Source organism: Podarcis bocagei (genome assembly GCF_964188305.1).
Source record: "Podarcis bocagei genome assembly, chromosome: 5".
In the NCBI taxonomy this organism is placed as follows: domain Eukaryota; kingdom Metazoa; phylum Chordata; class Lepidosauria; order Squamata; family Lacertidae; genus Podarcis; species Podarcis bocagei.
This window is the reverse complement of record NC_138129.1, coordinates 69,950,353-70,022,441: the sequence shown is the minus strand read 5'-3', so window position 1 is coordinate 70,022,441 and position 72,089 is coordinate 69,950,353. Positions and strand designations below refer to the sequence as shown.

General features: G+C 42.0%; 1 long non-coding RNA gene across 1 annotated transcript; it reads right to left on the bottom strand.

The window, feature by feature from the left end:
• Positions 1-27,598: 27,598 nt before the first annotated feature.
• LOC308586846 lies at positions 27,599-47,646 on the bottom strand. Its single transcript, XR_014008096.1, has 3 exons — positions 47,558-47,646; positions 44,132-44,375; positions 27,599-27,668 (listed from the first exon to the last, which is right to left on the bottom strand). It is a non-coding gene; the product is annotated as an uncharacterized lncRNA (long non-coding RNA).
• Positions 47,647-72,089: the final 24,443 nt, after the last annotated feature.

The following is a 72,089-nucleotide window of genomic DNA, read 5'->3' as shown; positions in this document are numbered from 1 at the left end:
GTGGATTTTTTTGCTTACTTCTCTCAACTTTCTGTGTTAGTTATTTCTGTATTTTCCAGGATTGCCATCAGGGTGTTTTTTTTAGAGGTTAATAGACTAGTTCACATTCTAGGATGTAAATACTCCTTCCATCACTAGCAAAGTCTCTATCAGGTGTTCATTGACTAGCTCCTGAAACACAATTTTGGGAAGAAGTTTCATTATTTGGATTTATCATTATTAATGCTCCCCCACAAAATAATGCACTTTAAGACATTATTTGCCACTGCCCACAGTAGCTTGCTTAACTCTTTAGGTTCAGGAATAAATAGGTATTCATCTCCTTTTAAGTGGCTATCTTAGTCCATTATTGCTATGAAAAAAGACTTTTTGGGAACTTATTTGTTGGTTCTAGCAAAGGTATTACAAAACTGTGGACTTCAATTTTTTTTCTAATGGATCAACAAAGTACTAGGTGACACTACACTATTTGGTTTCAACTGATTGCCACGGTTCTCTTTGTTTTGTCTTAGCAAACAAGGATGACAAACAGAAGACAGAATTGGGATTGAATATGACCTTAACCGATTGGAGAACTGGGCCAAAACTAACAGAATGCATTTCCGTTGGACAAATGTCAGGTTTTTCACCTGGGAAAGAATAGCCAGCTCCACAAATATAAGATGGGTTACACCTGGCTTGCCAGTAGTACATGTGAAAAGAATCTAGGGGTCTTACTTCCGGGTTAGCGCCTCCGGCAATGGCGGATTTCCTCTGATTGGGAGGAATCCGCTTTGTGGAAATTAGGGTCTGGACCGCCACGGCGAGGCGGAGACCCATCAAAAACCACAGGCGGGAGAAGCCTGTGGACGTGGGATTCGGCAGGCACCTTTTGCGCCTCCCCTACTCACGGGGAAACCCGGTTTCGGGGATCCGGAGCGACGTGGGGTGAGTGGCGCGGTGCTTCGAATCGACTGCTCTTTTCATGGAGTGAAGCCGCATTGCTGTTGCCGGAGAGCGCTGACTTTTTCCTGTGGACAATTGGACTTTAAACAACTACCCGTGAGTAGAACGGAAAATTGGACTATGAAATATCTTAATTTGGCACCGAAGCGGGAAGGCTCTAAACAGGAAGTCCGCCTTCCGCTTTTGTAAATAGATTGAAGCAAAGACATTGCAAGCTAAAGTCTGGAAAGACTTTTGTAAAGAACTAAATCTCCATCAGCTGAAACTACTAAACCCCCCTTGGAAGCAGGAGAAGAGGGGGGAAATCTTAGATTGTTCAAGCCTGCAGGAGAGAGAGTAAAGAAAGATAAATTTCCACCACCTTGAACCTGGGAACAGGTTGCTAGGAAGACAGACGTTTTGGGAAAGTCCATTGACTGTGAATAAAACGTTTGCTGATAGATAGTTAAAAAAGAGAAACATATTGATTCCAATGTTTCCTTTTGCATTTAAAAGGAACAAAATATTTGAAAAACGAAAGTAATTTTGTTGCTGGATCTGCTTTTAAAAGGACGGATACAAACAGAAATTGTTTCCCCTAGAGGGAGCTTTGAAAACTGTTGTTGGAATCGATCTGGGGAATTCTCCAGCTGTAGAGATTAAAGATTGTGAGAACCAGACATTGACCTTGAACAAGAATGTGCCCAGAAGAAGCTTTAGTGATTGCTTTTTGCAAGACAAACGCTTTATTGGAACAGCTACATGAGAAGATGGATTTGATGACTGTTGCAGTTAATAATTTTGGACAAACAGTGAATACCTATATAGAAACCACTCAGGAACCGACCCAGGAATCTGCTTTGACAGGGCAAGTTGTGCAGAAGACAAAGGAGGAGGTTGCTGTTGAACCTCAAGAAATACATGTGGAGAGAGCCGAGGCTTTGCAGGAACATAATCTGTTGTTTTTGATGACCGAACCTGGAGAAAGTCAGATTTGGAGAGATGGAGTCTCGTTTGGATTGGAGATGGGAAATTGGATAGATCCCCCTATGCAGGGCTCTTCTGGCTTCTGGGATCTGGTTTTGCACCAGGGGGAGTCTGGAGTTGTGGGGGCCTTTAACTTTGGAGGGACTTTGAAACATGCCTTGAAATATCTTCTGGGTTTATAGTGCTGACTATGGAGAATGGGCCGACCTGTCGAGAAGGGATAAAGACATTGTTAGGTTGGAGTCTCCCCGAGATCTACTCCTCAGCGATAAAGGAAGGAAACTAAGAACAAGATCAGCAGAAAACAAAGTAAGGTGCAGGTATAAATATGAAGAAGACCTGCAGAAGGGACATGGAAAAGAGTTAAGAGCCTCGGACAGAAGATCACCAGGTTGATGGACTAAATGGAATGGATAGAAAGGACTGACAGAACCCGAGACCAGGAAGAAGAGACGGTGGATGAAGATTGGAAGAAAGTTTAAAAATTCATTTAGAGAAATATTGTAAAATTAATGAGTGTTAGAAAAAATGTTGGAATGAAACTATTTGGCTTTAATAGAAATGCTATAAGGAGTTATGTACAAATAAGTTTTAAGCTTTAGGGCTTTTTATGGCAAGATAAGGTTATAATAAATTAAGATAATTTAATGACAGAACATAGTGGAAAGGATTTGCTGAGATAATTAATAACTAGAATACAAAAAAGGGAGGTGTGAGGAGGTCGATGAAACAAGATAACAAAAGATAAAGATTTGGGAATATTGGATTTGTTTTTAATTTTTTGTTTGCCTTTGTTTTTGGCTCTGATGTATTGTGTGTTTTGCTCTCTTTTTTCTTTTTATTGACTTGTTTTGTTTAATTTCTTTTTTCTTTTTTCTTTTTCTTTTTTCTCTCTGTAATTTTAAATTCTCAATAAATATCAAAAAAAAAAAGAATCTAGGGGTCTTAGTGGACCACAAGCTTAACATGAGCCAACAGTGTGACACAGCAGTAAAAAATTAGCTGCAGCAAAGGATTGCTGAACAGGCCATAGAACTAGAAACTGGAACTTGTTCTCACTATGGTTTGTTGATGAATCGATTCTTGGACTTGTGACAATGATGCTTACTGTACAGTGGTGCCTCGCAAGACCAAAAGAATCCATTCCGCGAGTCTCTTCATCTTGCGGTTTTTTCGTCTTGCAAAGCAAGCCCATTAGCGGCTTAGCGGATTAGTGCTATTAGCGGCTTAGCGGGCTTAGCGGATCATCTGATAAGCGGCTTAGCGGCTTAGTGGATCAGCTGATAAGCGGCTTAGCGGATCAGCGGATCAGCTGTTAAGCGGCTTAGCGGATCAGCTGATAAGCGGCTTAGTGGATCAGCTGTTAAGCGGCTTAGCGGCTTAGGATCAGCTGATAAGCGGCTTAGCGACTTGGGAAAAAGGGGGGGGGAGGAAAAAACCCCCGCAGGAACTCGCAAGACATTTTCGTCTTGCGAAGCAAGCCCATAGGAAATTCGTTTTGCGAAGCACCTCCGTTTTGCGAAGCACCCTTCGTTTTGCGAAGCACCTTCGTCTAGCGGGTTTTCCGTCTTGCGAGGCATTCGTCTTGCGGGGCACCACTGTACTTTATTATATGTATTTTTGGCTTCTTTGAAAGGTTCACATTTCCCACTGTGTGTCTGTAGATGAATATATTAGGGAGAACTCGCATCATAACTTTTATCTGCAGAAGAACTATTACAAAAGGAGCATGGGAGCCAACAGAGATGTGGATTACAAAAGAGTAGCTGTTTGCTATCAGTCGGAGGGGGGGTAGGATGAAAGGTTATACAGAGTGTCCAGGGTGCTCACATAATTCCTGTTGGACCACAGTTTGCCTCTTTTCTTTTTTGTTAAATCCCCACAGGAAAACTTGTTTCTCACAGGAAAACTATAGGCAATCCCTGAGCTCAGAAAGGCTCAGGTTAATTCCTGTCAGGTATCCCCTGTTATCACTGAAGGTGGATGCCATCAGAAAGCGTCAAGGGGCTCCAGCATCTTGTCCATACAGTTCCCTTCGGAGTGTGAATCATTTGAGCATACACTGTATACCAGTTGAATAGAAAAGTTCAACTGTTGTGCCACAGAGGAGAAATAAAACCACCACCAGCTTCTTTCACCCCCCTCCAAATTATTAAGTACAGAAATCAGTCCTGAAAACATGTCACTGGGCAAATGTATACAAATCTGACATGTCTATTGCCTCAAGATATTTGGACATCTCAGCTCTGGTTCCTCATTCAAGAATAGCAGTGCTGTATTCCAACACACAGCATTTGACATTTTGTCTTAATAAAAAACACGAGGAGGCAGTTGATGAGGCTTTGTTTTAGACAAATCTCAGCTTTCTAATCCATGCTACTTAATGATATTCACTTGGTTTTCTGGTTTGTTAGTGGAAATAAGAAGTGATGTTTATATTGGGTATTCATCTGTGGGAAAGAAACCCACCTATACCCAGCCAACTACAATAATTCTGGTTGATATTAGCTGAGCTGGGCTGATGGTCAGGTGCTGGAACAGGAGTCTATCTAGAACCTTCTGTGGCAGTTGAATTACTTACCAGGGAGCCAAACCTAGGCATTATTATTATTGTTATCATCATCATCATTTCTTACCCACCCCTCACCATAAGGTCTCAAGGCAGATAACAGCAATGAAAAAGATTACAATATGAAAAATGCTTTAAAAGAAATGCCAGTTAAAGAATATGGTGGGTTGTAAAAAAATCTAAGTTATCAAAGGCCAGGATAAAGAGATATGTCTTCACATACAACATGAACTACACAATGTTGATGCCAGATGCCCCTGTGTGGAGAATGAATTCCATGACTTAGGGCCACTGCAAAGAAGGCCCTCTCCCCGGCTGCCTACCCCCAAACTTCTGAGCCCCCCCCCCTTTCTGGTGACCTTAACACCTGAGAGGGTCTATGTGGAATGACGGATGGATTTAGAAGTTACAGTATGTCACACATGGGCACATGCCTACTATGTTCCTGAAATGGAGAGAATATATTGTTATGATAGCAAAGCAGCATTATCATCCTGTCAAATGGTACAGAAAAGTACAGAATTGTTCTAAAAAAAAAAAAAGATCTGTCAAGTATAAGCTTTCATTAAACATGTGCGGGTTCCTTTGTTTTTTATCTGTTCTCACACCCTGTGCTTTTTAAACCTGTCATTATGTCAAATATATTTGGGACCTTCTTTTGTGTTTTATGAAACTATTTCCTTTCGCAGATGTGCCACAGTTTAATTTTAAATGAGATCACATGCATGTCACCCGGCAATTCTGTCTCAGGTTCAAAAGCTAAATTAAGTTGGAATCAATGTTGGACGGATAATCCAAGACTATGATCCAGCAACTGTCTCAACATTATTGCAGAACATAACTAGAAAGGAAATAAGGGATCTGTGCCAGATTATATTCTGTGCTCCCAAATATGTTTAATCTGCAAACCACACTATATGTTTTTTGTCAATATCCTCGCATAAATATTATGCTGCTAAATATTATGTCCAACCTCCTCTCTCCTTTCCAGGATATAATTCTGCAGTTCATCTGTTTTAAAGCTTTTACTGTGGAAAAGAGACACAGTGATAGATTATGCTAACACTTCCATGTCTGAGCTAAATAGATTTTTTACAAGACTTCCAGAGTAGTAGAAGTACAATATGCACACTTTTTTCATGCTAGTGAGCTTTCACATTGAATCATATCATTTCATAAAATTGCAGCCCATATGTGATGCAAAGCTGTAGTCTTACTCAGCATATTAGTTCGACCAGCTCCACAGTAAGACAAAAAAGGACATATCTAAAGCTAAAGAGAGTGTCATATCAGAGCATAACATTTGTGATCTTACTTGCCATGTATATTTCAATTAAATTGGCAGCAAAAGTCTTACAGGAAAATCATTAGTGTGGTGTTGTTTTGCATACCAAAAAGAAACAAGCAGAATTGGAGAAGTGATGAGGACAGGCAACATTAATTTAATCTTAAAGAGATCCATGCAGCCCAAATAGTTGACTTTGAGTGCTGTGTAGCAGTTGGAAAAGAAAAGCTTTTGTTTTGCTTCCTGTATTCTGTCTCTGTGCGGAGTTTTTTTTAAGCCAGCTATATTGATGATCCCTAGGCACAAACTTGAAATGTTGATAATCACTTCTGTTGAAAATTAGTACAGCTGAGACACAGTCCACTGATCCAGAATCACACCCTCTGTATCTGAAGTCAGGGCTCTGTTTCTGTTGAGAGCTCGTCTCGCTCTCCAACAGATGATGGCTGCCCTCTAGTGACATAGATATTTCTTCTAGCAAAGGGAAAAAACACAGGCATGCACACATTAGCTTACCAGGGACTCTCTTGAAGATCAATAAGGAAACAAGTATGTTGATGATATCAAGAACTCATGTGCTACAGAACAGGGAACTCATAATCCTTAGGAAATGTATCAACCGAAGAGTCAGATGTATTGTTCCATGTCACTGAAATGTTCTAAACCCATTTTCTGTTTAATTAAAAGCTTTCCCATTGTGCCAGAATTTGACAGTTCCCTTGTCATCGAAACATGTTGTGGCTGTAACAGTAAAATAAGATTTAGGCTTCGTTCTAAAGTGGGGTGGGGTGGGGTAAAAGCTGGCATACTTTGTCTGTGTGTGTGTGTGTGTGTGTGTGTGTGTGTGTGTGTGTGTATGCCTCTTTGCGTGCTGAGGTCCCCCAAAACACCCCTACCCCAATAACTCACACATCACTCATAAATTTTTGTTTAAGGTTTTTGGCATAATTTTGGCCACAACTTTATTAAACATACAAATTGTGAGTGGTTGCTTAGGCATTGGTTATGACTATCTGTCCCCCCCGCCTTGGGGGACAGCACTGTCTCCCGGATTCCAGCGAGAGTCAGTGTGGAGGAACAAGATCAGGGATAACTGGAGCTGCGGCACAGACCCTCAGCTTCTCCCCGCATGCTCCCAGGGGCTTAAGCAGCCCAAACCTGATTCCAGAGGTTTGGACGAAAGGATGGTAAGCCCCTAAATTCCTTTAACGGAATTCCCTTTCCACACCATCATTGGAGGGGTAGGCACTTGCCCCTCCACCAACCCATTTTAACCAATGCCTAACTGCCACAGAGTCTCAGCTTACCACCAAGCCACTTTATTTTACAAACTACTTTAGTTTACTTATTTTTACTTTATTTTATTTTCCACCGCCTTATTAACATGCTTTCTGGCCTGCTCGGTGGTAGCTTGTCTAGGCCAGTGTTTCCCAACCGGTGTTCCGCGGCACACTAGTGTGCCGTGAGACGTTGGCTGGTGTTTCGTGGGAGGGAGGTGGGCGAGTCGGGCGGTGAGAGGCGGCGGCGGCGAGGATCCGCGTCGAGCCGGGGGCAGCTCCGCGGTGGTGGTGCCGAGGTTTCTCTCTCCATTCTCCCCTCACACACACACACAGGAAATAACACAGGATCAGCTGACAGGACCCAGCCAATGGGGCGGCGGCGGGGCAGCGCGTGCAAAAGGGAGGAGCGCGAGACAGCGGACGAGGAGGAGGCCGGCATGTCTGGGCAGCAGCAGCAACAACAGCAGCAGCAACTCCCGGCGACGGCTCCTCAAGCCCCGGGCAACCCTACTCCCTCACCGGCCTCGGCCGCCCTCCTGCTCCACCCGCCGCCGCCTCCCCCGCCGCCGCCGGCCACCTCGGCCCCGCCGCCGCCCCCTCCTCCGCCCGCTATCACCGCCACCACAACAGCCGCCGCCGCCTCAGCTGCCGCCGTCCCTCAGTCCCTCGCTTTGCTGCCTCCTCCCCCCCCACCCCAAAGCTTGGAGGTTCCCCGGCAAGGGGGAGGGAAAAAATTGAAAACTTTCACTTTTGTGCGTCCCTCCCGGCGTGACGCTGCGCGCTGACGTCACGGGGCTGTAATGGTGGTGTGCCGCGAGATTTTTTTCATTAAACAGACATCATTGTGACACTTCCTGATATAACCCTCATCAGCATCAGACTTCCAATGACCTGTATTCACAATCCTGTCTACTGACAGGCCCCCAGTGTGCAGCCTTTGCAGCAGCACCTATTCGGAAGGAATGAGGCGTGTTCAGTGGTAAGCAAGCCGCAGGCCGTAATAACTGGTGCACAAAGTAAGCACATTGATGCCTGGCTAACGGGAACCCATTTTCATGCACTAGGAGCGGGCCAGCCCCCAGGGGAATGAAAAGCCAAATATTTCTAAAAAAATTCCTTCCTGTAGCACCTTAAAGACCAACTAAGTTAGTTCTTGGTATAAGCTTTCGTGTGCATGCACACGAAAGCTTATACCAAGAACTAACTTAGTTGGTCTTTAAGGTGCTACAGGAAGGAATTTTGTTTTGTTTTGACTATGGCAGACCAACACGGCTACCTATCTGTAACTGGAACCAAATATTTCTGTTATCCATAACCGGGCAAGGGCCCTCCTCACCTGTGACGGGAAGCCTGATTGTGGCACTCCTGCCCACTAAGTCTGTTTTAGAGTTCCCAACTCTAATGACAAGCTCCAAAGCAGATAAGGAAAAGTCCTGAAGCAATAAGCCTCCAGACTCTCAGCCCCGTGCTGGCTCCAACAACCATTTCCCCAACCCTCAGTGCACCAAAATGCAATGGAATACTGAAAGGAGTCTCGCCTTGATATTTAACCAGCAGACAAGTTTTAACTTGTTGCAGATACTGCATAGGTAAAAATTGACCATCTTCCTGCCCACTGTCCTATGAGGTTGGAGCCTAATCCAACCTTCTAAGGCCCTGCGCACGACAAACTTTATACAAGGATCTCTGAAAAATAAAGCTTCAGTATAACAGACATTGCAGTGGACTGAGTTCTGATAGTTTTAAGAGCATGCCTAATCTGCTGCAGGTGGACCAAATACTGCAGGATCTGCTCAGAGGATGGGGGCCAGTTCATCTGAATGGCCGAGGACTGCCAGCTTAAGGCTAAGAACATCCATCCAGGCCTTCCCATAAGAGGTAAAAGCAGAAGGGGAAATGGAAGCTGCTGCTCTCTGTAATTACTAATTGTTGTCAAAATGCCACAGGTGGTCTGGAAAAGTCTGGCAGTAGCTGAGTGTCTGGAGCCCAGGATCTGAAGCGCTCCATCTGAAAATGGGATAGAGTGTCAGCGACATCATTAGAGGATCCCGTAATCAGGAGAGCAGAAAACACAATATTAAACCTTAAGCGGCGCAGCTCGAAAGTGTGAGCGGAGGGGCGGAGACTCTGCTGGAGCGTGAGGACTATTTTGCCAAGACGCTCACCACTACCTGGTTATCAGACCAAAAGCAGATCCGATGGTCACTGAACTCCTCGGGCCACATGTGAACTGCTACTACAATGGGGAAACTCAAGAAAAGTTAGGTCACATGATTGCTTCACCACACCGGGCTTGAGGCCATGGCTTTGCACACCAGCAGCCCTTGAAATAAAAAACCAAAGGGCAAAGATCCAGCAGCATCAGCATGAACCTGAAAATCCCTGTGCAGGTTCAAGGTATTCTGCCATGGTGAACTACTATTGCATTCATTTTGGAATTGCAACCATCGCATGAGATCTGCCTATCACCTCACTTGGTAAGCGTACACAAAGGTAAGGGGACCTCAGGCCGCAGGCAGCCTGGCCTAGCGGGAATGGAAGGGGTGGCCTGGGGCAACCACTCTGCACGCAAGATTAATTAAGTGACCCAGCAAGATCGGATCTGATGAAGCATCACTTGCTACAGAGGAAGTATTACAAAATAACTTCCTTCAAGGCAGACAGCTTCTCCGTAGGCAAGTAGTATGTTTTAGCAACGATATCCATCTGGATCCCTAAATAAAATGTGATTGGCTTGCCCTGTCAGGCTCAAGGCCAGTGTACATAATGATGAAGGGACCCCGGGCCATGAGACAACCTGGCCAAGCAGGAACGGAAGGGGCAGCCTGGGGCAACCATCCTGCATGCAAAATTTTACTGACCTAGCAAATGTGCCGCCGAGCCAGCTTCCTTTTCAGACACACACTCCATGCAATGCAACTACACACTCCGTGCACTGCACACACCCTCTGTTCAATGCAACTACACACTCCGTGCAATGCACACACACTTTGTGCAATGCAAAAACACACTCTGTGCAATGCAACCACACCTTCCGTACAATGCAACAACACACTTCGTGCAATGCAACTACACACTCCATGCAATGCACACACACCCTCCGTGCAATGCACACACACCCTCTGTGCAATGCAAATGCAAATCTCTCACGCAACGCAATGCAATGCAATGCAAATGCAGCCCGTGCAGCGCCATGCCCTGCAAAGCACAGAGCAAACTGCAATGCGGGCACGCAAAGGTGCTTTCTCTCGCTTGCATATTGCAAACGTGGCGCCCGTTACATCCCTCGCAGTGAGGGAACCACCAAAAGGCCCTTGGCACTGGACCTAAGTGTCCAGGTAGAGCAATGGGGGAGCCTGCAGCTGTCCCATACAGGGACCAATCCTGCAACCTAGGCATTACCGGCACCATGCGCTTGTTAGGATATTTCCGTTCCACCTTAAAAGGGAGCAGGATGTTTGTGTCACAGCCTGCGTATTTCCTGTTCACAGGATGTTTATGTTTTCTATTGCTTTCGTTTCTCTCTCTCTGTCTGAGACAGTGGTGCAGGCAGTCATGTCTTTCTTTGTTCTGATCAACGCTGAATAAAGCTTGTAAATAATGCTCTCCTGAGTGCAACTTTTGGCTGTGCATTATCTGCTGATAAAGTGTGCATGAGCTCTAGAAGAAACTCATGTCGCTAATTGCTGATACTGCGTGACTACGGGAGATCGATGGATCGTCCGGCAAACGGCTTGGGGCCATGATGGACTTTATCTCCCTGGCAGTATCCCAACAGCGCTGACCAGCTGAGCTATCCAGGATGATCCCTAAAGACCCAGGACAGCCTCACCCTGACCCCTGTAGAGGTCCAAGGTGATGTCTGAATCATCATCCCTGCTCCTCTTTGCCCTCCTCCTGGATCACAGCCTCCAAAGATGCTTTCTTCTGGAAGAAGGCACCTGGGGCGTCCACAAGTCATCCTCTGCAGGAGAGGCAAGCTCTTGAGGCATCTGGAAAGCCCTGTCATAGTCTGCAAAAAACTAAACAATGTAAGGAACCGGTGAAACCAATGCTTCATGCACCACATGGGGACACTATTCAGGCCGGAAATGCTTCTAGGCCATCAAATTCTAGGGCAAAGCCCTAGGATCACCTGCTAGGCCAGGCATAAATGTTTCCAGTGAAATAGCAGAGTTGAGGTAGCCCACAGCTTGTCCAGGTACCCCTGCTTGCCCTTTAGAGGGAAGTACCCCTTCAAGAAACCCAAAGTTCTTTTATCACAAATGGGCCAAACTACCCAGCAACAGAATAGCCCAAAAGAAGCTATTGCTGTCTGGAGAGGCTGTAGAGCAGCAATAGCAGGGCAAAAAGAACCAGAACATTTACAGTATTAAAGTTTATGCGATTTAAGTAGGATGTTACGAGATATGCACTGATTGGAAGTCCCAAAAGCTTTGGTGGGGCAAAGTGTATTGAAAGTAGCATCATGAGCAATTTAAAAAGATGTATGGAAGGGTCCGTTTTTGCTTGGATTTGTACAAAATACATAATAACCATCTGGAAGAGCAATCCAACACTGAACTGGCAGGGAAGTGGAATAGGTTGGAGGTGCCCCTCTGCTCAGCTCTCTTGGTTCACCACCAGCAATCCCATTTCTAAGAGATAAGCGCCCCTAATAAAAAAATTAAACAGCTCATATTTATTTATTTTATATATCTGTAACCCACCCTTCATCAGCTGATTTGAGAGTGGATTATAACATAAGCAACTACCCCAGTTAAAATGATATAGATAAAAACTGCATCCAATTAAAAACAAAGAGAGAGCAGAATAAAATGATTTTTTCATCCCCTTACTAGAAGGTTGCATTCGACTAAGTCCTACTCAAAGTAGACACGATCAAAATTAATCATATCTATCCGTTTCAATGGCTCTACTCTAGAGTATAGCTGGTATTGAGTACCACACATTGTTTCCTCCGGTATGTTTGCTAAAGTTTCACTCTGGTCTATTTAGCCAAAGTATTAAATCTCCGAGTGTTTTTCCTGCAAATCTAATAGCTCCTCTCACTTTCTGGATCATCACCTTGTCATGGTGAGTAGGCTTGCACATTCCTATGACCCTTGTGAGTGAAGCCGTCGGGAATCTCGTAGTCTCAGCAGGGTCACCCAAGGAGGTAAGGTCAAAGAGGAGGAGATAGACAAAGAATGATCCAAGAAGTCCTCAATGGCACAACAGGCAGAAGGTAACAAGCGGTCTGTTACAATGGCTGTGAAGGCAGGTGAAGGCTGCAACAGATAAGAATCTACCGGTCGTTGTGATACTCATGCCATCGTAATAGAGCCTTACTGCGAAGACTGTGCGTTGGTCAGCGTGCACTGATCTACACACATAAAACAAATTCACACACAGACATCTTCCAAAAACCCATCCCAAACCTAACCCCCCCAAAAGTCTCGTGGCGATTGGCAAATGGTAAAGGGGGCAGGACTATGAAATCTGGAAGCCCCTAGTCATGAACTGATACATGGTTGGCAGATACAGATTCAGTCGTTCTGACTCAAGGAATGAGGCCATTGAGTAGCTCAACAACTGTATCCATGACTGAGTAGTCTTATTTAGGATCCAAATAGGGGGAGGGGCTAGAAAAGGTGCCTTAAACATAGTCTGCCTCCCTTTTTCCCTGACTGGATTACCGTGCCCAGTGGGGTCACTACCCAGTGGTCATAAAAGAAAATCGAACTTTGGAACATGGAATATACGGGTTTTTTTGGATAACACAGATAATAAGTATCCCAAACACAGGACTGCCATCATTGCAAGAGAGTTTGAACATTGATATTTCAGTGCTTCAAGAAACTTGAAGAGCAGAAGAGGGACAACTACAGGAAGAAAAAGAAGGCTACATATTCTTCTGGAAAAGTCTACCTGAACAAGAACGTCAAATACATGGAGTAGGCTTTGCTATCAAAAATGATCTTGTGAAGCTCTTGTCAGAAGTACCTACCGGCATTAATGAGTGACTTTCAACCCTTCAAATAAAACTCACCAAAAACCAACAGGCTACTATTCTAAGTGTTTATTCACCAACAGTGGATACCAATGAAGACATTAAAGAAAAATTTTATATTCTCAGCTAGATGCCATCCTATCAGAGACGCCTAAGGAGGATAAAATTATCCTCCAGGGTGATTTTAATTCAAGAGTTGGGCGAGATTTGATCTGTGGTCCAGGACTATTGGGAAAGAAGGAATTGGCAACAGCAACCAGAATGGAATCTTACTTTTGAATATATATGTGAAGCACACAACCTTGTTATTACCAACAAACCCTTTCAACAAAAAATTAAATTAAAAACATAATGGAGGCACCCTTGGTCGAACCACTGACACCTCTATGTAATTGTCCGAGCTGAAGATTGCCATGATGTGCTCCTTACCAGAGCTATGACGAGTGTTGATGACGGCTGGACAGATCACCGATTAATACGTTCCATGATGGCTATCAAGATTATACTTCAATGCAGGTATCCTGATGGGATACCTGCCAGAGTCTTCAAAGTGGACGGAATTGAACTTACACAACAACTTCACAAGCTCATTGGGAAAAAAATCAGAGAGTGCATTCCAATTTACAAAAGGTGTAATGGACTTTGAAGATGCTCAAACTCAGGATGAAAGGAAGAAACATGCTAAAAGGAAGGCATGTTTGGCAAACCATCACCGTGATCAACTCCCAGCCAGAAACCTATGTCCCCACTGTGAAAGGATGTGTGGATCCAGAATTGGCCTCCACAGTCACTTACGGACACACTGTTAAGACTGTGTTTGTAGAAGAGATTCTTACTTGGCTATGAGTGATGAAGAAGAAGAAGAAGAAGAAGAAGAAGAAGAAGAAGAAGAAGAAGAAGAAGAGTTCCTCTTCTGTGGTTAAAAATGACTGTGTGCACTCCATTAATATCTTCTTCCTTTACCTTTTGGATCCAAGAATGCCCTTTGTTTGGGTTCTTTCCCATGCAACAGAGTTTCAGTAGCACTGTGGCTATTGCATGAAGACTTTTAAAAAACATTAAAAGGTAAAGGTACCCCTGCCCGTACGGGCCAGTCGTGTCCGACTCTAGGGTTGTGCGCCCATCTCACTTAAGAGGCCAGGGGCCAGCGCTGTCCGGAGACACTTCCGGGTCACGTGGCCAGCGTGACGAAGCTGCTCTGGCGAGCCAGCGCAGCACACAGAACGCCGTTTACCTTCCCGCTGGTAAGCGGTCCCTATTTATCTACTTGCACTTAGGGGTGCTTTTGAACTGCTAGGTGGGCAGGAGCTGGGACCAAAAGACGGGAGCTCACCCCGCCGCGGGGATTCGAACCGCAGACCATGCGGTCGGCAAGCCCTAGGCACTGAGGTTTTACCCACAGCGCCACCCGCATCCTAAAAAAACCCAAAACATTAGCAAAGGTTTTATTCTAACAATCATCACAAACTGGCTTGTGTTTGTTTACAGTTGTAGAATGTGCTCTTCATGATTTCCCGCAATGAATGACTTTTTGAATATCCATAGGCAGCGCAGTGGGGGGAAAAGGTGACCTTTCCTCCAGACCCTAGTTAATGAAACACCTTTCCTGCGAAGGGTTCAACCTCCTGAAAGTTGACAAAAAGTTGTGTTACCTAACTGCTCAGGGTCTGCATTGGATGCAAAGGCCCCTCGTTTCTATGTATGGGGAGCGGAAATCCAGGTTTGACCTCAACCTTTTGCTGATAAATGTCTAACGTGCAAAGCATTTCTATTTCTAGAGGCTGCACATTCTTACTACCATAAATAATTCTTCATTCTTCATTCTTGCTATGACAGGATTAAGGAGGGGGGAGAAATTTGGCTTGGTTAGGATTTTAATGTGAACCTACCTGATTTGCACTATCTGAGACTATATGTGAACCAAAGCAGTTTTGGAATTTGCACTTCTCTGAATTTTGTGGTGCAGTTTGCAGCCAAATAATGTACACATATATATTAGGGGAAAGTGCACATTAAAATACATATCTTCATGAAAATAGCATGTAAAATGCATTGTGTTATAGAATACTGCTTGCAGGAGAAGTTATCTCTCAGATTAAAGCCTAAATTGGTGTAGGGGACCCTCAAGTGGGGGACCCAAAGTTCATATTCTGAACCAAGGATTTATGAACTTAACCCATGTCACAGCTCAGTCTACCTTCTTACTTTTTCTGAAAGAATTTGCCTTGTTTCAGGTTTGTGTTTGCTTTTGCTATCACAAGGTATAATCCAATTTCTGCACACAGCTGGGCTTTGACAGCATCGCAAGCTTTCAAATAGGTTCACTGTCCACCAAGATCTTATTTCTCCTTTCTGAACTTGGGGTTCCTCCCCCCTTCATAAAGCTGGGTAATTTCACAGTTTTGTTTGTATTCAAAGTAATTATGATCTTGTATCTTAACTTCAGTTGTGAAACAAACACAGTAACAAACAAAATGCACAATAACTATCTCAGCTTGAAACAATTAGGATTCTTAAGTAGAAAACTGGGGAATATAACTTTGATCAGATGCACTTGCTGCACGATATTGCTCTGAATAACTTGTTTCGACCTTGTGGTTTTCATGTTTTTGTTGTTGTTGGCACAATGAATGTCACTGTGGCTGTGAATGTCTTGCCCCAAAACAGAATAGGAAGTTGCAACAAGGACCATTTACATAAATGTTCTGAACCAGCTTGTGTGTGTGTAAAACCAGCTTGCATTAGGATATGTGCTTTCTGTTTAAAATAGCAATGCAGATGGCTGTTGAAAAAAATGGACAGATATGTGGAAAATGGGTTTATTAATGGCTACTTTTCATGATGGGGAACCTCTGTGATGAGAAGCATTTTGCTCTGCTGAATAACTGTGTGTCCAATCCATCTACTTTTCCAGTATCAACTCAGCAGGGGTTGCCATGGAACATTCCTTGCAATGCAAGGCAAATCTTGGTGCAATGGGTCAGAACATTTGCTTGTTAACCAGAAGGTTGGTGGTTCGAGCAGTGTTGCGTATGATCTGGCATGGTAGAGCTGGACAGAGATAAGGGAAGAGAACTTAAACCTCTCATATTTTTTTTTATTTGTGTAGTGAACTGGCATGTTGCCTGCACATCGACTGGAAGGGAAAATATTTTTATTTTATTTTATGCCATATGGGTAGTCTCTGTACATTGCTATTTCTCTATCCTTTCCCCCTAGAATGCCAGTCTTGTGCACATTCTGACTTTCTCTAGATTGCACGCTAACCTCATCCATTACTCGAAGTCCTCCTATGCCCAGATAAAGCAGCAATAAACCAGTACTGGGCTACCTAAGAGCTCAATGGCACATTGAAGATATTGTTGAGTTGAAGGCTATTAAAATGGTATGAAGAACCTTACAGGGTTTTTGTTTTCATAGAATCATAGTTGGAAGGGACCCTGAGGATCATCTAGTCCAGGCCTCCGCAATGCAGGAATATGCAGCTGTCCCATACGGGGATTAAACCTGCAACCTTGGCATTATCAGCACCCCACATATGGCTATGCATTCCTTTGATTATTCTATGCACAGTTGCAGTCCACTTTGCAGCACATGTAATTGAAATCACATTTGAAACATTGTTTTCAAGAGTTTCGTTTGTGTCACAGTAACCTGATGGCAATTTTCCAGCTCCTTATTCTTCCTCCTCCTCATTATTATTAGTTAGCATCATGTTGTCTGCAATCTGTGACATGACCCATTTCAGTCAAGACAGCCATTATCGTGGAGTGACTCATCAGCAGAGCTGCCTCAAATGTTCATTGGAGATTTTACTTTTGACCAAGAAGCTCTTAAGATCTTGGCTCGTTTGTCTCTCCCTTTTCTCTCTCTCCCCTCCCTCATTGACCCTGTTTATCTAGCTGGCTCGGTCCCATTATCCCGTTGCTCGGTCCCAGCACCTGCCAACCTAGCAGTTTGAAAGCACCCCCGGGTGCAAGTAGATAAATAGGGACCGCTTACTGGCGGGAAGGTAAACGGGCATTTCCGTGTGCTGCGCTGGCTCGCCAGATGCAGCTTTGTCACACTGGCCACGTGACCCGGAAGTGTCTCCGGACAGCGCTGGCCTCCAGCCTCTTAAGTGAGATGCGCGCACAACCCTAGAGTCTGTCAAGACTGGCCCGTACAGCCAGGGGTACCTTTACCGTTACCTTTTATCTAGCTGGCTCAGTCATGGGAGAATATGTTGCAGACATCATCAGAGGCTTATAAGTCTTGTCCCATGCTGGAAAGGGAAGCTAAAAGCAACTGACATGCAGACTATAACTTTGAAGAGCACCCCGAGAGATGGGATATGAATATGAAATATTCTTCTGAACAAGAGCAAAGGAGAAAAAAAAAACAAATAGGAAGTGGAAAGCGGCAGCTGGGAGAAGCGTAATGTAAAATCAATATGTTTGTTTTCAATAAATCAATGTGCTAATTCCGGTGGGATCCTTTGGCTGTGAAATGTAGGGGGCAAACAGAGATGACGGCAGTGGCGATTGCTCACTAGGGTCCTTCAGCTGTAGCTCCGGTGGTACTCTTGGATTGCAGTGGGATATCCAAGGATTTGAGGTCAAGCACCTTGGTTGTTCCAGTGCAGCACCACTGCAAATAGATCACTGAGGCATTGACATAGCAAAGCTTTATGTGGCATGCCACAGATCAAGATCGCATAAAGACAGCACCTTGCCTTTTAAGCTTCCAGCTGTTCACTCCATTCCTGTTGTTACTCAGTACAGGCATTGCATATACTAACAGCAAAACCACTGTCCAATTGTCAGTCCTTATGTAGCCAAAACAGCACCATCCATGCACATTAGGGTAGCATTCACAGGCTTGAGGGCACCCAAAGATTTGCGCTAGTACAAAAAAGAAACAAAGAGGGGAAACCCTAAGTGGAAGAAAACCCTCAAAACAACTTAGGGAGAAGTGAGAATGTTCAGGAGGCCTGAGATGCAGAATGACTCTTGGTCAGGATCAGGGATTGAAGAGTGGAATGCAGGAAGGATGGAATGGAGTACAGTGGTAACTCGGGTTACATACGCTTCAGGTTACATACGCTTCAGGTTACAGACTCCGCTAACCCAGAAATAGTACCTCAGGTTAAGAACTTTGCTTCAGGATGAGAACAAAAATTGTGCTCCGGCTGCATGGCGACAGCAGGAGGCCCCCATTAGCTAAAGTGGTACTTCAGGTTAAGAACAATTTCAGGTTAAGAACAGACCTCTGGAACGAATTAAGTACTTAACCCAAGGTACCACTGTATTCCGGAAAAAAGGGCATGGCTGGCTGGCTGGCTGGATTCCTGAACAGGAGAATTCCACACTGCACCATTTGTTGCAGGCCCCACTTGTGGTGAAGAAAACATTAACTCAAATGTGAACTAGCATAGACGAAATTACCTGGCCAGGATTGAGAAGATGGGAAATCTATTAAACAGAATTACTCTCTGCCATAATAGAAGTATTCTATGTATCTGTTGGGCTTAATGTGTTAAAAATTTGCTGAGATAAATAAAGCTGCTGAACCACCTTACTGCCATTTTGAATGTGCAGTTGCAATTTGAGGTGTTAATTGTATTAACAACTGCAGAGAGTTGCTGGCTTCTAATACTACTCTCAACATTCACAGAAAATGTGGGTGGGGGTGGGGGAGATTGCTACAATGGCATTGTTCCAGTTGTCTTGTTTACTGAGCTGTTCTTTTTGCTACCTGTGTTCCCAAACCTTCTGCTACATATGCAAGCCCTTGTTGCATTTTGGCCCAGTTCATGGCATGCATGTCTGCTGCAACTTGCACATGTGAATGAGCACTCTCTGGAACTTCCTTCAATGGCACTGCTTAATGTATAAGGCTAAGTCAAATGTTCTATAGGGATGGGTGGATCAGTCTATTTCTGGTCCATGCCAGTTCACATGTGTCCATTTGTAAATTGTTTGCATCCCACTTCCACATTAATCTGTGAATTGTTGGTTTCCAAATCTGAGCAAAACACACACACACAACTGAGTACATATTTATAGTAAATCTTTATTTGAATCTGTATTTTTATCTCAGTGTACATATTTCTGTCTTGTAATAGTTGTTTTCATTCATTCTGGTGCTTTTTGGGCTGAGAACTGTATTGCAGAATTAAAAGAATTGCAAAATCCAAAGGAAAATTACTTACCAATCTATGTGTTGGTCTAGGAGGTGTGAATTGTGTCAATTCACTTAAGATACAGATTGACCTAAACTCTCCTCCAAACCCAATCTTGCAGTTCTCAAGCATCATGGTAGTGGGTCCAATACAAACTTAGAACACAGGCACCCCAATAATGGTCTTTATTTAAAAACAGAAAGATTCAGTGCTGTCCTTCTTTAAGCCTATTTGTTTATGCTTCTTTAAACATCCTTGTCTAAGCTCCTGGCTGCCCAATTTCTACGTACAAGAAGGCATCGCACAATGGTATATATCCATACAAATTAGAATCATAAAATTGTATAGCTGGAGGGTACCCCAAGAGTCATCTTGCCCGACCCCCTGCCAGGCAGAATCTCAACTAAAGCATCCATGACAGATGGCCATCCAACCTCTGCTTAAAAACCTCCAATGAAGGAGAGTCCACCACCTTCTGAGGGTGTCCATTCCACTATCAAACAGCTCTTACCATTAAAAAGTTCTTCCTGATGCTTAGTCAGAATCTCCTTTCTCGTATCTTGCATCCATTGGTTCTTGTCCTACCCTCTAGAGCTGGAGAAAACAAGATTGCTCTTTTTCCCTATTTGACAGCCCTTTAGATATTTGAAGGTTGCTATCATATCTCCTCTCACTTTCCTTTTTTCCAGGCTAAACATTACCCAACTCCCTCAACTGTTTTATCTATTGAGACCATAGGCAAATGCCTATTAGATCTTGTTCCCTGTTCCTGGGATCTCATGCCAGTTCTTACGTGTACTTTGGAAATAGCATCCATTTACTCTCTCATATTCTGAAGCCTTTAAATTTCATCCGCATAAAGGTTCCTGAGATCTCGGCACCCCTGTTGATTATTATCCTTGTCCTTCCTGCTAATAGTCTGCTGCCATAACCCACTCATACCTCTTCCCTGTGCATACAAAAATGTCATCAAGCATTAAAGAATTCAAAGAAGTTCTCAGGAAGGCATGTCATATAAGGTCGCACACTTCCCTCTGTTTCTCAACCTACTAGAGTTTCCTATACAACTTTCTTCTTGGAAGGCATAGGCTAGCATATCTAATGTTCTAGCACTGTTTCTCATTGTTACCAGCAAGTCCCACATTGTCCTACATGATCTGGGCGCCCCACATAAATACAAGGAGTTACGTCTGTGCAAATATTGTCAAGCAAGATGTACAACAATATAGCCTTATCTTCTTTTTCTTTTGGTTATGGACTTACTGCCCATGTCAAGGACTAGATGCCCAGGGCTGGATAAAGTGTCCCCTTTTCCTCCTCCCATGCTAGGGGGCCTATGGGCAAGAAATAAATGTGCATGCATGAACCATCCTGCTTTTAAAATCAGGCATGGTCTTTGTTACAATTCACCCAGTGTAATAGGAGGTGTCAGCCCTGTACACACTTACCTGAGAGAAAGCCCCACTGAATGAAGGGGAAATTGCAGTTGGGAAAACATGTACTTCTTCTGATGCTATTACAGTAATCTAATATGAGTATTCTTACTGTTTTTCTTACTGGAAGCAGACCCAAAGAATGTAAGCATCACACCCTAGAATGAATGGAGTTCTGCTGCCAGATCCAATTTGCATAAACAAATGATGTTCCCTTCTTTTCCATCCTTTGTATTTCTGTATTCCCATAGCTCCCCTGCCCAAACACATACACAAACAATGAGGGACTGATGTTAAAGCCCTGGTGTGTGTTTTTAAAAAAGAAAATTACAATTGTTAAAATAATATGAATGCAATTTCAATTTCCTTCTGAATTATTTGTGGCTACTTGATGTGAGTTGTACTCATTTAGATTGGCCTCCCATACATCTGCAGTCAGAATGCAGAACACTGCAGGAAGTTGCTGCTGACTTGTACAATGAGATATATTACTGCTAACAGGGAGCCTGAAGCCTTGATTAGTTTGTTGTAAACACTACAATCATGTTTGCATGCTTCCATTCACTTTGTGGGCTGTGTATTAGATGGATGATATTCATGCTGAAAGCTGCAATTTAATTACAATAAGTCTGTTCCCTATACAATTTTGTCAGTGTCATCCTATTACATTGGTTGTGAACCATTACATGGTTCAATACAGCATGCATCATCATGTCAGACGGATAATGCCACACAATGGCTCAATTTTAGTTTTATTTTTTCCACTCTGTCTCCCAGATTGGTATTGATTGTTAATTATTATTAACTTCACAAGTTCTGGTGAACTGAAGCAAGGAGACAAAAAGAAGAGATCAAGTTATTATTATTTTTTATGATGGAAGATATGTGCACTGGGATGAATTGACATCAGGATGAATTAATTGCATGGATGTCTGGTTACTTGCAAGTTCACTAACCAACTTTGGATCAGACTTTGTACTTCAGTTTTTATTTGCAAGTGGGGGGAAAATCTATTAAGTATTCTCCAGAGGGTTACAGAAAATCCACTCGCCTTTTTACTAAGTTTGGTTTTCAAAGGACTACACAAGCAGCATGCTACACATCCATTTTCATTCTGTCTTTGGCAACTGCTTATATAACCAGATAGGATAACCATTTGCAACCCTCAAATATAAATTTTGCCTCCTACTTAAACAAGCCCCTTTCTACTGTGCAACCAGCATCATGACAGGGTTGGGACACAGGTGTGGAGCTAGGAACCAGAGGTCAGGAATTTGCCAGGAGTTAGATCCAACAGCAGACAGGAGTCAGAACCATTAAAACATGGAAATATTCAGACATTAAAGACAAAGCCAACCATTTAAGCCAAGGAACGAAGCCAGAACTAAAAACCACTGGAACCAGGGTGAAAATTGTTGTTCATGCAGTCTTAACCAAAAGGGGAAGTCCTCTATAGCTTTTCCTGTCTAGGAGCACCTAGTGGCTGATTTGAGTAGGCAGAGCTTGAAAATACATCATGGCCCTAAAAAGAGTCTTCAGACTGCAGCTCTGGTGCTTCATCACATGGGGCAGTGGGACACAAAGCTGAGGGTTGTCCTTGACATAAACAATTCCCTTCTTGTAAGATCTGAACTTAGTACAGTACTGTATTATAAATCTAGCATGAGTTGTTGCCTGCAAGCAGGTGGACAGAAGCCCATCTGTTACATCTACAGTATGGAACATTGGGCTCAGCTATCAGCAGCTTCTTGGATGCCTCAGTAAAGAAAGGAGAGTAGCCAACTTCTTATGAAGCTTCACAACTTCAGAATCTAGTTTTCTGGAGGCTCAACGCAGGCACTGCAGTTCGTTTTTGATATGCAGTTATTTGAAGTTAAAACCAGTTCATCAGCAGGCTTTATAACTTCACATTTTATCCCAACTGGTGGGCATTGCTCAGTTCCTACAGGTACTTTTTCCAGGCTCTGACTGTGTAAACACAGATACAGCTTCCACGTGGATCTACCAGTTCCTCCATGTCATCCTAGAAGAACAGGGAGTTGTGTAAAGAGAAAAACAAAGAGCTCCAACCACATTCAGAGGTTCTGGTTTTAAAGATTATTGTTATGTTCTTATGTAGGCGGCCCCTTGAATGCTCTCAGCTATCTGTCTGCTTGTCAATATCGTGGAGATAAGGCTCTCAATGACTACTAGTCATGATGGCTATGCGCGGCTTCCATAGTTGCATTAATGCTTCTTAATAACAGTTACTGGAAATATGAGAGGGAGAGTGCTCTTGTGTTCAGGTCCTGCTTGTGGGGTTTCCACAGGCATCTAGTCGACGACTGTGAGGACAAGAAGCTGGACAAGATGAACCATGGGCTGGATCCAGCAGGTTTTCCTTGTTCTCTTATACAGTATTAAATGTCCTGCTTTTTCAGCTGAAAGTGAAAAAGCAGGATATTTATCCTAATCCTCATTTATCCTAATTGAGCTTCGCTTACCATTGCTTTTATATACAGTTATCCTTTCCCACAGTAAAATATGTATGTAAGAAAAAGGTGGGGAAAAGAAACTTCAAAAGGCACATTTTTTTTTGGTATAATTGTCTCTTTTACATTTCTACACTATTCACCTCTGTCCTTTCAGTTCTTGGCAGATCCAAAATTGAAAAGGCTCTGCTAAGTAACAATGCCTTGTTTCACTCAGGAAAGAAAAGCAGGGCTAAAAAAGAAAATGCAGGTAGTTCACACTGTGATTTTTTTTTAAAAAAAAGGGGGGATCTTGATTTGAATGGGCTTCTTTACAACATGTGTGCGTGTATGTGTGTGTGCAAGAGAGAGGTAGAGAGATTGGCGCGTGGTGAAACAGTTGAGGTGTCCTGATATTTATTGATTTTTAAGTGTTTGGGAAAATATGCTTTAGGCTCATTGAGAAAAATGGTGAAACCAATAAAGAAGGAGAGAAAGACAAGCAGGAGTGGAGAGAGGATACCTGTCACAGATTGTTCTTCCAGACAGGCCACCAGGCATCCTGAACCAGATTTCCCCAGTACAACCTTCAAGGCTGTATTACATTAAAATGAAACCTTTTACCTTGTTGTCTACTAGCACAATGAAATGCAAAGCGCCTGAAGCAGCTTCATCACCCATCTTTGCAGTTCTAGCAAGCATCAACATTTCACAGGGTGGTGGCCGTATTGTAGTTATCTGCCATTTTTTTAAAAAAAAACCCTTAATAATATGTGGCCAGCTGTATATTGCAAAACTTCATTATCCTCTCAAATGCCAAAAGGCTAAGCATTGTTACATTTGTTTCTAACATTTCTTTTATTGTGAGGTCCCATGGCAGGTGAAAACAATTCAACATACAATATTAAAACCAGATCAAAAGAAATTACAATCAAAAGAACAAAATGGGGGCTTAAAATATAAAGAGTTGTGTCCAGAGTATATGTACAGAAAAGTCATATGTACTGTGTTCCATGTGTTTGAGTGTCGTTTACAACCATTCTGTCAAGTTAACAAATCAATGAGAGATCTGAAAGTGGTTTGGGATCTCTAGATCTGACTGCTCACCTCAACAACAAATAGAGCTAATTTTGGGAATTGAACCTTCAGTCCCCATTACTGACCCCACAAGCCCCTAATTAGTCCCTAAATAAATCCATTCTGGTACTGTACTGAGAAATTGAAGTTGTCTTCTATGTCTCCAAAAATGTCCAGAATATTGATAGCCTTGTTTTGAGAATGACGTGTACCTCCAGGATTGGACACCTTTGTAGGATGACACCAGCTGCGTCCACCATGAACTGGCATGGAACCTGGAGGTGGGGTCTTTTCCCAGGCTGGTGCAACACCAAATTGGTCTTGCATCGGCCTGGGAATTGACTTCTGGCCTGCTAGTCATTTCGCCAGTCACTGGTGGGCTGGGTGCCTGGCTCCGCTTTTGGGGACAGACCAGACTGGACCAGCAAACTTCATTCCGGTCCACCTCTGGAGTACTTATGCCCGGCCTGCCACTACCACCTCATCCATTTCCTTGTTTTGAGAATTTGCCATTTAAGCAAGCCTACTTTAAAAGATTTTTATTACATGAAATGTGGCAGAAAGGAATTAAGATCCCAGTGTAGTTGATGAGACCAGAGTGCAAAGCAGCTTTATCACAAGGAAGAAGAAGTGTGGCTATTTTAAGCCTGCTATAAAAAGGAAGTCCAAGCCTTTCACCTGCAGGTTCATCTGAAAGTGATTGTTTCATGCCTGGAACAAGAGGCCACAGACTAATTAGTATTATATGGGAATGGGATGCATCCAACTTTTCTGATGAGAGAAAGACACCAACCTTCAAGACTGTTTACTGCTTTTCTGTTCCTTACAAAACAGTCTAGCTCTTACATCTCTGGAGATAAGCAGAACCTCCATAACACAAAGGCAATTTTCCTTCATTTGGCACTGAAAACAACACGGCTGACTAGATTTCACTAAAAACTTTGCACCACCACCTCACTGGTGATTATTTACAGTAGCCATCTAAGTTTATTTCAAAGGCGTTTCAGTCAAGGCTCTGAACAACTTTGTATTTGGTACAGAAATTGAGCAAAAACGAGTTCCATTCACTGAAAACATGCATCTGACTTTCCTCACAGAATTAATCAGAAAATTATCAACTTCCTTGCAATATTTCACCTTGAAAGAGAATTGCATGCTGCCTGTACCAAGCACTGGGAAGAAACAACAACACACTTTCTATGACATCTGAAATAGAGAACATTCACAGTGAACATTTCTCACACTGAACATTTCTTCCCACCAACAGAGGGGCTATGTCAGAAAGAGAAAGATTTATAATTTTAAAAGGCCACATTTCTCTTGTACAAGCCATGGTTTTGTGTTGTTTTGGGAAGTGAAAAGAAAGTGGTACATTGTGGGTGAGGGAAGTGAGATGTTATTTAAGTTAATACAGTGTGATTGAGTACAAGAGAAAGAACACCCTTTTACATATTACGTACCACATTCTTATCTCTCTGGTACCCTCAAACAGATTGCACTCAGCAGAAAATACACGCCGTCAATCATTCTATATCTATCCCAGCAGTTTTATTTCATACTTCACTTTCTTGCCTTTCAACGCCATGTGTGCACCACACGTTCCTTCCGAGAGCAATACAATCCAGGGAGCAGCTGTATCTTAACAAGTAACGCTCAGTAAATCTCATTCGCACATATAAAGTCAGTTCCAAACAAAACTCATTTCACAGATGAGTTCTACTCTCTATGTTCAGGTGGGAAGGTAAAGGAACAGGCATCCCTGCTTGACCCAAGGAAGCCTGAGTCTATCTTTGCCTGCCCCTTAAAATTTTATAGGCCTATATCTGCTGCTATGTCAATTACAGATCAGACGATGGTTTGTTTAATGGAGTGTGGACTGGATTTGTGGCCAAGGTTCCTCGTGTGGCTACTGGAGCTTAGCTGTTCAAACAAAATGGAGCCCCAATGTACCGTGGTGATGACATACCTCTATGGCATTTGAAGTTGGTACGTTCCAAGATCCCCACAGTTGAACAAATTATTCAGTTCCAAACTTCATTTCCTACAACAGAAGTACTGTAAAGAACAAACATCTATACTCCTAAGCACATGTAGCTGAGGACATTATCAGTCCAATTAAAAATAAATAACAAATGGTTCGATTTGGTTCTCTCTTTTTGTTTATATCGTCTTATTCACATAACTAACACAGGAATGCCTTAATTGAACCTTTTTCTTCACTTGTTACCATGTGTCCTTATCTACACATACTTATGAGCACACATGTGAACTCAGGTTTCAACAGCAAACCTAAAAACATGGTGCATTATGATAGGAAATGGTATTGTTGTAGCTCCTTAAAAAGATAGCTGAGGGAAGCACAGGAAATGGTAAACAGACTCAGTCTCACCTCTACCCACCTCCTCCATAATTTTGATGCAGCAAATATTAATTTTGGGCAGGGGATTCAAAGCCTTAGCTCCTTCGTGTTAAATAAAATTAAGCTACTTTAGTTTCTCTAAGCACTTTTAAGTTATTAGTCTTGATTAAAATTCCAGTAAGTCAACTCAAACATGTTGCTACAGTGAACCTTTAACCTGTTCTCACTTTTGCGACAGCTATAACAAATTAGACACTACCCTGGCATTCTACAGCCATAAAAGCCCAAGTATAGAAAGCGTTAATATTTTCCACTTTTCCACTCCATTCTAAGGTATTTTTATATGGAAATATTAAATTTCCATATATGCTAACCTTAAATCACTTCAGTATTAATTCTAAAAACCATAATGGTTTTAAATAAAACATTGTATGGATATAAGCGTTCAAGGGCATTAGGGTGTCTCTCTAACTTAGGGCACATCCGAAGGACCTGTTTATTGACCATTTATCCTGATTTGCTTGCACAAAGCTTACATAGAGGTTAGACTGCTTCCCATCTTGATGAAGCATTCATTCTGACTTGTCTCCAGGGAGGTTTACCATCAATGAGCAATCATCCTGATTTGCATGTAGGATATTTGTGCATCTTCCTGTGAACCATTCATTCACTCCACACTTTTCCTCCAAACCTCAAAAAGCCTTGTTACACCCGGGCAGCAGAACTCGCTTTTATTGTGCAAACCTAAATTTCTTGTATTCACGTGATGCTACCAACCTATTGCTACTAGTAGTGGTAGCAATAGAAGTAAAAGTAGTAGCAGTCATTTATCCTCTTATTAGTAGTAGTATCACTAGTCTAGGCACTATATGGTATACTCCGTTTTCTTCTATCTTGGTCTTCAACAAAAAACTCATAGATTACACTGAATTCTTGACTCCTTCAAGGTGAGAAAAAATGAAGCTTCTATCCCAAAGCAACTAATAGCTGCTATTGGTAATAGTCATACAGACTACACTGCATTTTAATAAATCATTATTCATTTTTAAAATACATTTCATTTTTATTCTGTAATCTAGCCACAGATGTTGAAGCACTCACTGGGTGTTTCTTGCCTGAGTTTTGACTGGTATATTGTTCCAGGTAATTCTCTTCAAAGAAAAATACAAACACATATTAGAAAACCAACAAGTGACAACAAGAACACAATTTTAACGACCCTAACATATAAAATGAGGAGCGTAATCACTTTGGGCTGTAAATAAACACAGATGCAGATTAGGTAATGGAATAATAAAGTCACCGTGTTCAATATACCTCCTATTTAATTCAGTTGCAAAACTTGTCATTGATTTTAATGCAGTTGGATTGCATCCATAATTTGCAGACTTATGTTTTAACTAGCCTGACATTTGAAGATTTTCTTGTTCACTGGTGTTCTAAAATTAGTATGCCTGAAATGAACCTTAAGAACTGTTTTTTTCTTCTTCTTCTCCTTTAGAGTAATAATTATACTCTGTCACTTTCTGTCTTTGCACATTTTAAGCTACACGTAGCTTTCTACGTTGACACCACATCTTACCTTTGTCTTCAGCCTTTGAAATTCCAGCAATCTTATTGCCAGTTTGGATTTCAATTAACATTGTTAAACTGGAACCAAAAATAGCTTATGGCATGTTATTCTTTTCCACTGGGAAATGAATGACCTCCATTGTCTTTTAAACATGATTTGTAGGACTAAAAACTACCTAGCTTATTTCTCATTCCAGTATAACTCAGAGAGTCTTCTGCGGTTACGAGATAGAGAGGAACAGGAAGCACACTAGCCCATACTTCCTGTCCTCTGCATTTCTTCATACTAACATAAAGAAGGCTGATCGCCGAAGAATTGATGCTTTTGAATTATGGTGCTGGAGGAGACTCTTGAGAGTCCCATGGACTGCAAGAAGATCAAACCTATCCATTCTTAAGGAAATCAGCCCTGAGTGCTCACTGGAAGGACAGATCCTGAAGCTGAGGCTCCAATACTTTGGCCACCTCATGAGAAGAGAAGACTCCCTGGAAAAGACCCTGATGTTGGGAAAGATTGAGGGCACAAGGAGAAGGGGATGCCAGAGGATGAGATGGTTGGACAGTGTTCTCGAAGCTACCAGCATGAGTTTGACCAAGCTGCAGGAGGCAGTGGAAGACAGGAGTGCCTGGCGTGCTCTGGTCCTGGGGGTCATGAAGAGTCGGACACGACTAAACAACTAAACAACAACAACATAATGTTGCAACTTCTCCTCTTTTGAGATGTGCAATCTCTTGATGCAAGGGCAGAACAGATGTATAAATAAAAGGAAGACCAGGGAACTGGAGGCGTGAGCCACTTGGGCTTCCTGTTCTCCTCTGTGTTCCTTAAAGTCTGAAGGCGAATTGATGCCATTTTCTTTTAGCAGATTTCACGATTGATTGTGGGCTATAATCATATAGGCATACAGAAGCAAAGAGGAAGCTAACAGCTGTTCAGGGGGTCAAGATTGCTCTGCCCTGCAATGTGTTATATCTGTGGATGCCTTTGGGTACTTGCACACTTCAATAAATGTAAAATGTAGTAGCCAAACTGCTGACTGGAGACAGCCAATTTGAACACATTTCATCAGTATTAAAATATCCTCACTGACTTCCTGTGCGTTTCTGAGAATTATTCTTCTTTGGTGATCACTCATAGCCGAGTAAGATTGTCTTCCATAAACAGTTTTAACAATGAGTCCATAAGTGACTGTGGAGGCCAATTCTGGAACCACATGTCTTTCCACAGTGGGGACATTGGTTTCCAGGCAGGAATTGATCACGGTGTGGATTTGCCAAGATTGCCTTCCTCCTAGCACGTTTCTCTCTTTTGTCCTGAGTTTGAGTATCTTCAAAGCCCATGACACCTTTGGTAAAGGCTGTTCTCCAGTTGGAGCACTCGCAGGCCAGTGTTTCCCAGTTGTCAGTGTTTATCCTACTTTTTTTTTATTTGCCTTGAGACAGTCTTTAATCCTCTTTCTTTGACCACCAGTATTACACTTTCCATTTTAAAGTTTGGAATAGAGTAGTTGCTTTGGAAGATGATAATCAGGCATCTGCACAACATGTCCAGTCCAACGAAGTTGATGTTGAAGAATAATTGCTTCAACATTGGTGATCTTTGCTTCTTTGTTTCTGAGAATACTTCACAGTCTTTAATACTGCATATGGTTTGAGGCCAGGAATAAGAAAAGGATAACTAATTGCATGTCGAGGTCCCTCAGGCCACCCCAATAACTCACACATCACACAGAATTTTTTGTTTAAGGTTTTTGGCATAATTTTGGCCACAACTTTATTAAAATACAAAAATGTGAGTGGTTGCTTAGGCATTGGTTGTGACTATCTGTCCCCACCATGGGGGACAGACTGACATCCGCACGATGCGAAAGTCAGAATAGGGGAATACACTTGGGGGGTAGTGAGGAAGCAGGGAACCTGCCCTCAGCCCTCCCCAAATGCAACCAGGAACTCATTGCTATGGCCCGAGCCCCCTTGACAAAGTGGACAAGCAATAGTTAGCCCCCGATTCCTTTAACGGAATCCCTTGCAGCAGCAGCATTAGAGGGGCAGGCACAGCCAATCCATGCCCCTCAACCAACCAAACCATAAACCAATGCCTAACCACAACCTTACAAGTTGTGACAATTTGCTACACAGTAGGCAAAAACCAAATGGCCCCAGCCAATCAGCCAGATGGACAAAATTCCTACCGGGCCCTGCCCCAAGAGCTGACGACCCCATGACAGGCATAGCAAGGTCAAAGCAAACAACCCTAATTCTGGGGGGGGGGGGGGCGGGTAATCCGATGCACGGGCGAAAAAAGGAAGCCCTAGCCTCATGCAATGAGTTTTAGCATTTCTGGCTGTCAATCAACAAATGGCAACATTAACTTCTTCCCAACAACAAGGGAAGCCCCAATCGCATCAGTGGCCAACGATCAATTAGCCAGCCCCCTACTTTGGAGTGTCCTGGCAGCCCCCGCTGCAACACGTGCTCTCCATGAAGGAAAACACACTTTCCCATATATGAAGCTGGCCATTGTGATCTTATTCAGTGGCTCTACTCTGCTTGTCACAGATTCAGAGGCTGGTTGCTGCTAGACACATGGGACCTTTTCATTATTGATGCCCCCAGTGTGGAAAAGAACCCCTAGAGATGTTCAACTCACACCATTTTTGGAAGGTTTTTTTATGCCAGAACAAAGCCCATTGTTACACAGAGTTGCTGCTGATGCCAGTTTGATTTTGATTAATGTAAGCCATCTTTTAAACTGTGTAAATTAAAAGGCAAGTAGTGTGTGCTTGTGTGATTTATTGACCAATTTATCAATCACCTTTTATATGTGCCTCAAAGTGATTTACAAACAAATCATAAAAAACAGTTTTCATAATTGGTTTTCAAAACAGTACAGAAACATCCGTGAAGATATGTTTAAAAACAGTACAAAAGGAACTCCTAATGCAGAGCCCTTTCCATCCAGCTCGAAAAGTTCATTGAAGCAAACATATCTGCAGCTGTTTCTGGAAAGTACAATAGTAGGCAATATTTCAGTTTATTTGCTCTCTCTTTTATCATTATTTGTGTAACTTGCTTTGAATATCTACAGTTGAAAAATGAGTGAGAAATACTTCAAAATAAATAGATGGCAATCCCCCTCCACATTTCTTCAGTAGTTCTTGCTTTAGTTTCTAAAGTATGTGCAGAAAGTGAAGGTAATTCCTTGAAGGTGGGGGAGCAATGTCAGAACTGAATGCTGTGTTTCAACTTCTGTCGGCTGCTTTTTCAGGCTACTGTCCTACTTATTTCCTGTCTCTTGCATTTAGAACTGCTCTTTAAAAATCTACTAGCTTAGATAACACATATCTGAAAAACAGATTCTGTCATTTGTCAGAAATAAAACCTTAAACACTCAGTGCTGTTCTCTCCCCCCCCCCCTTTTACTTTCCATAACTTTCATGAATTTCAAGCCCAGAATTTAGGCCTAGACACTTGTCTGTCTCTTATCATATCTAAATCTATTTGTAAGGTGCTCAGCACTTCATCCAGTGAATGAAGAGATAGCCAGCATTATTTCAGAGTAAGAGAGAGGCATTGTGGGAATGTTAAGGATTATCAAGCCTTCTGAGTGTTTGTCCCTATCTGGAAATTATTTGTTAATGAGTGGAAAGTCCAGCAACATCAATCGAACTGAATGATCTGAGATTTGCTGTATTTATCTCTCAAAAACAATAAGGCAAGTAGAAATGTGTTCAAGTGATAAGATTCATAGAGCCATTACCTCACAGAGCAGGAATTTTCTGGAAAATCTCTACAGCTACATGAACAGACTGTATTTGAGTCAGATTTAAAAGGAAACGCAGAAGCCATCCTGTAAATGTAATTATGTCCATAAAGGTCCAAATAGTTTAGGAGGCTATAATACCAAGTTCTCCCCATGAGGATAGGGTTAAAGTCAAGTGAAGTCTGAAGCAAAACTGACTTTGTACTCAGATCAGTTCACAGAAGACAATAATTCAACCTGTCAGTGCACCCCAAGTATATATATTTCAGTTGCTTAGCCTCACTGACAGGTTCTAGTCAGGGGAGATTTAGGATTGCAAATGTTAACCCTGAGTTAGCAGTGCAATGTTCAGGAAGACAGTTTGCGATCATTTATCTGATGGGCATCTCAATTGTACCATTTTTCACAGAACAAAGGGGTCATACAGAATACAGCTGAGGAGCAACTGAGGGGCAACTGAGTCAATTCTATAGCAAACAAGAAGGGGAAAGTCTCTTGCCAAGCAGATTATATCAGGTTATACTGCAAGTGGATTATATTAGATTTATATTGCAAATGGTTTAGGTTAGAAATGATGGCTGGGGTCAAAAGGCCCTCACAACTAGTTCCACATGCTCAGAAAGGGATCTGGGCTGCCTTGTGCCATAAGACAAACCCTTTTGAAATGTAGGAGATTTTCAAAAGCAGTTTTTGTATCATATAAGACAGCGGTTCCAAAACTTGAGATCTTTGGATGAAAGGCAGATAATCTATCTATCTAAATTTAATCTCCAATGTACTAGCCCAGATCTGAACTCCACACATCCTTTGCAGTTAATGCTTATTACTTCATTGCAAACATATTGAACAGCAAACATAAAACACACTTGCCAACAATGTCTTATTCCTTTAAGGCAGGCATAGGCAAACACGGCCCTGCAGATGTTTGGGGACTACAACTCACATCATCCCTAGCTAACAGGACCAGTGGTCAGGGATGATGGGAATTGTAGTCCCAAAACATCTGGAGGGCCGAGTTTGGGGATGCCTGCTTTAAGGGCTCAAAACAGGAGTCCATCAAAATGTTTTCCATGTTCACTTCACCCTCACTCTCAGAGCTAGCTTTCTTCGGACGTTATGGAGTGGAGTGTTGAGAAAAGTGCTAAACCAGCCACAAATTTATCATAAGGATCCCTGGAAGTGGCCATTTTCGTTCTTGGCCCCAATTATGAGTGAGGGCAGGAAGCATTGCTCTCATCCTGGCTTCGGAAAAAGATTTACCTCATCACGCTGCACTATGTTGCAGACAATTGAAGTGAGAATGCTATCATTCTACAGACACACAGTATGGGAGGTAGGGGGAAATGGCAGCCACAAGAAAAACAAAAACAAAAATGCCAATGCCAGTAGATTGGGGATTAAAATATATCATTTCCTTCTTCAGTTGCTCATTTGCTCCTATTTAGTTGAGGGAGAAGTAATTTACACATGGGAATATGATGCCGTAGCCGTGCCAGCTCACATCAATGCATGAAATTATGCATGTGATATATTTATTTTTGTTATATATTTTTTAAAAAGTTTCATATCCACAACCCACCCTCACCCCTGACACCTACCAGGAACCATGTGACTTGAAAGGTTTTGGGAAGTAAAGCATCTGCTTAGCAGAGACACAAGTCTCTCATTTTCCTGTTTTGAAGTAGTCAAGTCCACAAACCTCCCATGCTCAGAATCTGCGTTTGGGTTGGATGAGCCCCAGGTTCTTGGTCTGCTTATCTGTGTCTTATCTAATTTACGCGAATCTCTGGAGCCTAAAAATGGAAATATTTGGACAAGAACATATAGACACCACTAGTCTTTCAGGCAGGATTTCTGTAAACCCACTCCATCTGAGAACCAGAAACACAGGTTCAAATAATGTAGGGATGCCTTTTCAGAGGTGTAGAGAGAGATTTCAGGAGGGAAGATTTTCATCTAGGCTTAAATGCCCCATTTTAAAGGAAAAACCTGCTTACATAGCTCCTTACTTAACCAGTGAGACTTAATGGGGCTCTACATTTTTCACCCCATAGCATATCTTTGCCTCGGAGCAAGCAACATAATGATTAACATGACTCATAAAAAGACTTGGAATTTCAGGAAATTAACAGGTGCTTTCCAGCAACAGCCTGACCTTTTATATTTTTCAACAGCTTTAGTGAAATGTCTTCATGGGAAATGTATTCATAACTACATCTTACATTGGTTTATATGGATGTATACATTACCCAACACTTTCTGCACTGGACCACCCACTCACACATCAAACTCTCATTCTGCATGCATGAAATCTGGCAATGCTTATAAAATGGAAACTCATAATGTTTTCATAATTAATATTGGCATTCTGTAATTTGAAAAAAAAATCAATACCATTTGAGACAGGGAAAAAAATGGAATCTTATTGAGAAATTTGATATGTAATTAATTATAGGAATGCATGAAATTCTCCCAATCCAGTCGTCTTCTACTCAGACACAAAAGTAGAATAAATTAGATGAAAGTAATTAATGGTTCTAATAAATTCTAATAAACACTTTAATCTTATCCAAATGTGGAAAATGAGCATACTTTCATTCATTTTGCGTAGATGTAATTTATCTTTAAAATACTATTAAATCCTTTGTAAAAATAGAATTCAGCTATTGCACTGGAATTATATTTGTTTTTGATGTTCACGTCAGGATATTCAATCACAGTCTATGAATAATCAGATCTCTGTTCCGTATTGCAACTAAGTCTAACTATACATAACTGTAATAGATGCTCATTGGTTTCTCCCTGAGGCTGTGATCTGTCCTCTTTAGTACTTTTAAAAAACACAATGCACATTGATGGTTCCAGAAGGTGGAAGATTTAAGTATTTATTTATTTGGGAGCTGCCTAGGGCAGTGGCATGATCTGGAGGGCTCTTTACTAGTCGTGAACAGCCTATGACAAGAAACTGAGATAGTGGATGTTGTTGAATGCATCCCAATATCTGAGCTTCAGGAGTGCCAGTTTGGTTTTCTTGGAATGAAGGTCAGTGGAGACTGTGGTATCTTTAAGATATATGGTTTCATTTACACAGAGAGATATATACAACCTGAACATAAGGTGGGAGGGCTCATAGCATTAACAATCCAATGGGTTTTGCTTCTCCATTAAGTTTTCAGGTGAGAAGGGTGCCAAAAGACATAGCCATGCATGCACAGAGCAAGAAGCCTCTTTCTTTATATCTTCCAGTCAGCGCTAAACATGCAGCATAGCCCTGGCTATTGTTCTCCTATTCAGAAAAATACGTTGCCTCCAGCCAGATGAAGGGGTGGGGGAAATGTCTATCACTCATCATAGCTCAGTTGTCTCCAAGGCAACATGGCCAGTTGAGGCCATTATCTTACAAAGCGACTAGTTTGACCAGTTTAGCAGATTCCATCTTGTACAGGCCCCCATTTTGCAGATACACGTCTAATCACTACTAATGATTATCTAAGAAACCTCCAATGACAACTTAAGATTAGTAGGGTTCATTTGAATGGTATGGTGTCATTTTTTTCACCTATGAGGGATTTATGGAATTAGGCCTACACTTTCCATAAGCACCAACCCTGTACCTCAGGGTTTTGCACCATGTTCCCACATGGAAGAGCCATGCGAGCATATAGCTACTCCAAGCTGACAGGGAAACGGTCAGTCAGGATTGCACATCTCTGGTAAAACCCTATACATATGCCCCTTCAATTTGCTGGTTAATGTGTGGGTCCAAAGGAGCTGGAGTGGCCAGTGCATATGGTGGTGGTGGTGGCATAAGAATGGGCATGGTGCAGCTTAAACCCCCTCATGTATGTGTTTGAGCCTTGTTGTATCTCCTCAATACAAAGGCATAGATCTTGTGATAAAAATCTCCTCTACAAAAATCTATAAGAATAAAACCCCACCCCTCCCATTCCTACACACACACACACACACACACACTGCTGTTTCCCAGTGAAGCTTCAGGATTATTTAGTAAATGTCACCATATGCATGAAAACATTAGGTAGGTAGCCAACACCGGGCATTTTCTGGTTTTGTTTGCAAATGAAACTTTGTTACAACGTGTATTGAGCAAGGATTAATTATCCCTAAATATTCATGTAAATGAGAAAAGAGGAGGTCTAGACATATTGGTACCTGCAGCAGTAAATGCAGATGAAGCTGCATGCATGATGAGAAAAATAAAAATAATCTACCACTTAGCCTTTAAGGAAACCTCAGTGTATGCCACTTCGCTTATCTGAAGACAAAGCCGTCCGAAAAGCAAGAGTTAGTTTACACATGGATGCCCTTTATTTTTATGAGATCCATTCATGGTGTTGGAACATTTGGTGATATTGGAGAATACGGGGATTAGAGTTCCTTCTGCCAACCCCCATTTCTCCATTAACTCCATTCCCATATGCTCACATGGGAGGGCTGGGCTTATGATCCATGTGTGTGTTTTCCCCCCATGTAGGACATTGATGGGTTCCAGATACAGAACTCTGGGATTTAAGCAAACAAAAATCGAAGAAATTTTGATCTGCATAAATACGGAAAAGGTCAAAATTTGCAGGGCAACTATTTCCCTTCTGGGGCCATAATTCACAACTTCATTTGTGATTGTTCTGAGGGATTTGATGTTCAGTCTAGTATGTTGGCTCTTCATAGATTCATAGAATTGGAAGGTATCCCCAAAGGTCATTTAGTCCAACTCCCTGCAATGCAGGAATCTCAACTAAAGCATCCATGACAGATGGCCATCCAACCTCTGCTTAAAAACCTCCAATGAAGGAGATCTCCAAACCTCCCGAGGAAGTCTGTTGTGCTGTTGAATGCTGTTCTTCATGGGCATTCCTCTTCTTCTGTACTTAACTATGTCTCCATGAATTACTTTAGTTGCTGAGAGAATGCCAGTAATATTCAAACTATGGCCACTGCTGCCTGCACGATATGTTCACAATGGGTGCAAAAAAATAATTTTTCCTGTACTCTTAATTTTTGACCACTCTGAGGGTCAGAACCTCAGGCCGAAGGCACCAGATTTAGCACTGCCACACAACATGGCACCTAGTCATTGGTAAGGTTTGTTACCTGAAATAAAATGCTCCCACCACTTCACATGCTGGAAAATGGGTGGATTGTTGATTTGGCAGTTTATGTGATGGCGCCATGTAAAAGAGCGAAGTGTAACATACACCTAAATATAAAAATCCCCTGCCTTTTAGTTTCAACGTATTATGCTAGGACGCTTTTTCTTGACAGGCTGCAATTCAATGCCTACTTATCTGGGAGTTAGTAGGATCTACGCCAGAATGTGTAGAGTTGCACTTTCAATCTCGCTTGGCTGCTTTGTCCAGAATAGCCTTCTCCGACCTAGGACCCTCCACATGCTGTTGGACTACAACTCCCATAATCCCTGGCCATTGACTAAACTGGCTGAGGCGGATGGGAGTTGTAGTCTGAAAGTTCTAATGGCATCAGGTCAGGGAAGCCTGGTTTATAATACGCATTCCGTTTAGCAACACATCTCTTCCACTAGCTGCCCTGCATTAATGATCCCTCATGCACACAAATAGAAGGAAAGAAGACATGTTGAATGTGTGAAAACACCCTACATTGGGAAGCAAGGTCTTCCATCACTCTGTAAAGGAAGAATGAATGCAAATCTCTTTTCCAATAGGAAAAATGTGTATTCTATTTAGCAAAAATCATATCTGCTGTGGGGGGGAAAACTGATTTTTGGAAGAATGGGCAATAAAGGCACCTGCTCTAATCAGCATGTCCAGGCTTTGAATGTGAATTGATAGGCAAGCCTACAATCTCAGCCTTGCATTCTGTCAGCTCATACAGTAGTCTTCTTCTTTCCAGAAGAACAAAAGGAGCTCTCCTTTCCACCAGGCACTGTCTAATTATGTAAGGAAAAAAGTGATTAACTGATTATGATGAATAAATTAATCTCTGAGGAGTTGTATGAATTCAGACATTTCTAATTAGTATGATTTTCATGGGGCATCTCAAAACATCCTCTGTTCCTATTAGCAATGATTAACAGAACAATAAGTAATTTTTGGCAGCTCCTTGCAAAATTATTAGAATCAACCTGGGAGACCTAGATTAGGGATTCACGAGGATTTGCCGCTGATTGATGATGAGGGAATGACAAGTACCAAAGGCCTCCCCAATGAAGGCACCCATGTCTAATGATGTTAATAAGTAGCAGTGCAACTGGTACATTTGCCATCCTGTCAACTACCCTTCTGCTAAATCCAGTGTCTTCATTCAGTTCAATTTATAGTGCAATAGGTACCATGTATCAGATTAGCAGGATATACTTCTGGCAATGTTGCAACCAAGTCATTTCTCTGAATAAACCAGTCATTTCTAACCTGTTCTTCAGTGCTAGCAAACTTGGATATGAATCATGTATCATGAATCAAATAATGTAGGGACTTGAAAAAAAAATTTCATCACACTAGACACGCGCACGCACGCGCGCACACACACACACCAGAGCTCCATCACATGTTGTTCTGGAGCAGGGGTCAGCAAGCTTTTTTGGGGGATGGCTGGTTCACAGCACCACAAACCTCTTGGTGGCAGAGTGCATGTGTGCGCATGCATGTGCATACAGCAGAGGGGCTTCTCTCGGGGCTTGCGCTCGGCCAGCTCAGCCCAGCCCCCTTCCTCCTCTCAAACATGCACAGCTGCCGTTCATCCATTGGCCAGGGCCTCAAACCTTTGCAGGCGTCTGGCCGGCGATTTGCTGCACCAGGAGGAGGGAGGAGGGAGGTGGTTCCGCCGCAGTGATGGAGAGGGGTGGGAAAATATTGACGGTGGTGGGAAAGGTGCTTGCTCCACACACAAAAACCACGGAATCCCCACGCCGATCCACGGAACCAGCCATGGGCTGGTTCTGGGAGGCTCATGGGCCGCAGCTGGCCCATGGGCCTTAGGTTGCCAACCTCTGTTCTGGAGGGTCCTTCATCTTTCGGAAGCATCTTTTTAGGATACAGGGGACTGTAGTAATGAGGGAGCCAACAAGTCCCATTGTGCAAATCAAGTATTACTTATTTATTTAATAAAATTTATACACCTCTTGATTGTTAAAAAAAACCCCACACACCTCAACGAATTTTACATGAAGGTCCATTTCTGGAGAATCTTGAGAGTCCCATGGACTGCAAGAAGATCAAACCTCTCCATTCTGAAGGAAATCAGCCCTGAGCGCTCACTGGAAGGACAGATCGTAAAGCTGAGGCTCCAATACTTTGGCCACCTCATGAGAAGAGAAGACTCCCTGGAAAAGACCCTGATGTTGGGAAAGATGGAGGGCACAAGAAGAAGGGGACGACAGAGAATGAGATGGTTGGATGGTGTTCTTGAAGCTACCAGCATGAGTTTGATCAAACTGCGGGAGGCAGTGGAGGACAGAAGTGCCTGGCGTGCTCTGGTCCATGGGCTCACGAAGAGTCGGACACGAATAAACGACTAAACAACAACCATTTCTGGAAGAAGTCTTTCAGAGTTTGTTTCTTGGTGAAACCCCAATGTGCTGGCTCTTGCTTGCATGTGGGTCTGTGCACAATCGTGGCACTCAGTTGTACAGGTGTCCCAGACATACACATTCCCTACCTGACAGTAGGCCCTTGTGCTTTTGCCTCAGACAACCAATGATCAACATGGTCAAAGGAAAAGACATAATGTCAGGGTTGGAGCAAAAAGTGTACCTCTACTGCTCTAGAATAAACACAGTAACATATTGCATTAGCAGCATACGAGTAGTGCCAGATTGTGTGCAATTTATATTAATTTGCATTTGTATCCTGTTTCTCTGAGCTTAGCACTGATGCTTAAAAAAAACATGTAAAAGGCTAGTGACATAGTATCCATTGGGAAGTTCTTCTAAACAAGTGCCATCAAAATAAATGGAAACTATGCAAGATAAAGCACCAAATTTTTAAACCCACCTTCCCAAGCTGCTTATTTGGAGAAAGAAGTCTAAACTTTTAAGAGGGTCGTGCATAGGTCATTGCATGCAGAATATGTCAATTGCTCCTGTAGGTTCCACATGTGCAATGGGAAATGAGCATTTATTGCTTCATAGCAGGGTAAGGTAAAGGTAAAGGAACCCTGGACGGTTAAGTCCAGTCAAAGGCAACTATGGTGTGCAGCGCTCACTTGTGGCCAGCATGACTAAACCACTTCTGGTGCAATGGGACACCAGGACGAGTGCCAGAGGGCATAGAAACACCATTTACCTTCCCGCCGCAGTGGTACCTAATTATCAAATTGCACTAGTATGCTTTTGAACTGCCAGGTTAGCAGAAGCTGGGACAGAGTAACGGGAGCTCACTCTGCCGCACAGATTCGAACTGCCGCCCTTCCGATCAGCAAGCCCAAGAGGCTCAGTGGTTTAGACCACAGCGCCACCCACACCCCTCATCGCAGGGTACACCCTTTTGTACATGGAAGCTTCTCTGACCCCAAGGCTGCCGAGTTTCTGTGGCTAATTACACAGTTATGAAGTTTAGAATCAACATTTGAACCAAGTTATACAAATTCCATTCGTGTTTTTTTATTTGGGGGGGGGTTGTTTGTTGTTGCATTGAAAAAAGCATCTGTCAGGGGCTCAGGGACAGAGGCACAGGGGAGAGAGGAAATGGAGAGCGAAGGGGAAGAATCTGAGGGCAGCGTAGGGGAGGATGGCAGTGACCCGAGAGATTCCATGAGCTTCTCCAGCGAATCAGAAGATTCCCAGAAGGAGGCGCCGATGGTCAGGGCGAGGGGGGTCCCAGGGGGGACAAACCAGAAACAAGGGGCCAGCGGGGACTCCCAAAGCAGCAGCTGGAAATCAGGGCCAGCTTCCCCACCAGAACGTAGTGGGGGGGAAGAATCCCATGTGTCAGGGCCAGCGTCTCCTCCAGCAGGGAGAGGAGATGAGTCAGGGCTGGCCACGCCTCTATCGGAGAGTGGAGGAACGAGCAGTGTAACGGTCAGGAGGAAGGTTGCTGGCTGGGCGCGCACGCCAAGTTCAAATGTACAGGCGCGCGGGACAGCAGAAAACCCGGATTGGGAACCAGGTCCCAAAGCCCGCCGGAAGCAGGGGGAAGACTCAGGGGACTCAGCGTCAGAAGAGTCTAGGAAGGGCGAGACCCCAGTTGACAGGCGGAGCCAGAGGAGGAAAGAGCAAAGGAAGAGGTGGAGCAAGGCTAGAGTCTTAAACTGGTGTCTGGGGGGAGGAGATTCAGACGGAGCTTCAGCGGTCTAGAGTTTCAGACGTAGAGCTGCACGCCGCGGCTGTGGAAGTGAAAATGAACTTCAATAAAGACTTTTGTATATAACAACGGACTGGCGTTGGTCCTTTGTGAGCTAGGACCTCGGGCAGCTCTGACAGCATCGCTTCCAACCTCCAACTGTTTTAAATACCTATTATGCTGTCCTGTCTGACACCACCACCTTCTACTACTTCAAAGACAAAGAGCATTTATTAACATTCGTTCATTCTAGCTTTTTTATATATAGTTGCAGAAAGTTTTGGGGGGTTTTTTTGAGAAACTGTAAGCATGTTAGGTTAACCCATTTCCTTTCAATGTGAGATGAGAGCAGGAACATTTTCATCAGTGAGCATTGCTCTCAGGAATATAGTGTTCACTATTTAAACTATATTACGCACTTGTAAATTGATGCAATGAAGGTCATGTCACTTTCCTGTTGCGCTATCATGCCAGAATATGCAAAGTTATTCAAGAGGGGGGAAATTGCAATGTCTTCAATGCCAGCAAGGAGTTGCCTTGTCAATGCTATTCTGGACATGACTAAAAAGGAATGGCTGAATTGCATTTTTAGCTAGGTTTATTGAAAATAGACATTTTAATGGATGTTGAACTCTGCAGACCTCAAGACTTTATCTTTCTTTAGCTTTTAAACACCACCCTATAATTCAGCACTATCCGCCGCCACCTCTTTCATTTTATCATCCACAGGTGAATACATTTGTTGAAAACATGATTTTCAGGTGTTTTATGCAAGTTGGAACTGTCAGAAAGCACAAAGGAAGAGGGGAATGTATGACAGTTGTTCAAGGAAAGGGCATTTGTAATAGTGATTTATGCCATGCTGCTAAGTAACAAAGGAGACCTACCTAAAGGGCAAATCATGTAGTCACTAGGAAAATGTTTCTGAATTTATGATGTTGTACCTAAGTGGTGTTATCTAAAGTGGGCTCTTGCTCTTATGTTTATCTCAATGGCATGGCTGTCTTAGCGGCATGGCTGTTTGAACCCATACCTGGGGAAATATGAGAAATCAAGAACCATGTGGAAGGAGAACCCTCTTGGCAGAGTCAGCCAAGTCTTCTGATGGTTGTGGTCCTGACCATGTAATCAGACTCCAGAGGGTGAAGCCATGGATTCATAGTGGGAGAGGCAATTGCCCTCTGCTGATGTGCATCCTAGAGTAACAGCAGACCATTGTGCAAGTGCCTCTCTGGCCAGGGAAAGTTGTGTTGCTCTACTCTTACTCCATCCGAGAATCCTTAGTGGAACACCACTATCTCCCACTCTGTTGGTGTCAACAGCTTAAGAAAAAGCAGAAGCACTTTGAATGGAGAGACTGCTGTCATGGAAGGTGGAGATTTAGCTCTCATTTAAGACTGAGGATGATGGTCATTGAAACAGCACCTTACAGAGCTGCTCTAGGTGCCATTGAAGCCTTGTTACCATACTGCTGGAGCTGTTGCTCAAAACAGATCAGTTGTCACTTGCTGGGGAGGGGAGAGAGAGTTTCCATATGGACTAATAGTCTGGGCTTTTCGCATCAGTTCTGCTGTAGCTCCGAGGCATATTGAAACCCAGCCTAAGGCACGATTCGACAACTCTCATGCAAATACCCAGCTCTGATTAAAATGTGGTAAGTTCTGATACGAAGCAAGTTCTCATAACATTTGCATTTTAAAAAGCGCTCTTAGATGTGTCATAGAACTTCCCTTTCTTGCTCTTAATTAATATTTTGGAAGAGCGTGGTAGGATATTATATCAATGCTGACCGTCTGACGACACACCAGTGGTTATGCTGTTTGGAGTGGCTTTCAAAGTTGCTAAACTCCAAAAAGGATTTGTATCTGATAAAGGAAATATGCGTAAGGTAGGATATTATAGTGTTATATGTAATTGGTTTGTATCCCACTTCCTTTCAAGGCACTTTACTATCTGGCCCAAAGGACTTGGCGACGCTTTCCATTTGGCATATAGAAACCAAGTGGACTGGCAGCTGACACTTTCTTCAACAATGGTGTCAAGAAAGAGTTCTCCACAACACCTGAGAGCAGCAAGGTGTTAAGCACAAGACAGGTCAACATGGTGTTTACAACTCTTGCCATCCAACAGAGGGAAATGGCTAGGTAGGTTGCCAGCAGTGTCACTTCAACATCCCCTGCCTGAAGTAGCCATCTTGCCCTGCCTTATGTTTGGGTGAGCCCTGCTTTAATACAACATAAGGCAGTATATATGGGTGCCCAGATGGAACCTTAAGCTGACCCCAACCCAGACTTGCTGAAAGGTTGGTACATCATGTAAACTACTTAGAAGCCAAATCATCATCATCACCACCACCCTCAGAACCTGTTCTGGGATGACTCAGAGCCATTCTGAGCTCCTCAGAGGAAGCGTAGAGTGTTATAAAATGAAAACAAACACCTCTGGATTAAGTTACATTTGGTGGAAGTATTCCATTTGTATCTAAAAAAGATTAATGTTAGATCATTGCTACTTTGTTTGCCCTAACTAAAGGCATTCATATTTACTGAGATTATTCTGCATAGCCTATTGTATATATTTTTTTAATGATTTACTCACTGCTATAGCAGAACATTTAAGAGGAGAAAACAGGATATGATCCCCCACAGGTAACCATTGACGTGTTTGTCACTTGACACTAATCTGGAGAGAGGCATTACAAAAGGAGAGTTGACAGATGTACATGTGAGAGCCACGGAAGAACCAGGAGACCTCATTGTTATCGGCACTGCATAATACAATGCAGAATGAATTAATTATGATGATTGCTTAAAATGTACCTTTTTGTGTAATAGCACTAATTATCAGCAACCCTTTACAATGAGTGGGTAATCATTTCTAATTCCTCCAGCATTCATTGTGGTAACATTAATCACGATGAGCTCATTTGGTTTTAATGTGAATATAATATGTGATACCACAGGAATTCTATTGTAATCTAGCAGTAAATAATGCTCACTTACTGCTTGAATGTTAGCAAGAATTCCTTTGTTAGACGGTGAATGCTGGTTGGTATGCATCCTCCCATAGCGTTTGCTTGTTTGCTCAAACGTTTGTTGGAAACGTTTGACGCAGCACAGCCTGCCACTCGTAGCTCGGAGGAGAATTGTGCTTGAGGCCATCTGGAAATTCCATTGCCATTTTGGACCAAGCTGAATGGACAACATTGGCATGCTGGCATTGACTTGGAGAAGTGGCTTTGGGTTCCTTTAAATTAACATGGAATAAAAGGAGGTCTGAAGACATAGCAATTATGGCACACTTGTATAGTTATTGTGTTAATTACTATACTGCAGAGTTGCCTTTATGCCTTTATTGGAGAAGGGCCATAGCATCTGCTCCGCTGCATGCAGGAGGTCCAATTCCAAGCATCTACAGTAGAGTTGAGAGAAACCCCTTTCTGAAATCCCGGTGAGCTGCTACCAGTGATTGCAGATAATGCTAAGCTAGGTGGACCAATGGTTTGGCTCAGTATAAGACAAATTCTTCTGTTCCTATGAGATTGCCAAGTCAGAATCTGTCCTGACTATGACAACCATATTTACAGGGCAAACAGATTGAATATTTTAAAACTTGTGAAATGAGCATGGGCAGGTATGGTATGGATGCATTTTCCTTCTCAAGAAACTTGGCCAGGAGCTTCCTTGTATTTAATCTACTAATTAAGATAAAAGACCTCACCTTCTCATGACATTCGAAAACCACATTCTCTTGTTACTAATAGGCAACACAGATCACCACACACACACAGTGGCGTAGCGTGGGGGGTGCCAGGGGTGCCGACCGCACCGGGCGCAACATCTGGGGGGGCGCGAGTCCAGAGGGAAGGGACAAGTTCCTTCCTCCGCCGGGCTCCCCGCCGCCACCGCCAGCCTTGCGCCCTAGCGCGCGCGCCCCCCGCCGTCGCTGTGGCTGCGCTCCGCTCACTGCTCGCAGGAGGAGCAGCCGCTGCAGCAGCGCCGACGCCGCCACCGACGCCTGGCCGGGCACGGGCAGCCTCTGCACCCTGCCGCCGCCGCCATCCCCTCGGCCCAGCCACAGGCGGCGGCTGCTTCTGCCTCCATCCTCCTCCGGGCAAGCAGCGTTGTTTGCGCGGCAGCGCCAGCGGCAACTCGTAGGTTAGGGGTTGGGGGGGCGCAAATTACTTGCCTTGCCCCGGGTTAGGGGGCGCAAATTACTTGCGTTGCCCCGGGTGCTGACAACTCACGCTACGCCGCTGCACACACATTCACGTTATTAATGTTAAGTCAGAGACAAAGGGTGATCAGGTGCCCTCTCTTAATCTTGCCTACAATAATGTAATACTTCTTGCTTTTTTGCACTGTTTCCCCTTCTCCCATAAAATGTCTGTTTGTTTTGCCACCCAAAAAAATCCTTGCCATGACTAACTGCCTCTTCCGTGGAGAGTAGAGGTCCTTGCCATGTGTGTGAGAGAGGAAGGAGAGAATGATAAGCTCCTCCTGTCTTTTCCTTCATCCTTCTTCCCATTGGTCCTCTAGTTGCCTTCCTGTCCCCTCCCTTTTCTCACTCATCTTCTCACCCTTTTTCCTCAGCTTGTTTTCTTCCATACATCTACCCCTTCTTATTCCCTTCATTCCCATCCCTTCTGTTGCATCTTTTCTTAGTATAGTTACTCCTTTTGTGTTTCTCCATTTCTTGCTTTCCCCTCTTTCCACCCCTCTTCTATCCCACTTTTCTCTTTGTGTGCACACTGTTTCTCATCTCCCCCCAACTAGCTAATTCAGGTGGGAATAGTCTTTGGTCTCCCGCATCTTGCTGAACTACTTGCTGGGGCTGATAGAAGTTGTGGTTCAGCAATATCTGGATGACCAATGCTTCCCCACTCTTGAGCCATGCCATTGCAGCACTTACTCTCATCACCTCCATATACATGTCTGTTCATAGGATGTGCCTCAAAGGAAGACCCACATACACAAAGGAAGGCCCATGTACACAACGCTCTTCCAAAAAAAGGCTTGGCTTTAATAACATGTCTTTCTGCAGCATGTGCATGCATATTACAAATAGGAGAAGGAAAATGTTAGGAATAGTTTTTGTGAAACTTATTTCCTCCGATTCATATGGAAGAGATCCTTGTCCCCTTTCATGTTTGTGGGCCTTTTTTAATTCACTAGCAGGTCATTTTTTTCTTGAGGAATCAGGTGTGGGTTTGCTTGTGTTTAATCTCCTTTAGCTATCTTACACCGTCTCTTACACAGTTTCCAACTGTATCAGTAAGCAGCCACAAGGAATGTTCAGTTACTGAATTTGGATCGCTAGAAGAAGAAGAAGAAGAGTTTGGATTTGATATCCCGCCTTTCACTCCCTTTAAGGAGTCTCAAAGCGGCTAACATTCTCCTTTCCCTTCCTCCCCCACAACAAACACTCTGTGAGGTGAGTGGGGCTGAGAGACTTCAAAGAAGTGTGACTGGCCCAAGGTCACCCAGCAGCTGCATGTGGAGGAGCGGACTATCAGCATAAATACAGCATACTCGATGGAGCAGTCAGGGATCATGGTTATCTTGTGGGCTATGTATCTGATAATGTAGTCAGAATTGGCTACTTTCTGACACTGGTAAGGGCAAGTTAAGTTTATTTAGAACAGGTGTGGGGGAACCACTGACCCTCCAGATGTCACTGAACTGCAACTTCTGAAAGCCTATTCTTGGCGATGCTTCCTAACCAGATCAGCACATTCAGCAACCCCTGAAGAATGACCAAAAGGGAGGCACCATTTGATGCTTTAAAAAAAATGTTCACAGATCAGTGCTATTTTTTTTATATAAGGTAAGTGTTAGAGCTGCAAAGGTTTTCTGTTCGTATCTGACAAGCAAGGATGCATTGTTAGTGTGCGAGTATAATCATTGCCCAGGGGTTCCACCCTATACAAAACCCTTGCTTGCACACTTGTTCATAGATGGCAAGACACTGTTAGGACGAAAGAGATGGACCAGTGCAGGGTGCATTTTTCACTCAATAAAGTCAATGAGGAAACCCCCAATTGATTCACCAGAATTAGGATTGTGCTATAGCTAAGATTCTCCAATGGCTCTGCTGATACAAGCTTCATTAATTTAATGTTCACATGCTGTGTGAGTCCTGAGGGTGGCCGTTAAACATTAAATGGTTTATTTCTAGGCAACATCTTTTGGGAAATACAATATCCTCAAATATCATTTTAATCTGAACCCTGTAAATTCCATAGTAAGAAAATGCTTGATTTTCAATTGGCTTTGTATTTGGTGCATGCCTTACCTTGGTGCAGTGATTGAATGCCTTCTCTGTTTTGTAAAAAATATTTTTTTAAAAAATTCAACAAATGTAAGTTGCAATATTTGAATTAAAAAATCATTTAGTACACAGGGAATAAAAACAAAACACACACGTACCAACAGTTATATTTTGTTTATCCTTGAGTTTCTTCCTGTCATTCTTGATTCAATTCTGGTTCAACAATATATGTGCTTTGCAACAGGGATTGTGAATGCAAAAGAGTTAACAGTCAATGCTTTTCTTTAGTAAGTGAGTCCACTGTTTCCTATAGATGCTACAAAAACCCAAGCAAACCTTAAGTTCCTAATAGGTTATAGTTACAGCTTGACATGCTTGCATCTAATTGTGCTGCTGATCAGAGTAGAATGAACTCACTGATACTAAGAAATAAGAGAAGCCAGGGCAAAAGAAAGTCCTGTGTTCACAGAGGAAACCCCACTCCCATAAATTTCATGAAACCAATTGGCTGAAACACATAGCTTAAATATTTCTCCATCTTCTAAACTTTCAAACCAAGTAATGTCATGTTGGTGAGCTGAAGGAGAAACATAACTCTTAAATCAGGGTTGGTCATTGTGGTGCCCTCCTAATGTTTTGTACTACACCCCCTCTCAGCCCCAGACAGCATGGTCAATGTATTAAGAACAATGGTAGTTGTAGTCCACAAAATTTGGATGCAACCATGTTGGCCATCTGTGAGCTAGATAACTAATTTGGAGCTTTGGGAAAAGTCCCATCAAAAGGACAAACTTATTCTGCCAGACTCCTGAGTTTCAAGATGCTTCTCCAGATGGACTATCTTGTAAGCCACCTTGATAGGATTTATCACAATAAATGAAATATAAATAATTTTCATAAATAATAATAAAATAAATAAACATCAAGACACTATGCAGTTCACTGTCTTCCATTTCCTACTTTAGCAGCTGAGGCATATTTTAAAAGGTTGTAGGTCAGCATTGTCCTTTTTTTCTAGAACTAGCATGGTCCTAGCTGTTAAATCAAAGGAACAGAAGCAATTTCATATTTTTTAAAAAGAAAAGAAACACAAAGAAAAGTTGCAGCAATGAGCAATAATAAAGGAAATCACACCGACTATGATCTTCAGATTAAGAATTGAGGGTATTACAAGCATGATCCTATTTTCATTTGCAAAATGTTGATATACAAATTACCAAATGGCAGGCAGATATTAATGGCAATTTATTTATCTATTTTATAGGTCTAAACTTTGCAGTGGGTAACAACAACAAAAAGGCACAGATTGTCCATGATATACTGGATTTATTTAAAAGTAAAGCTATGAATGAGTGCTCAATAAATCTCGTTGCTTTTCTGCTTCCCAAATGAAGTTGTTTGGAAAACAGCTGTTGGGGGGGGGAGGGCAGCAGGGGAACACATCTTTTGCAGACTGGTCTAATCCATTCCATCAATTTAGCCCCTTGTAAAGTCACACACAATTATTCTGGAAACAAAGCGAGTACTGTGTCAGATTGCAGGCTATGAAATAAAAAGTGGGTTAATGAAAATACAGGCTAGGAAAAGGAAATAAGATTAGAGGTGACATATTGTTTTCAGCCAAGAGGACTTCTCTGGGTTGTAGCTAGGGGAGGGGGAGGGAAATCTCCAGCTATTCTGCTTTAGCCATCATATCAAGTCTCCATTTGTTGTGGAATTCAGAAATAATTGTGACCTTAGGGCTGCACACAGCAGCATGAATTAGATGTGGGTAGTCATGAGCACTGTTTTCGCCAGCTACCTGCAGCTAGTGTAGCTCCTTGCCCAAAAGGAAGCTTGGAGTTAAACAAATTCTCTTCAGGCACTTTGGCTTTTAAGTAGAATAAAACTCATCCTTCAATTATTTTTTTTTAAGGGACCCGGTACTATTATAGCCACCGGTAAATGACTGGTATTAGCACTCCATTATTTGAAACAGAACTGGCCCCAACTTTGCTCGTGTCCATGTATAAATCATACTTTCCTTAATTGTCACAGCCTGCAGCCAAATTAGGACCACAGATTACAAGCGTGTTTGCTGAAGATATGAAGCCCTTGAAGTCTTTCGTGAAGACATGCCATTGAGTGGAGAGTATGAGATAAACGGGAAATATTTAGACACGCCGACAATGGGGAGACTTGACTGATTACTAGGGAAGCACAAATACAGGCATACTTTTGGGACTGTGCCCAAAGAAAGCTTTCCGGAGTAGTATATTAAACTGCTCTCTTCTCTCTCGCACACACACACACACACACACACACACACACACACGGAGGTACTCTAGCACAAAAAAATCTACTTAAAGCAGCTTTTACCATCCTGCTGCCCTCCAGATGTTTGGGACTGCAACTACCAGCACATGCTTTGTGGCCATACTAATTACTGGTGAACACTTTTGTACACCACAACTGGTGCCCAAGTTACATTTGGTGTTGTTGTTGCAACAGAAACAAAATTTTGCATCACAGCTCTGAAACTTCATCATATTATTATTTTATTAAGAGCGTCAGTGGCTTGGATCCTAACCAGTGCTTTCCCCCCAAGAAAAATAGGTGCCAGAACTCACCATGAAGTTGTTACATTAAGTCACCGGGCTACTTGAGGCAGCCCTGAATGGTTGCCGGTTTGACAATATCACGGCTAAAAATTATGGCAAGCTGTCTCCCTATCCTAGCTTGTTTGAGGGTTGCTCCTGGTTCTGATACAGGTCAATTAAATGCACGCTGCATCCCTCATTCTCTTAGATTCAGATAGATGGCTAGGGCAGCTCAGAAAGGCCCTTGCACAAATGTGTACACATGCAACGGTAAAGGCTTGGCTGGAAAACTTAAAGAACCCCGTCACAACACTGGAGACAGATTGAAGAAAAGTAAATATGAATTGTCCCTGCCCTGTAGCTTGACCAATGGTGGATAGGAGCAACTAGGAGCTAAATGGAGTGATAGGTCTTTAAAAAAAAGTGTAGACTCGAAAACCCAACCAGCTTCCATTTTGATTAGAAATATTCATTTTGGGCTTCTCAGAAGTATGTAAAAACAGGAAGCAGGTGGGGAAAATTCCGGCCCACAATGGCATCCACCTGAGAAGTACCAGAACTGTACTCTGACATGCTCCATCTGAAAACACACACAATTAATCCTATCTAATCTTCTGCTGGTGGAATTGTTCCCTCAGCACAGTTCTGGCCATGGAAGACTGCCCCTGGTGGAATGAGGTCTTTCCATGCCCCAACCAATCAGCTCTGGGAGATTGGGGGACCATCTAGAATAGGATGAGAAGCAATGCAGTGGGGTTAAGGGGGAAACTGGCAAAAAATGCCTATCTCCTTTCTGTTGGAGGATTTTCCACTGATCGCAGTTCCTCCATGAATGGAATGAATAGTTCTATTTCCAAGCACCTAGTTAGAAGCCAAGCAATTATGTTTGTGTTTCATGCTTACTAAACTATCACCGGGAATGTCATAGAATCTTCTGCAATTGATTTTTGAAATGTTTCTGCATTTTTAAAATGATCTAACTATTTTATTTATTTAAAGTGTGAGTTTACCCATCCTCAAGATTTTGTGTAGGTAAAAATACCTTGGAAAGAATTTATATCAAATAACAAGTCAGATACATAAAACATAGCAGGTATTTATGCCTCCTACAGCATAACCTTTAGCAACAAGAAACTAGCACATACAAAAGAGATCTTAACAATAATTTCAAAAGATATTCATTCTCGGGCTTTGGAAGGTCTTCCAGAGAAAGATGTGCCAAGTTTATGATGTAGTTATTAAAGACTCTTTTTCTGTGTTGTTCAGAAGTTAGATCAAAGACACTTGATTTCATCTTTTGCAGTAGCTCTAATGTGCCAGTATCTGGATTAGGGCCAGCCTGGATTTTATTACTGTTGACTCTCTACAAATTGGACTTGGTCAGGCAGGTATGAAAGGTGCTGGAAGGCTTAACTTTGCATTTTCTTTTCTACTGGAATTGTTTCAATGAGACTTGCTTCACTTTACACTGGCCATCTTTCTGCGTCTTTCATGTTTTCCCAAAGAACACTCTACTGGTGCACAGATGGAAATTTTAAAGACAGTATTCAAGGATGGGCTGAGCAACTAATTTTGTCCCATTTCAGTCTTACTGGCATGTCTCTGTAGCACCTCTTTACTGTAAAAGAAACACTTTTCAGTGCTTTTTAGTGCATTCTCCAGTAAAATAAGTATACCACATGCAACATTCATGTAAAATATAAAATATATAAAATATGTAAAAATACAAATATACTTGTAGTTTTTGCACACAGAACACGAATTGCAAAATTCAGAAAAATGTGTAATCCAATTGTGACTTGTGTTCCAATCTGCAAGAAAGTTCAAAAGTTTCAGACCAGGTCGCTCAATTGCAAAAATCCAAACAAGCAGAATTCTCCTTGAAAGTTGATGTATTGTGGGGTGTGAAAAGACTGAACAGAAAGGAGCCTTCTCTCTCTCTTTGGAATTTGGGTTCAGCCTATGAAGTACACTTTCAGTAGCCTCAGAATTGAAAAAAGACAATATATTTCTTAGCACAATCCAGTTAACTTTATGGATAGCCATCATATAAAGATGACAGTGATACTCACCTGGGAAATATGGAAACTAATAATGCTTGTGTCAAAGGATGGCCATCCGAGAGCCCTGGATTATTCTTGAATTATAATCTGAGTTGGGGAAGAATATACTGCTAATCCCTTCCCATTTACCCAGCCCTTTGATCCCCATATTCCCTTTACTTAATATAGTATTTACTTGGCCTGATGGACTGGAGTCACAGTAGTGCCCTGGCCACCAAAATCGAAGCGTAGAGGTCTTCTCCTCCCTGGAGCACAGTATTTTGACAGGAGGGCCCAAGATCCTGATAACCTGCAGGAAACCCTAGCCACCACCTGGTGGCCTCCTCCTTCTCCCCATGGCTCTTCTTTTTCTTCATTATAAGATAGAATATCTGTGATTCACACACACCCTGAGAGAAACATCCAAGTCTGCATATCCAGTATCAAAATCCTCAGTCCATTGCTTGATTATTATAATAGCAACAACAATAACAGCTTCTTTGAGTGTTTACAAAGAAAACTGTATACGTCATTCACCTTGCTTTATAATGTGTTGAGAATGTCTGCCACAAGCAACAATACACTGTAAGAAAGGGGACATTAAACATCAAATATCAATTGACGTGTCTGTTTTTCCCCCATCACTGAATTTATTGTTGTTGCCTATCGCATTCCGTTCCATGTGTAAGTTGGAAGATGCTTAGAGCATCTACTGAGATGTTGTCTTTCTCCCTTCCCCCAAAAACCGTCATATTGGCAAGGAAGAATCATTCCTGAGATTTCTTTATGATTTTTATTCCTTCAAGAAAAAGAGACAGATATACGTCGAGTCACAATGATTGTCGAAGGCTTTCAAAAAGTAAAAGGCTGTTCAGTGAGTAACTTTCATGTTTTCAACTTGGCAAGTGCTGCAGTCAAAGGGAGACCTTATCCATTTTCTTCAGAGCTCTATCATTAGCTCTTCATCCCTGGTGACATTTTGACATGTCATCGTTTCTGTGATCTGAAGTATGTATCCATTGATTTTTCAATCATTCTCTATTAAAGCCAACAAAAGAGATTTAATGATCCCATTCAATCAATCCCAGAAAAATAGCCACCAGTTTCAATCCCATTAAAGATCCATACTTTTTGTTGTTGTTTGCTTTCTCTTGAATTCCTAGTAGATTAAAATAATAGATGCTTCTTTGGAAATGGCAAAAGAGGTGTTGAGCTTTATAAGCCAGAGGCAGTACTTTCGACTAAGAGAATGTTAGTGCATAAAGCCATAAGAATTCATTATGGATATGGCTACGAGAGTCATGGCTTCAGTCACTATCCCTTACAAAAGTTCAAATGAAATTAAGCACACAATATTATATTATATCATAGCATATGTCTGTATTATACTATTCCTAAAAATGAAAGGCCTGGAATCTCCATCCCTCTCCCATCAGCAGACTCCATATTTTTAGATTCTGACATTCATAGAGCTGCTGTTTCCTAATGATCTCACATTCTTTCTCTTAAGATGGCTCCCCTTGTCTGGTGCTCTAGCCTACAGTACAATACTTTCTGTGATTTTGGAGATACCAACAAAGGTTGGCACAGTTCAACCTGTTCTGACTCCTTACTGTGCAAATGTATCTCCCTGAAAATGTTAGGTTATAGGCATCTTCCAGTCTTCCCATTCTTATAGCTTCCAAGATATACAGTAATGAGTCCACTAGCTCAGATTTCATTATATTTATTTATTTGCATTCACAGAAAAATAACAAGGTGCTGTAGATCATGAAAAAAATGGTGCTACAATAATAGCATCAATATAAATGTATTTCTATCCTACAATTATATGCCGATTTCAGTAGCAGTATAAACATATATAGCAAGAGACAGATAGTGAAATATTATGTGCTGAACAAGTTAGATGTATCTCATGCCTGCTCAATTAAGAAAGCTACCACAACTGTAAAAATTGAACATTTTAATTAATAATATTGATGGATCATTTGTAAACAGAAAGGGAATTTGGAAAACAATTGTTTTTGCACTCTTTTGCAATGCAGATTAGATGAACAACACAGGGCCATGAAGACTGTGAAAATGGAGGTGAGAATGTCTTTAAGTTGAAAGCAGTGGTTTCAAAATTAAAGAACCTGCCCCAAAAGACGGTAACAATAATGTAGTGAGCGGCAGATACTGGGGGTGCTTTTGGATAGGATTTCTATTCAAGGCTTTAAATTATGTGTGTGCACATGCACATATCTCCCACCTTAATGGAGGCATTTTAGCGTTTGACGTGTGCCCTATAGGTGAGATTCAAAGCATGCGAAAAGGTCCACTGCCTTTTTGGACTGTGAAAGCTAAAAGCATTTATTCCGGCACTGCCTTGTTGACTCTAATTGGGGCCTGCTTGCAGTAAGAACAACGGGGGGGGGGGGGAATCTGTCCTGTTGTTGACAGCACAAGGGGGAAAAACAAAACAAAAAAACCATTAGCCAGTTTTTCTTCCAGGAACCATATTATTCCCTATTTTATGCAGTTGTCTGTATCTCTCTCTTCATTCTAGTTGGATGCTAATTCATTGATATTATTCCTGAAGCAAATATTATTTTGTATTCTTTGTAATGGACCCTCACATGCGCAATATTTCTGCATATTTCATACGATCTGTTCTGTTAAAATAATCATTAGCCTGCAGTGCAATGATAATAATTAGAGCTGTGCAAATCCCTGCTAATTCAGCCCTGTGTGTTCTGTGGCACATTTTTTTTTAATTCATTATTTTGCCCAAGCTTTGCATCCTGTAGGTTGGATTATGGGTTTTTGTTGTTTTTGCAGCGGTGAAAACTGTCCCCCTAAGCTTTGTTTTGATAGGGTTTGGAACCGAAAGTCCTCAAAATAAGAGTCAGCTGAAAGCAGCAAGGTTTGCTTACTTACTCCTGGAAACCATAAATCTTCTCACTTGGTGCCTGGCCTTGTATCACTTGAAACTCAGCCAAACCTCACAGAAATATTCATGAAGGCAGCCAGCCTTCTCTGAATTACATGTTCATAAAACAGCCTGGAAGAAGGTGAATTCACCTGCTACCAACAACACTATAACGTGAGGCACATCTTACCTTCTTTTTCTTCTTCTTCTTCTATTTAAAAATGACTGTTGTGGAATTTTAAGACATATTTATAGTGTTTTCATAGGCCAGGCACATTTCATCAGATGCATGAAATGTCGTCTATAGGGGAACATGGGAAGCTGCCTTTACGAAGTTAGACCCTTAGTCCATCTTACTCAGTACTGTGTAGTATACAGTGACTGGCAGTACTTCTCCTGGGTTTCTGACAGGGGTGTAGGGAGGCAGCAGCGATTCCCATCCCATAATGTGCTCATATCAACCAGCAGTCTTTTAATTCTCCTGCAGTTCGGCTTCTGCTAAAACCTATGTACCTTGTTTGTCATGTCATCTGCCAGAGCCAAAGCTAATGGCATTAATAACACAGTTCATTTCCATATGTTTAAATGGAAGAGACATCAAAAATCATGCAGAAAATAATATAATCATTTACATAATGTTTGTGGATTAAATAAACCTTGGCAAATACTGCTCATATTTGCTTGCCTGGTTTCCTGACCACCTATGAACATGCAAATTGTGGCCATTTTTTGCTCCTGTTTCTGTTTTTGACAGAACCTGAGACCATCTGCAGATGCTATGCCTCTTCAATATGATTAATATAATATAATATGGAGAATTGTTAATTTTTGTTCAAGCTACATAAGACACTGTAATTGCTTCGTGTTGCTTTCTCTTCTCATACCTTTAATGTATTCCTAATAGTCACTTTGCAATTTTGCACTTCATTTTTGCACCTCGTTAAAGCTATCACCCATGGCGCTGGTGCATTTGTAAATATATTCTTCACATAGGAAACAGTTTTCCCAAGCATAGGAAGCTGCAAGAAGCATTTGAGCTTCATCAAACGTCGACTGCAAGACCCTCATAGCCATTGGTTGTCATCAGCTGCACATGCTAATGTGTTTATCTCAAAAAGGGGAGAAAAGAAAGGGGGTAAAAGCTGCATCCTTCCAAGATTAAGCATCTCTGCTGACTGACTAGCCAGTCCTGTCTGAAGGAAGAACAAAAGGTCCCCCTGAACTAGCATGACATTAAGATGACAGTCCTTATCTACCATTGTTAGCTAAAACATGGGGAAAGAGTCGCTTTGAGAATTCCAGAAGGTACCGGATGTGCCACAGCTCAATTGTTTGCAAAGGCCAAATTGAAACAAGCTATAGTTTTTGGACTACTTAGTTATACACCAGTGACCAGAGAATTGCAGACATGTCTCCTAGCGCACCCTATCTTCTGAAGCGTATCCTCTAGACTATTATGTAGCATTTGAACAATGACTGTTTCCCACCCCTAAAATAAAGGGGAAGTCTGAATGCACTGCATATTTCAAGCTAATATTGTTCCTTTGGCCATTTAAAGAATAATGGTTGAAATATAAAGGAGCTCATTCCTTTCATTTAGGCAAGAGGTGTTAGTAGGATTTTCCAACCCACAAGGCAATGTGTATCTCTCATTTGCTGATATATATATAAAAATGTCTCAGCACTTGTAAACTTTATGGACACGGTTTCAAATCTCAGTGGCTATTTAAGATGGACCCTGTAATCCACATAGGCATCTTTTATTCTAAAGCAGTATTAATGTGTGTGTTTTTTTTTAAAAAAGTGGTCATGATTCTTGCAACATTTAGTATTTTGTAGTCTGGTTGGCTCCAATCATATTTCTCCAGGGCAAAGTGTTAGATGGCTGCAGCTGTACTCAATTAAAAAAAAGGAAAGGGAAAGTGGGGGAAATGGATGCATGAAACGCTCTACACTGAGCAGAAGGAAAATGATGTTTGTAACAATGAAGCTTTTTCAAGTCAAGGCTTTAAAACTTATAAATGGTACAGTAACACATGGCATGTAGAGGCAAGAAATGTTTGCCACAATCCAATGTATCTACACTTTTGGCTGTAAACCTTTTGACTCGGATATAATGAACTTGCAATAAAATACATGGGGAAGTTCAAGGTCTGTTTGCAGCAATAAAATTCATCAAGAAAACTGGATGGATGTAATCTTCAAGACAAAACCAGCAAAACTCTGACACAGTCACACTTTTGAGTTAATAATTTGGATGAGAGACGTGAGCGGAAGCAATTCCCTAAAGCTAGGCAGTAGGAACAATTGCAGCGGTGTTGGACTGAATAAGGCTTTGATATATGAGGAAGATACAGCTGTGACATTTTATATTGTCATAAAGTCAAGTGGCTCTCTATGCTGCACAACTCAGAGTGGCTTCAGTTGACTCACTTTCCATGTTGACGTGGCTGTTTGCAGTTATTCTAAGAGAAGAAATTCAGTTCTCTGAATACAGAAGATGGAGGGTGGCTAATAAATATACTAATAACATGCCTGGCATTATGGTCTGTCTGTTGCATGGCTGCTTCTTTGATTGATTCTGAATATTTATTATAAATTCTTAAGAGCTGAAGACCCCATTTTGGTTTGTCCATGAGTTTTTTAAAAGCCTCCCCACCCCATCCCCCGCTTTGTGCTATGTTCTAGTCCAGTATACACTCCAAACACCTCATAAGTAGAACGCTTGAACCAGTTCTCAGAAAGGTCTGTAAAACTGCAGACTAAACCACAGATCTAAATTCCAAATGAAGGACTAGTATGATGGAACAAATGTGGGGGCTTCACTGTAAAATCTGACATAATGGGAAAACTTCCAGAAGGAAATAACAAAGAAATCAACAGAAATTCTAGTTAAGAAAAGCACATCTAGATCAAGGGGGAAATGTGTGGCTTTTTTGTTTTTTGTTTGCTGAATGGGCAGATTGAAACCCAGAGCAGAATGGATCAAGCTAAGTATTTGCAGGGAGAAATTGACTGTCATATGAAAATACAATACTATCAGAAACAAAGGATGCAAAGAGATGGAACACAAGGCATATAGGTGGGTGTGTATGTGTATATGGGTATGATTAAGAGACAAGTAGGAAGGAAAAGAACCAAAGAATATGAACAGATTAAAGATATGAGGCAGATAATGTAAGACGGCAGGAGCTATTGATTTCAAAGGAGGAACAAACTTAAAAGAGGAAACCACAGAGTGTGAAGAGTAGGGAACACAGCCAAGGTCAATGGAAGAAGGGAGGGGAAACAAGGATGCAGAAACCACTGAAGAGAGGGAGAAGAAGGAAGTAGGGAGAGATGGAAACAAAGCAAGTAAAGTTATTGGTAATGCATTGAGGAAAACTAATGTTGAGGATTAAGAAAAACTGTTAAGAAACTGGCCCAGGACAGGCACATAGTCGCATACTACTGGGACCAACAATGGCAATGAAAGTGAGAGCTGGAAGAAGAACCATGTTTCCAAAATTAATATTGTTTGGATCTGGCAAAATATTTTATTCCCCTCAATAGATTTGGTACCTCAAGGCTTCTCCTGCAGCAAATGAATAACAACTGAGCATTTCTTGTGGAATGAATGAATGAATGAATAAATTGATCATCTGGAAAGACTCTCTGACATTGTCCATATGACAAAAAGCAGCAGACAACAAATTAGACAAATTCCTTTCCTCTAAGTCCCTGTTATACACCAGAGACACAAAAGAGTGCCTGGCTAGCGTTTGGTTCAATGAGAATGTAATGCCACTTGATTTTACTTAAGAAGTTTAGTTTGAAAGCTTTTCAAAATGAAATGATCCTTACATGTGATAAATCTAAAATGAATGTGAAACGAAACTCAAAAACTGTCCACTTCATTTGTACCCTAAACACAAAGACTACTCCTTGACTACTATTATGACTATTAATGAAATCTTCTAACTGGCACTGACACCTTTTTTTGTAATATACTCTGTGTTCTCTAATGATTAATATTGCTAAGGATATCATAATATGGCTCTTTTTAAAAAAAAATCAGTTATATTATCAACTAATTATATTGCATATTAGGGTTGCGGTTTTAATTTTATAAATGTTTATGATTGGATTTGTCAAGGAATTTCTTTCATCCTCCTCATACCTTTTCCTTTTGATCTGTATCCAGCTTATATCAAACATTCCTATCTTTTCCTTTCACTGAATTCCTGGTATGATGTTTCAAGCCCATAACATCTGTCTCAGTGTTTTTAAACATAAGACAGGTCAGTTAGGGGCCATTAAATTCATTGTACCTATCAATTTTCCTGAAATTAAAACATCCTGCCATGGTTGGGGGGGGGGAGGATTATGCTCTGAAGCAGCGACTTGACAAAACTTTTGCAAATATTTAGCTTGAACGGTGGTAAGTAAATCTCACATCATGGACAGCCTTGTATACATTACTAAGTATAGTCCTTCTAGCATGTAAGTACAATGTTTCATAGTTGATCAAGCTCCATTCTCATGATCTTCTCCATCAAGTCAACCTCCATGTCAGCTGGCTACCTACAACTCAGAAGTGGAAAACCTGTGTTCTTCTAGTTGTTGTTGGACTACAATTTCCACCATCCCTGACTGTAAATCATGTTGGCTGGGGCTGATGGGAACTGGAGTCCAACGAATTCTGGAAGACCGCAGAACCAGGGAACCAGGCAGAGGGCCTTCTCGGTAGTGGCACCCGCCCTGTGGAACGCCCTCCCACCGGATGTCAAAGGAAAAAAACAACTACCAGACTTTTAGGAGACACCTGAAGGCAGCTCTTTTTAGGGAAGCTTTTAATGTTTGATGTATTACGGTATTTTAATATTTTGTTGGAAGCTGCCCAGAGTGGCTGGGGAAGCCCAGCCAGATGGGTGGGATATAAATAATAAATTGTTGTTGTTGTTGTTACCTCTGCAATATAGATTCTTCATGCCACAACGGCAACTTAGAACTGGCACACAGAAAGCTGAATCACACCATGCTCTGTATTAATATTAGCTTGAAACGAGAGCATTCAGAGACTCTTAACAGTATTAATATCATTTGAGAATGTTTGTATCCCTCCTTATGCCCTTGGAGAACAGCATATTTCAAAACAATCAGTTAACAATGCAATAATCAAAAATAGCACTGGAAAAAGTTCCAAATATAGTCCCTCATTTAGGTTCAGTTCACACAAACAAGCAGTACAAGGGTCATGAGAGAACGGCATGAGGAGGCTGTGGCTGATCTCTGTTCGGAGGAGTCACTACAGCACACTGGGATGGAGAGGGAGAGGGCTGCAGTGGCAAGGTCAGTGCAGAGAAAACACACCAGCAGGACTAATCCAGTGCTCTAACCTCACCACCCAACTCTCTATCCTGGTATGCCAAGTGGCTCAGCTGGATGTAAGTCAAGTGAGCAGCTCAGCCTCACACAACCACACAACCTGCACACACCCAATAGAGAAACTTGAACCTGCATTGATTCTGTAGCCTAACTATGCACTTGATGTGAAGAGGACACCCAAGCTGCAACTTTTCTAGGTTTCCTAGGTACCTTTGTTAGCAGGAAGCAAGTTCCACTGAACTTAGAAAGCAGATGTTGTCGAAAACCCTCTGAAGTTGAGCTAAAATTGAAATAATCCCTGCTGCTTTTCATGTATTGGTAAACCCAACACCTGACTTTGTTTAATAGTTTTGTTTATCTTGGCATGGTGGGTGGGTAGGAAGAGGTGGGTGGGGAGTGACAAGGCGGTAATTTAACACCTGAAGAAATACTGTTAGGAGTGAAATATTTGTAAGGCAGCTGCCAAAAGCATAGCTTCCTGTGTTGGAGGAGGTTTCCCTAGTAGCTGAAAGTATCAAGCATCCTGATAGCTAGAGCTTTGAAAATATCTAATTACACTTACGTAAAACTTTTTTGATTTCCCCTTCCTCCCATAAAGATAATTAAAATATGAATCATGGCGACCGCTGCTGACAATCTGTGTTAATAAAGTAATTATTAGCATGTTCAAATTCAATATGTTTGCATTCTCTCAATATAAACTTAGAAACATTAAAAAATGTTGTTTCTGTACACTCCCACCCATACAGTTAAGTGGCTATTCCACATCCACACCCTTTGCTATACACGCCAGATATTTATTACTGGTAAATGTTAAGGTAAAGGGACCCCTGGCTGTTAGGTCCAGTCGTGGCCGACTCTGGGGTTGTGGTGCTCATCTCGCTTTATTGGCCGAGGGAGACAGCGTACAGCTTCTGGGTCATGTGGCCAGCATGACTAAGACGCTTCTGGCGAACCAGAGCGGTGCACGGAAACACCGTTTACCTTCCTGCCGGAGCAGTACCTGTTTATCTACTTGGACTTTGACATGCTTTCGAACTGCTAGGTGGGCAGGAGCAGGGACCAAGCAATGGGAGCTCACCCCATAGCAGGGATTTGAACCGCCGACCTTCTGACTGGCAAACCCTAGGCTCTATGGTTTAGACCACATCGCCACCTGCGTCCCTTACTACTGGTACTATCGCTTAATATGCTTTTACCTATGTAGAGTTTACTCCTGACCCATAGCAGTTCATCATTAAATAACTGATTAAAGGTTCAGCTGCTGTTCAGGCCAGAAACAGGAAATGGAGATAATTTTGGGGAGGAAATAGTTGGATAACATGCCCTTTTCAAAGGGAACGTCCTACTCCCTTTGCAGAATACACATGTATATACTACAGCTGTGCCATTCTTCTCACCATGAAATCAAAGCAAGAAGAAAAGCAGTGGTGTATTCATTCTCACAGAAGTGACCAAACAGTGCAGAAGTAATAACATTGCTGCAGCTTGTAATTACCTGGCTCAGAATATGAATTTGCCTCGACTGTGTAAGACTAGAACATATTATGAATTAAGCAACATTTTCCTCAGCAGTTTTGTAAATGCCTGTGGCAAGTTCTTTAATAAATCCCTTACTCTCACACTGTTAAATTACACGAACTGTGAAGCCGGTTGTTTTGTACGCACATGCGCAAAAGGTCTCTAATATGCAACCCTTACTTTTGCTGACGCTCTTATTGATTGCTTGAAGAGATGGTCAGTGGGTGGCAGCCAACATGAGTCATATTCCAAGCAGAGGCACCGAAATCAATATGTTGTATCCAACACCTTCCCTTCCTCTCCTCCCCATGTAGTTCTCAACACCCCCCAAATCCTCCAGATTACCCAACCCTCTGAAGCAGACATTCGAGGATGTGCAGGGAGTTGTTAGGGGAAAGAGAGGAAGGGAAGTTTTGTTGTGTGAGCAGAAGCCAGTTCTACATGCACAATGAGAGTGATGGAACAGTCCAATGGACGTCATTCCATTGATTTCAATGGGCTAAGTATGACTAACAATGGAGATCACTCCATATCCCCCCCTATTTTTATCAATGTTATTTTTATTTTTTAATTAATTTAAAATATAGGAACAATTGCAGTTCCCCATCTTGTCCTTGATAACAACCCCAAACACTTTAATCAATGTTATTAATGATTTCTTCCAAGCATTTTTGAGCCATTAATGTCCTGCATCCAGATCTATGGATTCTTCCCTGTCCCCGCCGTCCCCGTTCTTAGGTGTGTCACTTTTTTAAAAAAGTGACATGCATGGATTCCCAAGCAGCCCTCAGCCATGGCTGGTGTGGTGAGTTACAGTTCCCATGAGACAATAAAATAGAGCACATGAAAGCACCACCACGGGAGTGGTACTATCTACATACATCGGTAAACATGACAAGCACTGAAAGATCTCTTTAACATGGATGATTTTTTCATCTGAATGCTTCCTGGGAAAACTCATAAGATCACGTCACCTACTATATACCCAACCAATCACTTTATGCTGCAGGAGTGGGCCTCCTTCACATACCATCTGACCAGAAACTTCATTCCATATAAAGTTGGAATCTGCCTTTAGTGTGGTGGCACCTGTCCTTTGGAATAAAAATATAAACACTCTCCCATTACATAACAGATAAGTACCATTCCTATAGAGTTTTTTTTGGCACATATGGAAGACTTTCTCCCCCCCCCCCACGAGTATTTTAAGTAGAAACTCTTATTGCAGCCTGCATCTGTAATGGATTTAATATAGTTTTTATTGTTGGTGTTTTATTGTTAGCAATAACTAACTAACTAACTGGGGATGCAGATGGCGCTGTGGGTTAAACCACAGAGCCTAGGACTTGCCAATCAGAAGGTTGGCGGTTCAAATACCCCGCGATGGGGTGAGCTCCCGTTGCTCGGTCCCTGCTCCTGCCAACCTAGCAGTTTGAAAGCACATCAAAGTGCAAATAGATAAATAGGTACCACTCCGGCGGGAAGGTAAACGGTGTTTCCATGTGCTGCTCTGGTTCGCCAGAAGCGGCTTAGTCATGCTGGCCACATGACCCGGAAGATGTACGCCGGCTCCCTCGGCCAATAAAGTGAGATAAGCGCCGCAACCCCAGAGTCGGCCACGGCTGGACCTAATGGTCAGGGGTCCCTTTACCTTTTAACTAACTAACTAACTAACTAACTAACTAACTAACTAACTAACATAATTACTGAGCCAAGTCTGATTTCAGCCAAAGGAGAACTTTCCCATCACTATCACAATGTGCAAGGTAATGTGGGACTAAATTCTGCTGGGTTGTGAGTAGATTTGGATTCATTAGTTTAAAGCAGATTCATTCTTCTGGTTTGGTTTTTATTCAGCTTCCAAGCACCAAATAATTAATCACCCTTTGACTTCTTTGAAACAGAGGATCCACTAGGACCCAAGAGTTTTGTTTCATCTCCTCATCCTACTGGACAAAAAGAGATGTAGCAGAACATCCTATTCATTTCTCTACACTAGAGAAGAAAGTATTATTATTTTTTGGATAAACTTTCTCAAGCCCTTCCCTCTCCCCAGCCTGCTGCTGTTATTTTTGATGACTTTTAATTTAATGTTTTCCCCAAGAGGAAGCAAATAGTTTCAAGTGGTCTCACAAGTATGACCTTTTTTTTTTTTTAAAAAAAGTATTTTTTATATTTTCTGTGTACTGCTGCCCATTCCAGTCAACTGTATTAGAATTCACTGCACTCTATGGTAGTCACTGAAGTACCTAAGCAGAGAAATGCACAAACTGTGTGAGGAAAAGTGAGCTCCCTTAACTGAGTTGCAAAAACCTTCAACAACACCCTAAAAATAAAAATAAAAAGGTTTGGGTTTTGTATTTCTGCCAGGTAGCTTATCTCCCCCCCCCCCCGCCCCGCCTTTTTTCTTTCTTTCTTGTCTCTTGTTCTTCAGAGTTCAGTGAACTCTAGTCACTGAGATCCTTTACAGAAACAGGCAAAGGAAACAATAGTCCCTTGGGTAGCAGACTTTTAGCTAACAATACTTTTTAAAATGTCATCAGTATTGTGGCTATGCTAGTATGCTCGTCAACCTTGGGCTGACACTGAAGAATATCCTACGTGGAAGTCAATCCTCTGTAGGTAACTGAGCAAAGCTTGTGCATCGTTGGCCCTGAATAATATTCACATGGCAAAACGCATGTGCTGCATACATGCAGTTTTACATATAAATATAACTCCTTTGTAGGAAAAGTGATAATCTGTCAGTGTTGTAGAACCTATTGTACATGGAGAATATCCCATTAGAAAATATCTCTGCCAGTTGCTGTTCAAAGAAGGCATTACCGGTTTAGATTAGTACCATGATGACCATATGCCATCAGATAATACCCAAATAAATTGTATCAAGGAGGAGAGAAATTTCTACAGCCTCCGCAGGTGCACATACATCAATCGGATATCACAAGGTAACTCATTTCATGTTTTGTTTTTCCCCCCAGATCAGGAAGTGGGGGCAGCCGAGGAGGTTGCAGAGGATTTGAAATATATTTACATGAAAGAAAAGCACCTCTACCACCCTTGGCTACCTTATAATGATAAGGTAAGCTCAAAACTCCACACCGATCAAAATTCTTAAGGGCTTCTAAAACAAGAGAATGATACAGAAAAATGGAAACCTTGTTCACAGAGAAAGAAAACATTTAAAGAAACTGGAGAACAGATCATGGCACAACACTTGACGAGATCTGAATTAATATAAGGCAGTTTCCTTTACCTTGATGAACCACACACAGGATACATGAAATTTCATACACACCAGCAAATTCTGTTGTGTAGGAAATCTGTCTGTTGTGAAAGGGGTTATTTCATACCAGATGGATTTCTAAAGAGAGGTCCATTTGAAGAAAGTTGTCTATCATTCTCCCAATGGAGCCCAGGGCAGAAAACAGCAAGAGATAAAACAATAAAACACCCCTAAAACTTTTTGTTTAAAACAACTGCAATAGAGGTGCAGACTGGAAAAGATCTCAACTGAAAATGTTTGGTCTTCAGTAGGTGCTTGTCTAATATTCAAGGAGCACAGGAAGACCTAGAGAAGTGCAGGTTGCACTAATGAGTCACACTGCCTTTGTTCAGGCACGCTGTCATCTGACAGGTACAAGATTTTGAGCAACATTTGGTTCCACAGTGCAGATGCACCCAGAGGCTACTTTCACCTGGTAACACCAATGTGCTTGAAATAAGGAGAGCATCTTCCAGCAAAAGCACCTTTTAACAAGAATCAAAAGCAACATAGAGAAGCTGACTGAATTACACTCATTATATAATCACAGGGACATAGTTGAAATACAAAGCCAAAATGGGACCTAATGGTTTCTTCTTGAAATTGGAATTTCTATCAAGGCAGAAATCCTTCATTATACTAACTATCAGAGGTTTCTCTATCAAGTATTTTTTTGTGTCATTTACTCAGCTAACGAAAATATGCTTTAAGTATAGCATCTGACTATCATCGATGTGTTTTTTTTCTCTTTATGCAGTTTTCTAGCTGGTCTGTCTAAACCCCTCCAAGGTTGAGGAGACTAGTCCAAGGTGACTTTAGCATCTCAGCATACATTATCGTACTTAGGGCCCATAGTTACCTTCATGCACATCAATGCCGTAGATAAATCGCCCTATGTAGATAGTCCCTGAAACAATTACTTTACTTTAGAATAAAGCAATTGAATGCTGTTTAGTATATAAAAAAGTTACAAATGTGGAGATGGCATTTGATATGCAGGTGGGCATCCATATTTCCATACGAATTACACTGTAAATCAGAATCACTTAAATACTAATTAAGTTGTCTCTTCAAGGTTATTTTATTACAGTGTGCTTGCCTTCTCCGCACCCCCCCCCCTTTTGCACCAGAGTAAAATGTTATCTGATCTGTCAGATTCAAAAATTAAACCATAAGGGATACCTATTAGCACAACATTGCTGGCAGATTTATCTCGACAAAGCCACAATGAAATTTTAAAAAGTGTGTCTAGCAGATTGACTCTAGGATGCCTGATCAATGCCCTCTGGTGGCTACTGCAGTATGAATAATGGGTAGCTATGTATAATTTAGAAGGGTATAAATATAAATCCACCCCTGCGTCTATATATAACTTTTAGCACGTAATCCAGCTTCATTAAAATCAATGCAATTTTTGCTATTCCTTCTGCTGGGGTTTTTGACTGGCCTTCCAAAATGCACATTTCTAATAATTGTCCTAGCTACATCAGTAAAGCAAGGCTCTTCCTTTTAATATAATGCATAATTGTTTCATCTCATAGAAAAGCCAACTTTCCTGCCTTGTGTATAAGGGCTAGAATTAGGCTAGTATCTCCCCCCAGATAGAGCTATGACTTCTCTGCCCCATGTAGATTATTTTAACTAATGACCTATCAAGGTCCTTTACACGCCTCTGCAGAAGAGCTGTATGCCAAACCTCTGAAAGCAAAAGCTTGCTATACTGTCTCTTCTTAGCATTACTATTAGCTGTTCTGGGGGTCCTTCTGGGTGGAAGAGAAGTGTCTGAATTTATGTGTAAACAGATAAGGGGTAGGCAATTATTATTATTTTGATAAAACAATGACATCATAGAATCAAAAGAGGAGAACGTCCATTCACACCTCCCTCGCGAATCCTCCATCCAGGCAAGCAAGGAGAATTTTCAGAGCTCAAGGACACATTCCTGCAAGGCAAAAACACTCAAGGAGGGTGTGGAGCAAGGCCAGTGAAGGGTGTGTGGCAGGGAAGGGGTGTGGCCTGGGGAGAGTCAAAGGGCTAGGCAGATAGGCATGGAAGGATGAATCTGGCCTCTCGGGCCGATGGTTCCCCATCACTGCTATAGCCTTTTAGGCTTGGACCGCCTCGGGTGTCACCACTGAGGGGGGTGCCAAAATGCTGGGCGGCACTCACCACGGGGCCTGCATTGCACCCAAGCCACGCATCTCTCCTCGGAGAGACATGGTGTTTTGGGTGCACGCACGCTCTGCACTGCCCAAATGGTCTGCCCACTGCCTCTCCCCAGCTGTTGGGTGATTGAGTGGGAGGAGGCAGGCAGACTCCATGGAGGCCCTGCCGAGCACCCTGCCCTGGCTGGCCCCACCCACATGGGCAGCTGGCCCCACCCCTGGGTGCAGGGCACGCGCGCCACACCTGGCGCCCGATCAGCTTGCTCTGCCGCTGTTGATGACTTTATGATTTACTTATTTATTTATCAATATCTGTGTACTAAACATCCTCTTAGATTTCTGTCCTCTTAGCCCTTTAATTTGGACCTGGGTCATCTCTTTGCACAGATTGGAGAAGTGGTTTTGAGAACAGGCTCCCAAATGCTTGCTATCAGACCGGCACATAAGTGCTTCTAATGTTCCATCTTGCTGTAGCCTAGTGTCTTGGTTTGCTTCTAGAAAGCTCCGGGCTCCATGTGGCTGAAGAATTTTAAGTAGTCTCAAGAGATTAGTAGCAAACATTTTCAAAATTAGAAACAGCTCATGGCATTTCTTAATATTTGGTCTACAACCAACGTATTTTCATTTCTAAATGCATATCTGTGCAAGAATAGCAGTAATTTATTTTCTTTTGAAAGACAGGGTGGAGTAAGGGGCAGCTATTGCTTTAAAGAGCCTAAAGTGCTATTTTAAATGGTCAAGAGATATTCAGCTCATGATTCTCCAAGTGACCTCATTTGAATTAATACTTCTCCGTTACATATCAAGGCAGCTAGCAGTATGTGGTATCAGTAGGTAACATAAAACGTCTGCCAAACTTGGTCAATAATTGCCTAGCTTTTCCCCAGCCATAATTAACATCATTCACAGGGTATATCTATCTAGATTTCCTGAAGGTTAATTGGGTTTAGATCACTGAAATATAATTTATATCAGATAGATTTCATTTGTACAAATTGCACATTAGGTTTTTTCCTATATAAAAAAAAGTTTGTATGGAGTGTTCTTAATTAAGGAAGTAAAATTCAACTAGAAAGCAGGGCTTATCTGCATTTTCCAAATGGAACTTGAAAAGGTATCATCCAGATAACCTCTAGAGATGTTCATAGAAGTCAGTATAAATACTGAGAGCTATGATGGCCATGGTAGGTCACGTTTTTGCCATGAAACAGCTGCATAATATATCAGGTATAAGGTTTTCAGTAATTTGGAAAGAGGACTTCTCTGCTGCTCATTTTAATTTTAATACAGGAACCCAGTGCTGTTTTTCTAGGAAAAGAGGTGTTTGAACTCACCATCCTTCCTCATTCTCTTAGAATGGCAATGGTGTCCACCTGAGAGATGCCGGAACCGAGTTCCGGCAAGTTCCAACTGCAGGGGGGGAAACTGTACTAAGTTACTGTATTAAGCCTCTGGTGCCACTATGCTGATTAGTGGAAGCTGGCCCATTACAACAAATGGCTCCACCAACATTAGCCGACTCTCACCTGCCTGTCTTCTTAATCAAGCCAAGAGAAGTTTGCTGACTGCTAGTTATATACAGTGGTACCTCGGGATGCGAACGGGATCCGTTCCGGAGCCCGGTTCGCATCCTGAACAGAACGTAAGATGCAACAGCGCATCTGCGCGTTCCGCGTTTTGCCGCTTCCGTGCATGCGCATGACATCATTTTTAACCGTCTGCGCATATACGAGCAGTGAAACCCGGAAGTAACGTGCTCCGTTACTTCCGGGTCGCCACAGAGCGCAACCCAAAAATACTTATCCTGAAGCGTATTTATCCCGAGGTATGACTGTACAGCAGGTCACCTGAAGATCTTCTTTCCCTCCTGGGTCTAAGGGCCACTCATTTTCTCCAGATATCATGTATGCAGGTGTGCAGCCATTTAAAGTGATCTGTATCTCAGTGTAATAGAGACATTCTTTGAAATGTACGTTGCCATGTAAAGCTTCGTAAGGCATCCCGGTTAGGGACCAAGGCATCACTTTTTCTAAGTGCTCCAATCAACAGCATGTCACTGTTGTTTGTCTCTCACTGCGATGTTTCCTTGCCAATGTCTTCTTGCGCTGACAAATGAATGACTTGTTTCTCGCTTGTGCTATCTTTTGTCAATATGGTGGAGTGCAGCAATTTTGGCAACGGCAATTTTGTCACGTATGATGTCACTCTCCAGTGAAGTATGGATGATGCCCACTGAAGTGTGAACCCCAGTTGCCCATTGGGGGCTTCTCAAACAATAGATGTTTTCCATGCAATGCTTAGCCTGGTCAGAGGTAGAATGCTTACTTTAAGAGAAAATGCATTCCAAATATGTATTTACATGGACAATTCAATATGAATTACCATGCGAGTTTAATAATAAAAAAGTAGAAAGAAGACAGAATGGGCTTATGAAAAAAACATTTCCAAATAAACCAAAAACAGATGTATCCATCCATCCACACTCTGCATTGAGTACCAGTCAGGAAGCACCTTAGCAAGGATTGGGTCTCAGCAACTGCATGACCTTCCCAACATCCAGTGGCTGCCATGTATCAAGTTAATCTATCTAAAGGAGCTGCATTAAAGCAGAAATATGGGTGTGTCTGAACCACCCATCCTGCCAATAAAAGCGCTTGCCGAAAGAGGTTAATAGCAATTATAAACTCACAGCTCATTATATCCTGCTCAGACTAATGCAGATACAACATGATTTAAGATTGGAAACTGTGGCTAAAGGAATTAGCCTGCTCTGCATGAAACTGGGTTTATTTAATCAATGTTGCTTCCACTAGAAAAATGGATTAGTTTTTCTTTAAGACAGAGTTAAAAGTTTTGCAGCTAATTTATTTTAATAAGCATTCAGTCACTGACTGCTGCAGAAAAAAGGCTAAACTGTAATGAAGCACCAGGAAAGAAAGCATGACTTAATTATTTTTCAGGGTGGGTAATGAATAAATTAGGCACACTGCAGGCTTGCCAATTGTACAGAATTTATTACTTTTGCTTTAAGAAGCATATCATGACAAAGTCAATTTTTCTTCCTGATTGCAAGAGATGGGGAAATGTCTACTTATGAAAGACATCCACTTTGTCAACGTGTTTCCAATGTTTGTATCTCAAAGAAGGCTTGTTTTTCTATCACCTTCATGCTTTTCCCCATAATTACATGACAGTTATTCAGATTACGATTTGCTTCCGATCAACCCTTCCAGTTATGCAAGCTACCAGCTAAATACTACAGATAAGCTGACTGATCATAAGTGTTCCTTCTTTGATATGTAACCACTAACCACCCGGTCCAAGATTCACTGAATGCAGGGAGAATGGCTATTTATGTACATGAGATTCCACCACACCAATAGGAGAAGAAATCCATTGATTCGTCCTTCTTGCATGTAACTCAAGCCAACATAGAATACTAGTTTGTGTGGAAAGCAAAATATTGTATGTGGGTAATTAAGGGCCCTCTATTTTACGTTTGATTTTATAATTATAATATTTTTTTTAAAAAAATGGGAAATAATATTTTATTGAGAAGGGTTCAATTATAAAGAAATAAAGCGATACAAAGAAAAAGAGTAAAAGAAAAATGTACAAAATATATAGAAAAAAATCAATATACAAGTATATACCATATATGAATATTTTTCGTATATTTTACTTTTGATTGTGTATTACCTATGCAATGTGAATACCTGAGCAGTTTAGCTGAGTTACTTGCCTCTGATCCCAGCAACATATGAATATTCATTTCTTTACAGTGGTGCCTCGCAAGCCGAAAAGAATCCGTTCTGTGATTCTCTTCGTCTAGCGGTTTTTTCGTCTTGCGAAGCAAGCCCATTGAAGGATTAGCGGATTAGCGCTATTAGCGCTTTTAGCGGCTTTTAGCGGCTTTTAGCGGCTTATCTGCTGATCGGATCAGCTGATAAGAGGCTTAGCGGCTTAGAAAAGGGGGGGGGAGGGAAAAAACCAGCAGGAACTCGCAAGACATTGTCATCTTGCGAAGCAAGCCCATAGGAAATTCGTTTTGCGAAGCACCTCCAAAACGGAAAACTCTTTCGTCTAGCGAGTTTTCCGTCTTGTGAGGCATTCGTCTTGCGGGGCACCACTGTACATCAATTGATATCTCTGTCTAGTCCTAAAGATATCAATATCTGCCTATGTCTGATCTCTCTGCCTGCTTCACAAAACTTAATTGCGTGGAAATTACTCACTTGAGAGCATGTCACATGATTAACAGTAATTTTTATGTAAACCCCCAGAGAAGTTTTGAGGAAGGTGAGGTAGGAGAAGAGGTCCTATTGGGCAAGCATAAATCCTTGCACTGATGGGATGGGCTAATTGAACCTCATCCAGGAGCTTTGCAGCAAGAGGGGCAGACTTTCATGTGGTCTGAGAGACTTGAATCAATTTAAAAATGGCCAATGAGCGCACTGTGTTTAGGATGTGTGACTAAAAAGGAAACAATTCCACATTTTCCTTGGTATATAATGTATATACCCATTAATATCTCCCCACCCTCCACCTTTTGGTCCTTTATCAAACTGTCTCATGGTTTTCTTTTCTTGTCTTCACCTCTCTCTTTTTTTGGACCAGTCACTTAATACTATTACTAGTACTGTTGTTATTGTTGGTTTCATGTGTGCCCTTCACCTTAAGGTCCCAGGGTAGGTTACAACAATTTTAAAAAGTAATACGAAAGCAGTTTAAAACAAATTGCAGTCACAGGAGTAGGATGGTTCCATTTGTGAGTGTGTGTGTGTGTGTGTGTGTGTGTATGTGTGTGTGTGCATGCATTTGACCAAGCTTCTGTGCCACA